Source organism: Nelumbo lutea, chromosome 1 (assembly GCF_056320005.1).
Source record: "Nelumbo lutea isolate HS-2025 chromosome 1, American lotus-T2T, whole genome shotgun sequence".
NCBI classification, from domain to species: domain Eukaryota; kingdom Viridiplantae; phylum Streptophyta; class Magnoliopsida; order Proteales; family Nelumbonaceae; genus Nelumbo; species Nelumbo lutea.
In genome coordinates, this window is record NC_142684.1 from 35697219 (window position 1) to 35765274 (window position 68056).

Below are 68056 nucleotides of genomic sequence, written 5' to 3' on the forward strand. Positions count from 1 at the left end.
CTCTCTCTCTCTCTCTCTCTCTCTCTCCATTTATATAGCAAATTGGTTCACGTTACCTTGATTCTCCTTGCTCCATTACCTTTATCCTGCATTCTCCTTGACTCTCTCCTCTCCCCCTCCCACTATTCTCAATTTTCCACCTCAACACCCATTTTCTTCATTCCTCTCTCTCTCCCCTAAATCATGTCTCTCACTTTCTATAACAATCTAACTTCTCTCCTTAATTTGCTTAGGCCCTGTTTGAGAACACTTAAAAGTACTTATTTAAACAAGTACTTTTTTTAAAACATGTCCATGTTTTTTTAATGGCAAAACTACCCCCACTTGAGTTTATCATATTCTTCTTCCATTCGGAACCCTACAACAATAGGCAGCGGCGGCATTTAGTTGCAGGTCCACCGGTGACGTTTGGTTGCAGGTCCACCGGCGATGTTACCATGCACTTCACATTGCCGTGTTCGGTTTTATAGAAAATAAAGAAAAACAAAAGGTTTGTGGAATTTGCAAGCTCCCTTGTCGCGGGATGTAATTGTGGTAAGAGAAACAGGGAGGGCATGTCGAACGTCGTATTGAACGGATTGGCTGGAGCCGGAGGAGGCATCATTCTTCAGATAATCACATATCCTCTCCAAACCGTAATTTCTATTTCTTCCTCTCACCTTTCCCTTTCTCACTGTTGTGTTCCTTTGGGGATGTATGTATGTCTTTCCCCAAATGTATCACATTTGAGCGTGGGGTTTCAGGTAAACACGCGCTAGCAAACAGAAAGGGTTGCCAAGAAAGGTCTCCTCCCTCATTGCGATGGTGCCTCATCTCCTTCCAATCGTCTCCCAAGCGGTACTCTAATGGCAATCCTTTAGGTATTCACCCACTCCTCTCTCTCTCTATTTTACTATTTGATCCCTACTTGAAATTATGAGCTTCATTCTCTAACTCCCCTTTAGTCGCTTCATTCTTTGACTCCTCTCTCTCTCTCTCTCTCTTTTTCTTCATATTTTCCATATTCACCATCGAGTTTACTGAGAAAGGGATCCTGTGATGCATTGTTTCTTATTTCTCCCCTTATGGGTCTATCTTGAACTGAGCTAAAATGGTGAACTATAGGAAATGTTGAAATCGTTTCAGAATGTTGTCAGAGAGATTTGAAAATATTTAAGAAACAAAGTTTGGAAGCCATGAAGGTTGTTAATCGGAAGTCTTTCTGTTGTCCAATCTACAGTTCGGGTGGTTTTAAAAGTTCCAGTGAAGAAAATGATAGGGAGAGGGAGAGATCTAAGTGGAGGGTAAAATTGTCATTTGTATTAATATAAACACTTATGGGGAAAGTAGCTTACCAAACATCCCCACCCCAGTAAGTATTTAAAAATATAATAAGTGATTTGAAAAGTGGATTACCAAACAGTCTTAAGGGTTGTTAAAATAAGTACTTCTTTTAACAAGTACTTAATCATCAAACAGGGCATTAAGAATCCATCATATGGATGGCCAAATCATGTTATATGGCTGGGTGAAATTTCAAAATTTTTTTAACCTTTTTAGGAACTGATTTCCTGGTAAATTTGAAAATTGAATTTTTAGGATCAATCTTGCACTGACCCAAACCAGATTTGAAACCTAAGAGAATGGAGATTATACTTGATACAGAGATCACAAATTGCATATCCCAATGTGGTAGTTCACACTCAATATCAGTCCCAAAACCGTCCAACTGAAGATGGCGTAGTGTATAGGAGAAATTGATTCAACAACTCTAATTTCAATAAATCTACTATCCAACTGGATTGGATCTTGTGGGATGAGTGAATTTGATATTCTTCAACGTTTTTCTTTCAAAAACTAGAAGAAAATTTTATCAAAATCAATTCTTGAAAAGCTTTGGTCATGACAGGATTTCTGGGAGAAGTGAGAAGAGAGAGCAAGAGAGTGAAAAAAAAAACAAGTTCTATTTACCTTCTTTCTCTTAGCCCCCTTATATGGAGCACTCTCCTAATCTGATTAGGAGATTATCCAAACATAATTTGGATCTGAACTCTTTTAAGAGATAAGCATTATCCTCTTAAGATGATAGGTGCTCCATACCTAGAACCATGCTCAGTTTTGACCCAAATCACACGAGTTGTCATGTGACAGTTAAGCAGTATCCTGTCATGTGACATATCAGGATACGCTTTGGATAATGATGAAAAATCAAGATATGCATAAATATGTTAAAAATTTCAAATAAATCCTAAAAAATATATTAATAATGATAGTTACAAGTTTTACATGATTGTAAATAAGTTATTTAAAAGTTAAAAAAAAACTATAATTTAACGGTCTATATAAAATTCAAGATATTGGGACAAACTTAGTAACTATTGACAAATGAGGGGATAACTAAAATGTGAAAAAAAAACTAAAATGTACATTGATATACGCTAGTTTTAAAATAATCAATACAATTTATCTTAATATTTATTAATACATAAATTTTAATAATTAATTCTAACATTTATTGATAAGCATACACTAAGAAAAAGAGAAAATTTACTTAATAATAAAAATGCATAAACCTATAGCAAGCAAATGGGCGTGGCTTAGTGGTGAACCTCTAGTTGTTAAAGCCTATTGGCTAAGGTTCAAGTCATGTTATTGATAAGTTTGTAGTTTTATGCTAACAAAACGAATTTAATGACAAAGAGGGTTATTAATTAACAAAATTAATGAGATGAGAATTTTAATTAAGCGCTAAAATTGAAATTCAAATTTAAAATTATGCATTAAGTACATGAGTAATTAACTAATTAATAATAGAAATTTCACTTAAATATAGGAGTAAATACAAAATTAATGAGAGGTAATTTGGCCCTAAATATAATTTAATGAAATTAATGAGAGAGAAGGGGACTTGCAAAAGTTTGAACCTTAGTGACATCTTAACTAATCATATTAGTAATGAGCTTTAAGCCCATTTTTTTTAAAGGTTCACATCCCCAAGTGTTGCATGGCCACTTTGGGCCTAATATTGTATGGCGTGGGACCACACAAAGGTCTCACACAAGTCCATGAGGGTTTGGCCCCACCTCTGAAAAAGGCCAAGCCGAATTCGAATTCGAAATCGGTTCGAATTCGAATAATTCAAATGATGCAAATAGTCGAATTTGAATATATGCTTTGTACCGATTAAATAATCAAATCGAATTCGAATACATGTTGATTCGATTCGATAATTATCCGAATTTGATTATTATAATAATATATTACAAAAGAAAGATACATGTCTTAAAAGTTAGAACCTCAATCAATTGTATTTAACTTTTTATATTTTATTTTATTATATACTCTTATTTTAATATGAAAAATAAAAAAATAACTAATTGCTTCTACCATGATAAGACCACTCGGTTTAGACTTATTTTCATTAGTTGATAGGTGATAAAAGTGCATTAATTATTTCAACCTGCTCGGTCTCATCTCCCCCCATTTCCTTCCTTGTATCTCTCATTTTTTCATTCCCCTACATTGACTTCCTCCCCAACGTCTGGTTTTTCTTATTTTCATGGAAGAGATTAAAAAAAAGAATAATGCATATTGAAAGCAAAGATCACGTATCAATGAAGCAAAAGAGAGTTTCACAATAAATGAATAGCACAATTGCAGTTATCATCCATTTGTTTTATGGTAGACGAAAAAAATGTTGCAGTCTCTCCCTCTTCTCCTATCTCTCCCTCTCTTGCTTTCTCCATGTTCTTTGTTCGTCTTCTCCGTTGTTTGTTCTAGATTTTATTAGGTTTTTTGTTTTTCTTTTCTATTTTTCCCTTTCTCCATTCGCCTTCTTCGTTTATAGAAACAGTGTATATCCTTTGTTCATTTAAAGAAAACAAGCTGAGACTTTCTCCATAATTCATTCAAAGGGAACAAGAGGGCTCATTCTTGGATTTCAAGAATTAGGATGCAATCCATCGATTTTGAATTAATCGAATATTTGATTATTCGATTATCTAGTCAAATTCCAATTTAGTTTTTAATTTTTAATATCTGTCGAATTCGAATTTGAATTCGAATAGTCAGTTTTATAATCGAATTCGAATTCAAATATGACGTGATTCGACTTGAATTTGCTCCGTTTATAGGCCTAATTCAGAGCAGTAAACCCCTAATACAATCAGCATGGGTTCAGTCTGGGCCCAATATTTACACCTAAATGATTATTGGATTTAGCCACCTTATGAAGACCCAAGGATAGTGGACTTAAGTGAGATGAAGCCCATAAGGTAATCAACCCTGTAATGCTCTCTCATACTTAACCTCTCAGTCTATAATGATTAAAACATTGCTTGACAGGGATGAACCTCTCCCTTGGCTACAAGGTGCAGTGCAACATTCTCTGCTCAGATGAATCCTAGGATTAAAATTTTTTTCATAAAATAGAAGTATATAACATATAAATACATTTTTTGTAAAAATATATTTCAAATAAAGTTGAAATCCACTGCTGGCAGTTTAGGTTTCCACCAAAGAGTGTAAACCCTAATATTCACTTTATCTGAAAAATGGGCCAATCTTATCACTATATATATATATATATATATATAACAAAGAATTAGGATGCAATCCATCGATTTTGAATTAATCAAATATTTGATTATTCGATTATCTAGTCAAATTCCAATTCAGTGTTTAATTTTTAATATACGTCGAATTCGAATTTGAATTCGAATAGTCAGTTTTATAATCAAATTAGAATTCAAATATGATGTGATTCAACTTGAATTCACTCCGTTTATAGGCCTAGTTCATAGCAGTAAACCCCTAATCCAATTAGCATGGGCTCAGTCTGGGCCCAATATTTACACCTAAATGATTATTGGATTTAGCCACCTTATGAAGACCCAAGGATAATGGACTTAAGTGAGATAAAGCCCATAAGGTAATCAACCCTGTAATGCTCTCTCATACTTAACCTCTCAGTCCATAATGATCAAAACACTGCCCGACAGGGATGAACCTCTCCCTTGGCTGCAAGGTGTAGTGCAACATTCTCTGCTTAGATGGATCTTAGGATTAAAACATTTTTCATAAAATAGAAGTATATAACATATAAATACATTTTTGCAAAAATATATTTCAAATAAAGTTGAAATCCACTGCTGGTAGTTTAGGTTTCTACCAGAGAGTGTAAATCCTAATATTCACTTTATCTGAAAAATGGACCAATCCTATCACTATATATATATAACAAAGCGGTCCATGTCACCTTGCTTCTCCTTGCTCCATTAACCCAATCCTTCATTCTCCTTGACTTTCTCCTCTCCCCCTTCCCACTACTCCCAATTTGCCATCTCAGCACTCTCTCTCTTCATTCCTCTCCCTTACCATTGAGTTCTCTCTCTCACCCAACTCATGTCTCTCACTTTCTATAACAACCTAACTTCTCTCCTTAATTAGCCTAGTATATGTTTTTATCCTCTCATTCACTTCTATCTCTAATTCCCCTCTATTCTCTCCACTTTTCCATAAAAAATAGGGCAATAATTTATTAAGATTTGGTTTTCCAAATCAAACAATATTTATATCATCATCTCAAGCAGAGGGGAATAAGGGGAATTCAATGTTTCCTATATATTCATGAAATCTTCCATTATTGTTAAATAATTTATTCTTAAATAATAATCCATTAGTTATGAAAAAATATTCTCAAAACTATTTAAGTAATAATCCATTATTATTATTCAACTAAATAATTATTAAAAATTTAGGAAAACTAAATTAGAAAATTAATCAATTAGAAATTGTTTCATAATTATTTAAATAACAAACTGTTATTATTGTTTCAATAAATAATTATTAAATAATTTAGGAAAATTATTAAGTCTACCGGCAACGATCTAGACCACTTGGTTGACTTCGATTATACTTGGTTTTACATTAATTAACAAAAAATGGTTTACTTTTAATTAAAAATGATGTAATTTACCATAATTACATTAATTTACGATAAATACATTTACTTTGATTAATAGTAAATAATTTAGGCTTATAAATAGATCATTTACATTAATTTATAGTTATTGTAAATAATTAATTTTCTATGCATTACTACTAATCAATGGAAATTTCAATAATTTTTTGAAAATTGTCAAAAAATATTATAATTTATTGTTATTTAATTTACTATTACTTAATTAGTTATAGAAAATTATTAGAATTGTAGGGATGACAATTTTCCCTATAAAACTAGGGCCCTACCCTGCCTCGCCCCAAACATGGCAAGTTTTCTCAAATCTTAAATGGGGATGGGGTAGAAACGAAGTGGGGACATGGAAAATATTTTTTCCCCAAATTAGGATGGGGCTTGCATATAATTCCCTAAACCCGATGGTAAATTAGTAAAATACTCTTAGATTTAATATTAATTTTTAAAATATTTCTAAGTTTTCCTCATACTCTTATAATCCTAAGATCCCATAATTTCATTTATAAAAGACTCCCAAATTATCATAATCTAGTTCCTATAATACCCCCAAATTCTCATAATCCTATTTATAAAATATTCATAAATTAGATTTTTTGATGTGGTTGTCTCATGGTGGGGAAAATTTGAGGATTTCCCATCCTCGATGGGGAATGGGTGCCCCGCCCCACTACTGGGGTCGGGGTAGGGATGGAATAGAGTGTCTAACGTATAGGGGCGAGGGACAAGGAGGGTCCCCCATTATGAATATAACAAGGCAAATGTCAAGCTCCCTTATTAGTAATCACAGTTCCCAAGGCTTAATTGTAACTAATATAGGTGATGTTTTTTTCTGCACCTAGCACTGTAAGTTTGAAATTATTTTAGAAGTAATAATGCACCTTGCTTTTTTGTTCTTCTAGGGGCCTTGACTGATATACTATGAACTGTTAAACCATATGGGGTGAAGCACAACATGGTATTACACAACGTGTAGCATGCTTTTTTTGGTATTGCCATATAAAAATATGTTTTTGTATAGTAGAGATTCTTAAAAAGGTATAATCGATGAAAAAATAAAAGTGGTTTCATTAAAAGCTTGAATACAAAGTGGTTGTACGACAATATGTACCCATTCAAGGACATCATCTAACAACTTTTAGGTTGAACTGTTCTTTGAAATCTAATCAGACTCTGTTTGGCCTAGTATTTTAAAAACTGATCCTGAGTTCAAACTATTTTGCCTCTAAGTCGTGGGTCACTGGTTTGATCGGTTGTGTTGGATAGGTTAGACCATGCCATGTCAATCATACGGAAATTCAAATATGTGTGTGTACATTATTTATTTTATCAATAAATAATGTATAATTATGTTTTATATGAAATATTTTATTTTTAGTATATGTTTTTTAGTTCAATTTTAATTTTTATTTGGAAAAAAAATATTAAAAAATACAATTTGAGGCCAAAATGGGTTTTTTTTTTTGAAAAAAATGAGCCAATGTGCCTATGGCCCCTTGGGATGCATAGATCTCAAAAAATTACCCAAAAAAAAAAAATCACATCAATCGGACATTAGAGTACAAAGTTATAGTCACCTGAAGTTTGTAGACAAGGTTAATATGCAACCCGTGACCTAGTCATCGGATCGAACAGGTCAATAAGTCAATCATCCGTATAGGTGGGGTGTGGTAATGCAATAAGGGACAACCTCCTTGAAGATTGAAGATGGTACAAGTTCAGAATTAAGGATGTGAGGGATGGATCTATTTTATCCAAGAGGAAAGTTGGAGGATTTAGTTAGAAGATTTTGGGGCCAAATGACTCATCCCTTGTGATTTGTGTCTCCCCTTATTATAGGGGAGATCTCGAGGCTATAAAGAGAAGCGGAAAAAAGATGATATTTTTCATTAAGAATAGGATTAACCGAGATCCTTTAAGAATAGGGTCCCTTTTTTTTTTTTAGGATTCTCACATAGCATGTGTTGGCTGTCTCTTCGTGGGTTTTCCCATGGTCACTTGTTAGAGGTAGGATCATTGAACGGTGACACGTTTAGACAACTTTGCAATCATCCGCAAAACAAATCATCGCAGTTTGTCGCGACCACATGAAGTGTAGGTCAACTACAAAAGGGTGTTTATATGCTCGTCGCAAGTTATGAACGATATTTTATGCTCATCGTAGGTATCTGTGACTCACATTCCCTCCATAAAATGCTTTTGCGTTGTTACAAAGGCTTACCGCACATTTTATGGTTCTCAAAAATGTTTCACTTTATGTAACTTTACGTTTATCATGAATGAGATTTCTTCGTATGGCTCTTATTCATGGTTATTGATAAGCAGATCTTACGGCTTTATCTTCTTACCTTGCAATGTATCTTCCTAAATAGGATATTGAGGGTGAGGGAGTTGACTACCTCATCGCGAGTCCTGGACTTGTGGATATCACAAAAGAGACCCTGGTGATTCTGTGTTTTATTGAAATCAAAATTGAAATTGGGCCTCCCCATTTTGGTATTAACATTTTTTCTTGTGATGTTTTGTAAATCCTTCAAGTCATGTATGGAGTGTTGGCGGTGTATATAGAGTGGGATGAAGGTGTGAAAGCGCTCTGTTCTCCATATTATGTAATTTGATATCCCATGTGTGTTAATTAGCCCCTCTGCTTCTTCATAGAAGTACTTCTATCAAGAAGTAACTAATGCCATAGAAAAGTATTAGGTTGCAGTCCCCCCTATACATTGAGTAGGTGGAGAGTGAGTGCCTTTTGCCGAAATATGTTTTGTATGGGTTAAAGTGATTGTTTCATGGTTGGGGCTACCTTAGTTAGGGAGCAATTTGGACGGGCCCAGCTCTAGCTCGAACTAGCCCGATTCAGAATTTTTTTATGGGCTAGGCTTGGATTTTCAGTCCTTAGACTGGGTTTGGGTTCAAGAATTTGGTTTTTTAATTTTTCGGGCTGAGTTCAGGCCTAATCTTTAGATAGTCCGAACCCGGCCCGAGCTTGACCCAATTATATACATTTATACATATATGTGTATATATATGTAAATACTGCATACATATTTACGTATATATAAATACATATGTGTATAGATATTTTGCATGCATATTTACATACATACATAAATATATGAATATATATTTGCATAAATACATTTATATATATATATATATATATATATATATATGTAATTTTAGAGTAGGTTTATTGATCAACCCGAACTCGGCCCGGGCCTAAACCCAACGTGAATATATCAAATTACAGGGCAGGTTAGGCTCGGGTTGAGAAAATCGGACTTGGCCTCAGGCTCGGGCCGGGTTCAGGCCTTAAGCCCAAATTTTAGGGTCGAGGGTCGGGCCTGGGTTGGTAGACTAAACAATTTTTATTCAAGTGTTCAAAAGCATGCCCACCTTTTTAGGGATATTTTTGTAATTCTGCTTTTAAAGAACTATCAATTGGATTATGATCTCAAGTGTCGGAGTTCTCTCATTTCAACCATCGTGTGGTGCATCCCAATATCTCGGCACGTGTAGTGTAACGCTAGAAGGAGAAAGTGGGATGGTATCCCCTACTTCGCCTTTCTATAATCGGTAATGCAGGAGTCCTTTGCTTTCGGTCTGTTCTCAGCTTTTCATCTTCTCGTATTCTCGAATCTATATTCCATCCTAGGGCTTTGAGTTTCTAAAAGAGCAAATGGTGCCCCGTAAACAAAAGAAATGTGTCCAAGAAGTTTTCCCATTCCTGTCCTACGTTCGAACTGTGGATACATATGATGATGTTGTAGAGGCGTCCGATCTCGGCAAGGATTTATGGGCCTGTTCCAGTTTCTTTAGGGAATGATGACACATATGATGATGTAGAGGGGAACAAGCTCCTGTGTCTTTATTGGCGACAAAAGCGAAGTGTCGCTTATCGGTGTCCAGAGCCAAAGACGAAGATCGACAAGGGATCGATGAGCTACACCTCGTGGGCTACATATGTGGTGGAGAATCCCATGTACTTAGATTGCTCCACTGCGCTACTCTACTGACATTGGTTTATTGCTTCATGCATTTGCCCGATTGCAAGGGTGTGGACTTCATGGAGGCTTTGCTAACTCACTGGTGTTATAGGACTCGCATTGCCTCTTGTTGGAGCTTTTTCATTTTCACATTTGCGGTACACAAAATCCATTCCCAATGAATTTTTCGGCGTAAATGAGGAGTTGATGGAAGAAGTGGAGCGGTTCAAGGCTAAAGCGGATGCAATGACTACGTGGAGTAAGATGCCAATGGATATGTGCATTGTGCATTGGTTCGAGCATAGGAGCCAGTTGGGAGTTATGGCCCGAAAGGCTGATAGCCAATGTCATTTGGCTGCATTATCTTATACATGGCCTTACGATTATTGTTCCTGTTAAATAGTATATGCCCTTAATAACAATCAGATTGAAGTACTAATTCATTTATTGTAAATGAATAAAAGTACATAATTGTTTCATGTTATGATTGATGTGTTTCTGTGCAATTACTCTTTAAATTACACAGTTATGAGACTCGAGTTAGTTTAGAATGTTCTTAGCTGATTGATAGACTTTGGGAGTTTATCTTGCTAAGGCTGACACTAATGTGCTGCCAAGAAGGTTGGGGCAGCCTGTCTCAGCTGCCAATGTTGGATTCAAAGCACATGTAGTGTGTGTTTGTTTAAAACACTGAACCCGGACCAATTTCCAGTTATCCCCTGGATCTTGAAGATGGGTGGACAGAATTGAAAAGTTACAAATAACCCTTAGACTCAATTATGATACTACAATGGGTGTCGGATCGGGCTGTCTTGGATTTTTCAATTAGTAAGATCCTTTGGGGGTCAAAATCAGGGTATGTTCGAGCGGTCTGAGAATTCACTCGAGTGGGTGATCATAGTGACAAGATCAGCCCCTCTATCGGACAAAGTGAATGATTGGGACTATACTCCTTCTGATGGAAACCAGAACTGCTATCAGTCGATTTCAACCATGTTTGAGATTTGTTCTACAAAATATATTTATATGATAATATATATTATGTTTTAAGAAAAAGATTTGTAAAAATGTTTTAATTCCCGGGACCCATCCGAGCAGAGAGTGCGATACTGCACCTTGCAGCCAGGGGAGAGGTCATTCACTGTCGAGCGGTGTTTACTCATTATGGGCTGAGAGGCTAAGTGTAAGAGACCATTAAGGGTTATTTACCTAATGGGATATATCTTAGTTAAGTCCATTGTCCTTGGGCTTTCATAGGATGGCTGGACTCAATGATCATTCACTGTAAATGTTGGGCCCATTAAGAGCCCATACTAATGGACTCAGGGGTTCAATATACTTGACAATGAATTCGGCCAAGCTTTTTCACAGAGGTTGGGCCAAACCCATGTGGGCTTATGTAAGGTCATTGTTGGGGTTCCACGCCATACAAAGTGAACCTAAGTAGGCCAGAAACTACCTAAGGACGTGAGCCACTTGTTTAATGGGTCTAAAACCCATGATTAATTGGATTAATCAGGGTGACGTGACAAATTAAGCAGTCGTGTGACTTGGGAAAATCTAAGTTTGGATAAGGGTATGGAGCACCCATTAGGATAAGAGGATAAGTCTTATCCACTTAGAGAGTCCAAATCCAAATAAAGATTTGGATTAGGAACTTCCTAATTCGATTAGGAGTGGTGCTCCTTAAGGCTTATAAAAGGAGAGGAGGTGAACTGCTCCAAATCTTTTGCTTTCAGTTCTCCCTCTCTCCTCTTGCCGCCATAAACCCTAGTTCGATCTCCCTTTCTTGGACTGATTTTTTATCAGTTCCTTCTCTGAATTTTGCAAGAAAATTCATGTTCACCTCCCTGGTACGATCCAAAGTGTTGGATTGCAGTTTTGCTGAAAACTACGTTGTTGAATTGGATTCATCTCAAACTGTGCCATCTTTAGTAGAGGCTGGTTTTGGGATTCAGTTTGGGCATGAACTACCACTTTAGGAGCTACATTTATGGAATTTGTATCAGGTATACTTCTCCCTTCCTTTTGGTTTCAGAATTGGTCCGGTTTCAGTGCAAGAACGTTCCTTAAAAAATGCAGTTTTTTCTAAAACTAGGAATACGATTCTTGGAAGGTTGCAAGAAAATTTTTGAAATTTCGCCAAACCATCTAGCATGGTTCATCCATCCATATGAGGGATTTAGCCTTCCTTCAGTGATATCAAAGCCAAAGGTTCAATCTTGAACTGAAATAGACCAGATGTGAAACAAGACTAAAATCGGCAAAACTAGTTTGGCCGATTTGCGCAGTTTGCAATTCTTTGAGAAATTGGTTCTCAATTTTGGGCGAATTGATCTGAAATTTTTATTATTATATTCTAATATAATTTAGAATTGTTCTACTATGATTTCTTTGGTTCTTGGGTTGTTTGTGTGATGTAGATCGAATTCTTTATTGGCGCCAAGATCTGTGCACCCGAGAAATTATTTCTTTGATTATTGGTTTGTAAATAATTTTTTTTCTTTGTAGAAACATTGTATTAGGTTTTTCTTGATGTAAGTAATAGAAAATTAGGGTTTTTATATATATTTAACTTACATTGGAAGACCTGTTGGAGTACACAAAGGAGAAGAAGAAAGTTTTTGCAAAAAATTTGCAATCTGCGATTAATAGTTTTTTGTTGGTTTGCAGTTCGTCCGGATCATATTCGGACCATTACACTTGCAGCCCTAGATTATTGTTTTTTTGCTGTGATTGATTGTCAATTTTTAGCTGTTAAAATTTCATATCAGATTCTTATGAATTGTTGCATGATTTGGATACCAAACCCTAGGCTGATTTGACCTAGTTTGGTCCAAATTAGTTGGGCCGAACCAATGGTTCGATGGGGTCTGATCACACCCCCATGGGTCACGTTTTAGGTGGCTCAAGATAGGATTTGGGCCAAGGGTTTGATGGCCCATCACATGGACCAATTCGGCCTCCCTTGAAAACTCAGTTTATCTTAAGTTAAAGCACATAAGCCCATTTCAGCATCTACTATGTGGGCCAAATTTCCTTTTGCAATTTATCCCATATATCAAGATGAAATTATTGGATAATTTTTGGCCTTATAATGGGCAGATTGTGTGTTAATTTAAATTAATTAAGATTTTACAAGCCTTATGATTGATTGGATCAATTTGTGTGTATGTGCTTGTGAATTTATTGTAAATGAATAAAGTACATATTTGATTCATGTTCCTATGATATGTTTCTATGTAATACCCTTAAACTGGACACTTATGAGACTCATGTTAGTTTAGAATATTCACAGTCATTGGATAAGTCTGGGGAGATTTATCCTACCAAGGCTGACACTGGTATGCTGCCAAATGTTGGGGTGGCCTATCTCAGCCACCAGGGTGAGACCCAAGGCATATGCAGTGTAGAATTAATTGAATCTTTGAACCGGACCAGATTTCCAATATTGCCCTAGACCTTGGAGATTGATGAGCAAAACTGGAAAGTTACACCTGACCCCTAGACTCGATTATGATATTACACTAGGTGTCGGATTGGGCTGTCTTTGATATACCAATTAGTGAGATCCTTACCAGGGGTCAAAACCTGGGTATGTTGGGACAGTTTGAGAAATCATCTGAGTGGGTGATCATAGTGACAGGATCAGCCCCTTTGTCGGACAAAGGTAATGATCGGGGATGCACTTTCTCTGATGGAAACCAAGACTGCCGACAGCCGATTTCAATCGTTGAAATTTGTTTTGCAAAATATATTTTATATGAGATATAAAAGTATATGTATTGTGGTTTTTAAATGTTTGCAAAAGGTTTTAATTCCCGGGATCCATGTGAGCAGAGAGTGCAATATTGTTCCTTGCAGCCGAGGGAGAGGTCCTCTCTTGTCGGGCAGTGTTTGATCATTATGGGTTGAGAGGTTAAGTGTAAGACCATTGAGGGTAATACCTGATGGGTTAATCTTGCATCTGCCCACAGTCCTAGGGTGTTACAAAGTAGCTTGGCCCAGGGACCACTAAGGGTAAGTGTTGGGCCCATAGAGCCCATGTGATGAGTTTCAGAGGGTGCACTGTCCATAACAGTGTATTCGACCAAGCCTTGTAACAAAGGCTGGGCTGAACCCATGTGGCTGATGTGTAGATCAATGTTTGGGTCCCACCCCATACAAGGAAGCCCAACTGGGCAGCAGTTTGGAATGCTAAGTGAGCACATAACCTTATTGGGCCTAAAGCCCATTTCAAACTGGGCTGATTTGATCAGTTAAATAAGGGGCGAATTCTGAGATTAGATTAGCAGATAGGATTGGGTCTTAAACCTATCCACTCAGAGAGTCTAGATCTGAATGTGATTCAGATCTAGAAACCTCCTAATAGGATTAGGAGGGGGTTGATCTAATCTACAGATAAGATAAGGGTTTACCCTTATCATTTAAAGGGAATTCTTATCCAAATATAATTTGGATCAGCAACTCCTAATGGGATTAGGAGTTGATCCCTTTAAGCTTATAAAAGGAAGAGGGGGCGACAGCCTTTAGTATATACATATTCACATCATCTTCAGAGCTGAAATCACATAAGAGAGAATTCAGCATTACTGTGCTAAATCTCTCTTGTTGCCTCCTTCCTGCCACCGCCATATCTACCAGTTTGTTCTCCTCTTGTTAGTAGGAGTGATCAAGATTGGATCTTGATATCAGTCCTGGGCAGATTGGAAGTAATGCTCAAGTGCCATCCAATTGATTCTTACGAAGAACGCTACTGATTTTGCTCCATCTTGCACTGTGTCATCTTTAGTGGGAGCAGTTTTTTGTTCCTTCCTTGGGTGTGAATACCTTCATTGGGAGATACTATTTCTCCATATCAGGTATATCCCTCTCCTACTACTTTTGTTTAGATCTGGTTCAGTTCTTGGTTCAAGATTGATTCTTGAAAAATATGATTTTTCTAAAATAGGGAATATGATTCCCAGTAGGATGGAGAGAAATTTTTGAAATTCGCCCATTCTATTCTACAAGATTCGGGCATCCATACGATGGATATCTCATCCCTTCACTTGGCCCATGTTTAGACGTATGTGGCTCTTTGTGAACATTATGGTTGAATGCATGTCATTGCCATAATGCCCTTAGATCATTGCATGATCTTCCTTTTCGATGAGCCCCTAATCAGCTTCCTCCCCAAGAGGAACCTCGCAGAACCCTAGCCGTTAATCCCATTCGAATCTGACTTTATGAAAGCTAGTGGGAGTCACTCTAGTATGACCTAAATCAGACCTAGGAATTGTTTTGCTCATTCCCTCTGGATTAAAATAAGTGCAAAGAGATAGGGCATATCATATGATGAATTCTCTATAAAGGCCTTCCGTCATTAGCATGAAAACGGGTTGTATTGGTGGGTGGAGATGTACCATAAAATTGGGTTATCCATTTTGTTGGTCCAATCGGTGGCATTACTTCATGAGATGATAGGGACATCATAGACCAAGGTGGGAGAGACCTATCATAAAATGGAAGACTCTTTCATGGTACCTTAGGGTCCATAATATGACGGGTCAACACTTACTAAACATAAATTTTTAACCTAAAATGGCAATGAACCTTGTCTGGTGGAGGCCAAAGGGAAAGCTCACTGGATGAGTGATACTTGATCCTTCACAAAAAATGGTGGGGTTTTGCAGCTAAAGCATTTGGCTCCATGCACCTATGTGATTTTCTACATTTCTAGGGACATGCACCATGTCTTCGTCACTGAGATAGAAGGGAAATCTCGAAGATGAATAAATGGAGATGGAACATAGATAAAAGGACATTCTATGTAAGATAACTTGAAACAATTTTAGGTTGTGGACTAATAATTGTTGCCTTTTACCAAAAATGGCATATGGGCAATTTGCCAAATTGTTGGACGACAACAAACTTAAGGGACCGAATTATACTGACTGATACAATAACCTTAATATGGTCCTCACGTCCGAGAAATTGGATAAGGTTGCCAAGAACCCAGCTCCGGAACGTCCAGGTGACAGGGTTTCTAAACCACATAGGAGGGAATATCAATAATGGAAGGATAAGAACTCTCTTGCCCGGTGTTACATTGTAGCATCTTTAGACAACAGTATCCAAAAACAATTCAATAAGATCGAAATCTGCAAAGATATTCTAGATAGTCTAAAGACTATGTATGAAGAGCATAACTCTTCTTCCAGATAAAAGGTCCTCAAGTTGTTGATGACCACAAAGATGACTAAGAGCCAGCCAATTCATGACCACGTCATGCAAATAATGGGGTACATAAACGAATTGGAAGCACTTGGATCCCAGCTCGACAATGACACCAAAACTGATTCTGTCCTAAACTTCCTGCTTCTCTCCTTCAATCAGTTTGTCATGAACTATAACATGAACAAGCTAAAGCTTAGAACTCAACAATATGTTGTAGATGAATAAAGAACTGATTAAGAAGGATAAGCCAGTAGCCATGCTTGTTGAAGGTGGAAAATTTGGAAAAAGAAAGAGGAAGGAAAAGAAGAGGCCTTAGAAAAAAAAATAGGCAAGCTGAAAAGGCAGAAGAAAGACAAGTCATCACATGAATGTCACTTCTACAAACAGATTGAACACTGGAAGAGGAACTGTCCTCAGTATCTGGAATCCCGTAAGAACAAAGAAGGTAATTTTGAATCTCTTGCCATAGAGACCAATATGTTGGTCACTTCTGCATCCTGGTGTATTGAATGTGGGGCTTCCACTCATGCATGTAACACATTATAGGGGTTCAAGGAAAGTAGAAGGCTGATTGACGATGAGGTGGTGCTCTACTTGGGGACTTTTGCAACAGTTGTAGCTACTACTATAAGAATTGTAGATTTAATTTTTAGAGAATGAATTGTAACAATTAAAGATTGTCTTTATGTACCATTACTTAGAAGGAATCTGATTTCAGTTTTTAAATTATGCAATGATAGTTATTCTATTTTATTTAGTGATAAGATTACTATTAAATTGAATAATAAATTCCTTACTTATGAAGAGCATAAGAATGGTCTCTATGTCCTTCATCCTTCTCTAGAAATGAATACAACCGAAACTACGTTGGAACATATCCCTAATAAGAGATCACGTGATACGGTTAATCCCACATGCCTGTGGCATTACCGACTTGGCAATATTAATATAAAACGTATCACATGATTGATGAAGTATGGTCCTTTTTATTTTCTAACTATAGAAGATCTACCAACTTGTGAGCTTTGGCTTCCGGGTAAGAAGACAAAATGACCATTTACGGGTAAGCCTAAAAGATCTACGGGTGCACTTGACCTGATACATACTGATGTATATGGTCTCATAAATTTTAGGACACGCAATCAGCACTATTATTTCATAACTTTCACTGATGATTATTCTTAGTATGGTTACGTGTATCTAATGAGACATAAGTCTAAATCCTTTAATATTTTCACGGAGTTTAGACAAGAAGTCGAGAAATAGTTGGGGAGACACATCAACACCCTTCAATTAGATCAAGGAGGTGAATATCTCTCCAACGAATTCAAGGACTACCTAAAGGACAACGGGATTATAACACAGTTGTCTCCTCCTATTACACCACAATTAAACGGTACGTCTGAGAAGAGAAATTGGACTCCATTGGATATGGCCCAATCACTTCTCATTCATTCAAAATGATATATATCCTTTCGGGGATACGCATTGGAGACTGCTATATTAGTACTGAAATGGATTCCAACCAAATTTGTTCCTAATCCCTATGAGCTCTGGACTGGTAAAAAACTAAGTGTAAGACACTTGAAGATTTGGAGTTGTCAAGCACATGTTAAAAGAACAAGTGCAGACAAATTGGAATCCAAGACCAGTTGTTGCCTATTTATAGGCTACCCCAAGGGCTTTGTAAGGTACATTTTTCTATGACCCAAGAGAACAAAAAGTGTTTTGTAGTTGGAATGATTTCTTCTTGGAGGATCATATCTTGAATGATCATTGTCAGAAAATTGTTCTTGATGAAAATAGCTCAAGAGTAATGGGAGATGCCCCACAAATTCCAAATAATACCCAACTTAGAAGATCTACCCAAGTGTCTAGGCCTCTAATTCATTACATCTATGATCAAGAAAGTTACTTGATGGAAGCCACAATCAATGAGGAATATCACATGACTTATGAGGAAATTATGTTGGACATAAATTCGTTGAAGTAGTTAAATGCCATGAAAGTCAAGATGGACTTAATGAAAACCAATGAAGTTTGAACTCTCATAGACCCACCCCCTGGGGTGAAAGCAATTGGTTGCGAATGAATCTACAAGAGGAAGAAGGGCCCTGATGGAAAGGTTGAAACCTATAAAGCTCGTCTTGTAGCGAAATGGTACACTCAAAAAGGAGTCGATTATGAGGAAACATTTTCACCTATGTCTATACTTAAATGTATTAGGATTCTGTTAGCCATAGCAGTACACTATGATTATGAGACTTGACATATGGATGTCAAAACTATGTTCCTGAATGGAGATCTTAATAAAGATATCTATATGCAGTAGCCACAAGGCTTTATTGCATCTAGTCAGCAACACAGTGTACAAACTGAACAGATCCATTTATGGACTAAAGCAAGGTTCAAGAAGTTGGAACATCTGATTTGACTCTACGGTCAAACAGTTTGACTTTGAGCAAAATCTAGATGAACCATGTGTTTACAGGAAATCAGTGGGAAACAATGTTAAATTTCTAGTTTTGTATGTTGACAACATTCTGCTCATTGTGAATGATGTAGGAATGTTGACTATGGTGAAGGTATGGCTTTCGCAACAATTCACCATAAAAGATCTTGGAGAAACCTCCTACATCTTGGGACTTCGACTCTATAAAGATAGATCAAAGAGGATAATAGGATTATCTCAATCTACTTACATTGACAAGATTGTTAACAAGTATAACATGGATAACTCTAAGAAGGGATTTGTCCCTTTCAAACACGGAGTCACTCTCTCCAAAGTATGTCTCTCAAGACTCCTAAGGAGATTGAGGGCATGAGAGAGGTTCCCTATGCCTGAGCCGTAGGGAGCGTCAAGTATGCCATGTTGTGCACTCGGCCAGACATTTCTCAAGCTATGAATGTGGTAAGTAGATACTAGTCAAACCCAAGATAGGAGCATTGGACTACTGTGAAAAACATACTTAAATACTTTCGGAGGACTAAAGAATATTGTCTTGTCTTTGATGGTAGTTCACTACAGATGGTCAGGTATACTGATGTCGACTTTCAGTCAAACCCAAATGATAGAAAGTCTACATCTGGTTACATCTTTACGATGGTGTCCTATGTAGTTAGTTGGAAAAACAGCAAACAATGATCCACAACAGATTCTAGGATTGAGGTCGAGTACATTGCCGCAAGTGAAACTGCCAAGGAAGCAATGTGGATGGAAAAGTTCATTCATGAATTAGGAGTTGTTCCATCTATCACATCAACCATTCCACTGTTGTGTGACAACACTAGAGCCATTGCTCAAGCTAAGGGGCCAAGAGCCCGTTCGAAGTCAAAGCACATCAAGAGGAAGTATCATTTACTTCGGGAGATTATTGGTAGAGGGGATGTCTAGATTCAGAAGATAGCATCAATGGAGAATGTGGCAAGCCCATTGACTAAGTCACTGACACAAAAAGTGTTTGAGAAACACGTAGAAAGTATGGGACTGAGGCTTGTACTAGATTGGACCTAAGTGCAAGTGGGAGTTGTTAGACTGTGTATGCCCTTAGCTCCAATCAGATTGATGTACTGATGCATTTATTGTAAATGAATAAAAGTACATAATTGTTCATGTTATGATTGGTGTGTTTCTATGTAATTACCCCTTAAACTGGACACTTATGAGACTCACGTTAGTTTAGAATATTCTCAACTAATTGATAGATTTGGTGAGTTTATCTTTCCAAAGTTGACACTAATGTGCTACCTCTTTGGGGTAGCCTATCTCAGCTGCCAGGGTTAGACCCAAAGTACGTGTAGTGTGTGTATGTTTAAAACACTGAACCCAGACCAATTTCAAGTTATGCTTTAGACCTTGGAGACTGGTGGGCAGAATTGAAAAGTTACACATAACCCCTAGACTCGACTATGGTACTGCATTGGGTGTCGGATCAGGCTATCTTTGATAATGCCAACCAATGAGATCCTTTGGTGGTCAAAACCTGGGTATGTTGGGGCAGTCTGAGAATTCACTCGAGTGGGTGATCATAGTGATATGATCAGCCCCTTTGTCGGACAAAGTAAATGATCGGGACTACACTCTCTCTAGTGGAAACCAGAACTACCAACAGTCGATTTCAACATGTTTGAGATTTGTTTTGCAAAACATATTTATATGATAATATATATTATGTTTTAAGAAAAATGTTTTAATTCATGGGACCCATCTGAGTAGAGAATGCAACACTACACCTTGCAACCAAGGGAGAGGTCATTCCCTGTCGAGCAATGTTTGATCATTATGGGCTAAGAGGTTATGTGTAAGAGACCATTAAGGGTTGTTTATCTGATGGGCTATATCTTACTTAAGTCCATTGTCCTTGGGCCTTCATAGGATGGTTGGACTCAATGATCATTCACTGTAAATGTTGGGCCCATTAAGAGCCCATACTGATGGACTCAGGGGTTCACTGTACTTGATAGTGAATTCAGCCAGGGCTTTTTACAAAGGCTAGGCCAAACCCATGTGGGCTTATGTAATGTCATTGTTGGGGTCCCACGCCATACAAAATGAACCTAAATGGGCCAACAACTACCTAAGAACGTGAGCCACTTGTTTAATGGGCCTAAAGCCCAAGATTAATTGGATTAAATAGGGTGTCACATGACATCTTAAGTAGTCATGTGACTTGGGCGAATTTGAGTTTGGATAAGGGTATGAAGCACCCATTAGGATAAGAGGACAAGTCTTATCCACTTAGAGAGTCCAAATCTAAATAAAGATTTGGATTATGAACCTCCTAATTTGATTAGGAGTGGTGCTCCGTAAGGCTTATAAAAAGAGAGGAGGCAAACTGCTCCAAATCATCTTCTGCTTTCAGTTCTCCCTCTCTGCTCTTGCCGCTAGAAACCCTAGTTCAATCTCCCTTTCTTGGACTGATTTTTTATTAGTTCCTTCTATGAATTTTGCAAGAAAATTGCAAAGAAAATCCGTGCTCACCTCCCTTGTACGATCCAAAGTGTTGGATTACAGTTTTGCTGAAAACTAAATTACTGAACCGACTTCATCTCAAGCTGCGCCATCTTAAGTGGAGGATGGTGTTGGGGTTCAATTTGGGCATGAACTTCCACTTTGGGAGCTACATTTGTGGAATTTGTATCAGGTATACTTCTCCATTCCTTTTGTATCAGGTATACTTTGGGAGCTACACCTGAATCAAATAATTCAAGTTTCAACATCAATTATCAAAAACCAAAATCCATTAAAACTCAAATCAAAATTTATAGGCTTTCATCAAATCATCAATTCAGATGTCACACCATAAAAAGGTGAAACCAATACAAACTCAACCTATAAGCATCCAACAAATAACAAATTTGAAATCCATAAAAATAATAAAAAAACTTAACAAGCTTCATCGCATACTAAAACATATCAAATCCTTCTAATCGTCAATCACCAATGCATGCATTAATAAAAAATCAAACATCAACTAAGGCTAGCTATTTTTAGGATGGCACCACTATGTTTTTCTCATGTTTGTTTGACAGCTGCAATTGCCTTCCAAGTATTAGGATACCACACATTCCAAGCAAAGGCTTTCTATTACATTAGCTTCAACCTTAACTGAAATTCCAACATCAAAATTGCGGCCTCCAACCACTTATCCCTCACAAAAATCTTTGTTAGCTTCTTTTTCTTTGTTGTTCGGCAATTTACTACCTCCAACAAAGAGGGGGCATCTGTCAACACCCAATTTTTGCTTGGTCCCTTCACCCTACCTCTTTGTACCCTCCTCTTAGACCCCAAAAACTTGAAAACATAACCAGGTTAACTTGACACTTTCCAAAGCCCAAAATACCCTCCTTTGACACAACCCATGGGATGAATAAGAACCTTGAGATCAACATCAACTTCCAATCAGACATCATCCTTAGACTTGGAAAACTACAACTTAGTTTTCAACAAAACTGTTATCCAACTTGCTTGGATCGAATGGGATGTGTAAGCATGATTTCCCTAATGTTTTTCTTGCAAAAACTTAAAGGTAAAACTGATAAAAATCAGTTCTTGAAAAGCTTTGGTCATGATAGGGTTTCTAGGAGAGAAGAGAGAAGATGAGAGAGCAAGAGAGTGAAGAGAACAAGTCCCATTCGCCCTTTTCCTCTTAACCCCCTTATATGGAGCACTCTCCTAATCTAAATAGGAGATTATCCAAATCTGATTTGGATTTGGACTCTTTTAAGAAATCACCATTATCCTCTTAAGAGGATAGGTGCTCCATACCCAATTTTGACCCTTAACTATTCTAATTAATAATGGGCATTTGGCTTATTTTCTTCAAAGGCTCACATTCCTAGGTGTTGCACGACCAATTTGGCCTACCCTTGAAAGAGTTAAGGGTAGGCCAAATTCACTACTTAGGGCAGTGAACCCCTAACCCAATTAGCATTGGTTCAGTTTGGGGCCAACATTTACACCTAAGTGATCATTGGATTCAGCCACCCTATGAAAACCCAACATAATGGACTTATATAAGACAAAGCCCATCAAGTAATCAGCCCTATAATGGTCTCTTATACTTAACCTCTCGGCTTATAATGATCAAAACACTACTTGACAGGGAAGGACCTCTCCCCTGGTTGCAAGGTGTAGTACCACACTCTTTGCTCAGATGGATCTTGGGATTAAAGCATTTTGCAAACCTCTTTCATAAAATAGTAGTATATAACATATATGTACATTTTGCAAAAAACAAATTTCAAACACAGGTGAAATCCACTACCGGCTAGTCTTTTAAGTTTCCATTAGAGGTAGTGTAAACCATGATATTTACTTTGTCCGACAAAGGGGCCAATCCTATCACTATGATCACCCACTTAAGGGAATTCTTGGACTGCCCCAACATACCCAGGTATTTGACCCTTGATGGATCTCACTCATTGGCATATCAAAGACAGCCCAGTCTAACACCTAGTGCAGTACCATAATTAGGTCTGGGGTTATGTGTAACTTTCTACTTTTGCCCATCTATCTCTAAGGCTTAGGGTATAACTGGAAATTGGTTTGTGTTTAGTACTTCTAATAAACACTTACCGGTTGTACTTGGATCTAACCCTAGCAGTTGAGACAAGCTACTCCAACTACTTGGCAGCACACTAGTGTCAGCCTTATCAGGATAAACTCTCTAAGTCTATCCAATGGCTAAGGACATTCTAAACTAATACGAGCCTCTTAAGTGTCCAATTTAAGGGGTAATACACAAAAACATATTAATATCAACATGAAACAACAATGTAATTTATTCATTTACAATAAATGTTTATGTACATCATTTTGATTGGAGCCAAGGGCATACATTATCTAACAATTTCTATAGGCATCTTCTATTATTGGTCTATTGTAATCCATAGAAAAAGAGAATTTTATTCTCATCTAATTTTTTATTTATATTCAAATTCTATTTAATTGGTTAATTGTTAGAAAATTATAATTTGTAACCTGATAATTAAAATTAATAAAAATTACTAAAATTAACAAAAATATTAAATTTTAGTAAGTTTTTATCTAGCAATTATTAAAATTTAAGAAATTAATAAAAATTAGTATTGAGAAGATAAATTAACAAATCATTTATAACTTAACCCAATCTTGCATTTTTTCAGGCTCAAACAACTATTTTCTTTTGATCTAGGTCTACTTAGATTTGCACTAGGTCCACACATAATGTAGGTAGTAGGGCTTTAAGAAAATTAGATTCAAATCAGGTGCAGCTACATCCACATCAACATCGATCCGTTTATGAAATCTCTAGATTTGCATCCACATTTGATTATTATGTTGGATTTCGAATTTAATTCATAACAAATTGATTGTGTTTTAAATGACCCAGAAATTAGAATGTAAAAAAACTAATTATTTTAAAGTATATATGTATAATAAATGCATATAAATATAAAGTATTGAATTTATTAATTATAAACTTTATATAATTACACATAATATCTATATGTATACAATATTATACTACACACACACACACACACACACACATATATATATATATATATATATAATATACTAATAATTTTTTATTAGATGTAGATTTTAATCATATCAGATGAAGTTAAATCTGCATCCAATCTTAATCAAATGCGAGTTCTAACATCCAAATATAGGATTATCGGATTCGAAGTCTAATCATGTATTAGACTTTTAGAGTCCAATGACGGCCTTAGATAACAAGTTTTATATTAATATATAGATAGAAATGTTATACATTTTTATAATAACCAAAATAAAATAAAATAATTTAATTTGTAAAAGAAATCATAGCTTTATAATTAACACGAGCAAGCTGGGCCACGCCCTAGGCCATGCAACCTTAAAAACTGTTAATACACTATAAAAATTAAATTGGAGCCTCCAATCTAATTACACATGTCACATTGCTCTTAGGGGTGCAATTTGGGAGAGTTGGGTCATGATGAGGATCAATCCAAACCTAACCCATAGTCTTAAACCTCTAGCTTTGGTTTAGATTAATTTAATTATGACTAAAAAACTTAATCTATAAATTCGACTATAGTCTAATTTTATATATTTATTAATGTTTAAGTATTTTAAATATTTAAGTAATATTCACAAAAAAATGTAATATTTAAAAATTAATAAAATGAAGTAAATAAAATGGAACACTAATAGATAACGTGGAACAATTAATTATTTTATTAAGTAATTAGCAATACTAAATTAATAAATTATTAATATAATTAATCCAAAATTACTAAGTTACTAAATTATTTTTTGTAATAAATATTAAAATAAAATTTAATTATTTCAAACAACATCGCATTCTTTTCTTTTGATAATTAAATCTTGTCCATCGCAACGGATCCCCGCTAGTGTTATATAAATATAGCCTGATTTTTTTCTGACATCGAAGTCAATGGTGTAGATGGTGTGGTGCACGCATCTACGACGTACTTTATGTTGCACAGGATGGGTGTCTCTCTTTACCTTCAAGACCCTTAACCGATTTGATTATTTGAAGTCCATTTCCTTCCCGGAGCCGCTCGTACCTCATCTTTAATTCCTTATCATCTTACACATCTAGTGCCAGAGCTAGACTAACTATTACACCAGTGAGACAGACAGAGAACGAGATATTCCGCCATTGAAGCTCGTCTCAAATCTCTCATCTTACATTTAAACTTTTCCACTAGCCTCGCGTTGTAGTTCAAGGTTGGCTGTTATGGCTCTGAACTTGCTTTCTCCCAGGCTTCCTCGTTTCTCTCATCCCTCTTCACCTCTCTCAAAAATCTATGTGGTTTCACCGAATGGCAAAGGCGCTCTTTTGCTTCTCTTTTTAAGCAGATGCAATTATGAAATTTCTGCCTTTAGGCACCTCTGCTGCTCAATCTCCTCTTCGTCCCGCACGAAGAACTGCAGAACCCGAGCTTCTTTAAGCGAGAGAGAAAATATGGAGGCTGAAAACTCGGTTTCTGGGTTGTTGGATGATGAGTTACTGAGTCTTGTGTCAAGCGCAAAGGATGCAGATGAAGCCTTGGAGATGATTGCCGAGAAGTCTCAGACAAATGGAGGTGTTGTGGGGACTTCAGATTGTTATATGATTATAACAGCTGCGTTTGGCCGAAACAATGCCGACTTGGCATTGTCAGTTTTCTCTGCCATGCGTTCGAGCTTCGATGAAGGTGTATTCATGTTCTTTTGCCTCCTCTGTTTTTCGAGATTTTATGGTTATTCTGTTTGGACCATTTATTTTTCCCCTTTCCTTGCATGGGCATTTGAACTCCATTGTTAGAACTTGTTTTCCCGATAAGCTCAATTACCAGAACTTGACGATTTATTGATTTTCCGGTGTTATTATTATCATTTCATCTTGACAATGTTAATGGGAATTTCATTAACAAGTTTTGCTTCTCTCTTCATATTTTTCTTTCGTTGGTTTTCTTTTCTTTCTTTTTTTTTTTTTTTTGATACGATTCTTTCGTTAGTTTTCTTGTAAAATTTAATGCCGCTTTTGAAACAAAAGAGGAAGGTCATTTCTATTCCAGGTATTATTGGTATTTGGTGTTGTCAGAGTTAATTGTGTTTATGCATAGGGATTTTTACTTATTTTGTCACTTGTTTTTTAAAGCAAAGAGATTAAATTAGAGCAAAATTGGACTGCCCTGATGTGTGTCTGAATCTTAATTTCTCAATACATTTCATATGCATTTTTTTTTTTTGTTTTGTTTTGACCTTGCTTATTTGGATTCACATTTATTTGCTAAACTATTGACTCTTGAATAGCTCCCGTCATCACCAATGTAGTTATTGTTGAATATTGATGCTAATGCATATTCATAAACTTTATTACATCAATTTCACTCCGTTTTATCTCTTTTCCTCTTAAGATCAGTCTTCCGATTTTTATAATTCTGATCTTTTCTTGAAACTAGAGGGGGTTTTTATATGAAACAGGTATTAGTGAGCAGGGCACCGTTGAGAGATGGAAGTGGTCAAGGCCAAATGTACAAATTTACGCTTCAATGGTTCAGGGTCTTGCAGCATCATTGCGGGTTACAGATGCTATTAGGACAATAGGCGATGCTTGTCGGGTGGGGGTTTCTGCTGGAGAGGAGGTAAGAGTGGTTATTTTGAACTTAACTGAAGATTGTGGCTGAATGTATGGTTCATGAATGCCTCTACGGAAGTTCATAATGACCGTGTGAAGGTTTTCTGAGCTGCTATTTTTCATTTTTTTTTATTATTATTTGTGCCCACAATCTACACTTCTCAGTCTCTACATGTTTCGATATTTTCTGAAGGCTTAGAAGTTAAAAAGTCAGAAATTAACCCATTCAATTCTAATTCTACATAGGTAAATACACATTTTATGAACATGATTATAGAATTCCTTCTTCTAGATGGAACCCAAACTCAAATTCTATATCCATACCTGCTTACTGATTTCTCAAGTTGAACCTATTCAAATTCAATCAGCATGCCAACATCCAGACCCAAAACTAGACTTCAGGGGGCCACTTGATAACTGCTGAAGTGACTGATCTGAATGGCTAATTACTTGGCTTTTAATGGATAAAATAGTTATATAAATAAAATATTTAAGGGCAAAATAATTGATTCAACAAGCCATTCATTCAGTAAGAAGTTAACAACCTACTTGATGGATTATTCACCAAAAGCCAAAGCAATAAGCCGCTCAGGCACTTTAGCCATTATCAAATGGTCTCTTATTCTCCAACATGTCTGTGGAACATTTGACTGGACATCCTATGCTAAAGTTTATTACAAGTTACGACATCCTCCAATGTTTCCATCTGATAGAAGGAAGGCACCTTTGTAGGAGTATAGCCATTTGACACTTGGAATTCAACTAAAAATCTCATCTGTCATAAGATATTTTTCTTTTCCTTTTTTATCTGAAATAACCAATCTTTGTTAATCTATACAATATATAAAAATGCAGATGCAGAGTGGAAATTTTTTTGGACTAAAATTACCCTCTATTTATTTGTTTGAAAAATGGTATAAAAGTTATTTTATTACAGATTTAATGTCAGCTTTAATGTTTATTAAAATGCCTATATTTGTGTATAGTCCATCTCTATTATAAGGGTTGAAAATGTAACTTCATTTATTACTTTCCATCTCATTTAATCCCCTCTCTTTAAGCCTTATACTTAAGATATTAACTCCCATTTTCTCTTATTAAATCCTATATTTAAGTTATTTTTCTCTAATAAATGCTACTAATTAGATCTATGCCAATATTTTCAACAATATAAACCCATATATTTTAAAACTGACTAAAAAACAAACCATTTTTTATCAAGTGGTGGCTAACAATTCAACCATTTGAATCAAATTGATCAACCTATGAAGTCATAGTTAGGTAATAAAATTTTTAAAATAGAAATAAATATAGACAATTACAAAAATGTAGAAAAAATTGGACACATTTATGATATTTTTATTAATCAAATTAAAAAAAATAAATGTACTAAGCAAGAATTTTTTATTGATAATGAAAATGAAATACATAATTTAGAATTGACCAAAAATAAAATTATTTTACTACTTGGAAAAGATCAATATTTCAACTTTTGGGTCAAATGTGTTAACATTTAATGTCATAAATAAATAATAAAAATTAATGAAATATAAAAAAATAAAAAAATGAAAAAATACCTAAACTTTGCAAAAAAAAGAAACATTTCAGGCGCATGTATAGTATCATATAATTATCATATCAAACAAAAAAGTAAGTGTGGCATGTCAGAATTATTTTTACACAGAAATACAAAAGAAAATTATAGGAAAAATTTGGCACATCTATAATTCTATATTCACACTACTATTACAAATATGAATAAGATTGCGGAACTTTCTTTTGACTAAAATCTTCATTTTTGAATTTAGTCTCTATTTATTGTGAGGTTTAAATTGTAAATTGAACCCTCTATTTAAATCTTACATTATTTTGCTAAATGAACAAAAACAGGATACACGAAAAAGATAAAACATTACAAAAAATAATAATCTAGTCATGCAAGTAGCCTGTCAGTGATACTTGAAACTTCACAACTTGATCCGATTATCACATATTTGGATGAGGTGTTTATGTAATCAGTTTTGGATTTTCCAATATGCATTTGATTAATAATAAAAACAAAAAATAAAAACACATAAAGTTTATGGAAATTTTTGGATACATTATTACTATCATTATCATCATTTAGAATTGCCACATGCAAAGCACGTGTGCGCTTACTAGTTGATTAAAAGAATAGGTAGATGATACAAGTTATATTATATAGTAAAAGTGTCATCCACCCCACTGAGATAAAACTGGTAGGCTACCTGCCCCAAACTTCGTCCTTCATCCACCTTACAATCATTTACCCTATGAGATTTAGGCCCAGAACAATTGGTTTCTTTGAATTCCTTGCCCTGCAAAAGCATCATCAAAACTGTTTGCTGATCTTTTGACCAAATAATAGCTGATCATCATATCTCCTCTTAGTTGCTGGAGCTCCTTCATGCAGCTTCTATACTACCAAGAATCTGTTCTATTGTTCTTTAACAACCGCACCACCACTTTGGAGTCTCTTTCCAGTTTCCACTATTAAATTCCTGAAATTGAGGGATTTGGCCATTTTCATTCCTTGAAGAATGGATAAAGTTCAGTTGTTATGGAGTCTCTGTACATATAGGATACTTTATACATTAGAAAAATCAAAGTTGAAACTTGATACTGACTGTAACTTTCACGTTTTCACTCATTCTTTAATTCCTAAGCAGCTTTCTGCAAATGGACTTTCTGGCCCATGATAAGTTTGTCATAAAGGAACAAAAAAATCTATCAAAATGGACCCTAGGGTGAAAGCACACAATCTTCATCTTCTTAGAATTTGATGGGTATTTGCATGTTTGGCTTAGGGGCTGTTGCTTGGTGTAATATAATGGTAAAATTTTGGGCTGGAAAGAGTGAGTGAAAGCACAGGATTGAATTTGAGAATGGCCACTTTGTGAAAAAAAAAACAGATTAGGACCATATCCAATATACCCCTCCCAAGACCCCTGATAGCTTGTATCAACATTGGGTAGTGGCCTTTTTTTATTTACCTGTTTGTCTTGGTTTTAAGTGTCATTGTGTGGGTTCATCAATTACTTTTTTCAGTATAAAAAAGAGTAGTTGAAGGTCCTATATGGTGAAACTTAAACTACACTAAACAAGCTAACCTTGATCACTTATATTTAAGCCACACATAAATTTATGGACCTGGCGCAATTTTTCCTTTGACTTTTGATTGAAGCCCATATAGTTCACAAATAACTGAACATTAATGCATTTGTGTTCTGCAACAGGCTGTTAATTTCATTTGTTGAATGGCTTTGCAGGTGACTTTTGGGAAGATTGTGAGATGTCCCACTTGCATGATAGCAATAGCTGTTGCACAACCTCAAAATGGCATTCAAGTAAGCATCTTTTTCTCTCTTTAAAAAAGATTATTTGAAATACTTTTACTGCTTGAGAAATAATTTTTGTGTTAACATGGGATAGTAATCAAGGCAAGACAATGTTGCTCTGAGGAATAGGGAGCTGGAGTAATTCTTAAACTGACCACCAATCCAATTGGTTTTGCCTAGGTTTCAGGTCGGCTAATTAAATCTCCATCTGAACTTTCTCAACTTGACACAACCTTTAATCCTTTTATTTTTTAGTTTCATTTGTCTAAACAGCTGATATGGTCAACATATAAGGACTGTATATGAACTTATTCAAATCAGTGTTTTAAAAACCAACCAGACATTGACCAATATCAACTATCCAGCCCACCTGTTCAACAGTTCAACTGGGTAATTTACTGATCAAGAAAGGAGAAAAAACAGTTCAATTGAGTAATGTGTCTGTCATGTTGATTAAAACATCAAAAACCTAGACCCTGGTCAGCTGCCTGGGTCACTAGTTTGCCCCATGGACCAAAAAATTAGGGCTATTAATCATCATATGTGTGTATGTGCACTTTATGTAGAACCAGGGAGGTTATTCAAATATCTTGTCATTCAGTTCTTTTGATAATCAGGTTTAAGTAGTCAATAAATCATGTACTGATTTGTTTTATAGTTTAGTATCTTATAATCAACATGTAATTACAGAATACTTGTTATACATATACATTGTAAAGTATGCCTATCTTTATTTATTTATTTATTTTTGGTTACTTGCTTTGCCAGACCAATTTCCCTAGGTGTCTCCTGGTTCCTTAATTAAACTGGGTATAAATATAACTAGCGGGGACCTGTGTGATGCACGGGAAAATCTGAAAGATTTAATAATTTTATTTACTATTAATTAATATTAAATTAATAATCAAAATTTGTTGTTAATTAACTAAAAGTATTCAAAGTTATTGTTAATATCTAAAATTTTAATAATTATATTTTCATTTAATGTTGATTTACAGAAAATAATTATCGTTAATTTAATATGAACAAATATTTTTTAATAAATTTAGTTTTATTAATAATTTATAGTAATTTTAATAATTGTTATTATTTTTAAATGAAATTTTGATTAACTTTAAATAAATAAAAATAATTACTAAAGCTAACATTTTTATTAATTTCACTAATAATTAACAATTATATAGGAATGACAACTAAGTGGGTTTAGGGGGAAGCACCCCATCCTCGTCCCTGCCCCATAGTAAAGACACTCTACCTCATCCCCACCTCGTCCCCAGTGTCAGGTGGGTTCAAGGCAAGGCAACCACTCCTCAATGTCAGGCGAGTTCAGGGGCAAGGCACCCCCACTCCTTATCATGGATGGGGAATCCTCAAATTTCCTCGCCCCGTCCCCAGTATTGGGTGGGTTCAAGTAAAGGTGTAAATTGGGTCGTGTTGGGCTGAGCCTTGGACCAAGCCAGGCAGCAGCCCGGGCCAAGCTATGAGAGGTCCATTTAAAAAAAAATTGAAAAAGATGTTTACATTTTTATTTCATATGATTTTTGATGTATACAATTGTTTATATATACAATTAGACCTATTCATGGGCCAGGTACCCCGACATCCTGGCCCGGCCTGACCCATTATTTTTTAGGCTTGGACAAAATTTTAGGCTCGTGGGCTCGAACTCGGGCTTTCTCAAATAAGCCCGACCCGATACTATTACATATATAAAAAAGTACTTATGTTATATATAATAAATAATATATATGCTTCTTAAATTATTAATAAATATCAATTTACTATTATGAAATATAAATTAGTTTATTAATTTATTAAATTATTACTAAATTAATATAATATTAGTTTATAAAAGTATACTAAAAATAAGACATTGTGTACAGATCAGGCTTCGGGCTCGAACTCGAGCTTCGGGCTTTATATAAGGGCTAGGCTCGGGCTCGAGATCTATGCCCGATGGTTGGGCAAAGCTCGGGCTCGGGCTTGCACATTTTCTATTGATAAAGAGGCCTATGTTAATTATAAAACTACGATTTTTTACAAATTAATTTTTTTTTTAATTCTAGTCTAGTATAAAAATATATATAACATTTCTATATATATTAATATAAAATTTGTTATTTAAATATTATATAATAATATTTACCATATATGCATATAACTTCCAAGTTGACCTTATTAGGGGTTGTTTAGCTTGAGCCCTATCTGCTAAAGCCATCATTGGACTCCAAAAGTTTGATACTCAATTAGACTTTGGATCTTATTATCCCTGATAATGTGTGGGCATGGTGCATATCTCAGCTAGATCTAATCGGGTTAGGTTAAGTTATAAACGATTTATTACTTTGTATTATTAATTATTAAAATATTGTTATCTATTAAAATGTTGCAATTATTAAATTACTGTGTTTATTTAAAATACAGTAATTTCTGGAAATTATCATATTTTCAAAAATATTGCTAATTTCTTGGCTAAAACTAATTAAATGTAATTTTCTGGTAATTAAATATAACTTTTTTTGTAATTAAATGTAATTTTTTACTATTTATAGCTTAAATTATAATTACTGTTAATTATAGTTTAAAAATAATTATTGTTAATTATATTACTATTAATAATTAAAATACATTATCCTTTTCATTAATATTCAGTACTTTTTCAATAAAATACAACTACAAAATTAATTTGCATTTTCTTTAAGTAAAAATAAATTAAATAACTAAATAAATACCATAGTTAATAAAAGATACAACTAATTTTCAATATTTTTCAATAATTTCTGGCTTGGGTATTTTTTAATAATTTTTGGTATTTTTAATAATAAAATACTATTAATTGTACTTTTTAATTATTTTCAGTAAATACCCTTCTTAATATAAATTATTGTTAATTTTCAATATTTTCTAATTATTTTAGTATTTTAATTATGTTTAGGCTTTTTAGAATTTTTCGGATTTTTAATTAATTGTTGGTATTTTAAAACTATCAGTTAATATTTTTTATTAGCGTTTAAGGTCTCAACTCATAAGTTATCTAATAATATTATTAAAACTATCAGTTAATATTTTTATATTTAAGTTTCTTATTTTTATTAGTGTTTATTAAGTTGGATTTTTAAGTGGAATTGAAATACATTTTTAATATTTACTAAATTTTGTTAATATTTACTTTTAGTGAAAGTTTAGAGGATTTTAAATTAATATTTTTTGATTGTTTAACCTCAACCTTTTTATATTATTTGATTTATAGCATGGTTTTCAAAACCAGACCGGATCGGAAAAACCGGGAACCGATCAGGTGGCCGGTTCCATTTTACCCTAGAACCGTTATTTCGCCAAAAAATGTTGATTTGGTCAGCAAACCGCTGACCTGGGCGGTCAAATCGTTTGAACCGTCCAACAGTTTTGGCCGTTTTTTATTTTTTTATTTTTTGTTAGAATAGGCCATCCGTTCAGTTCGAACGGTTGGACCGTTCAACCTGGGAACTGGACCTTTGACCGGTTCATTGTCCGGTTTGGTTTTAAAATCCTTGATTTATATTATTACTATTCTCTGTCTCTCTCTCTCTCTTTTAAATGCAATAATAACATGCGTTAAAATAAGAGGCCTTTGAAAACCCAAAGGTCTCTCTCTCTCTTAAATGTCTTTTTTAAATATAATAATAGCATGCATTAAAATTAGAGGCCTTGGAAAACCCAAAGGTCTCTCTCTAATAGTGTGCAGCTTTATTAATCTAATCAAGATAAGCAATGATTACTGTTTTATATTTTTAAAACAAAAGAAAATAAGAAAAAATGCAAAAAAATAGAGAAAATAGATAAATAGCTTCTCTCTCTCTCTCTCTCTCTCTCTCTCTCTCTCTCTATATATATATATATATATATATATATATATATATATATATATATAATTTGTTTGCTTGCACACATGAGGGGATAGTGTTATGTGTTTTCATGTTAGGTATAACAGTTTAATACAATGTGATTATTATTTTAGACCCATCATCTGCTAATAATTTAACAATGAATATGCATTAAACAGAACAGAATGGCAAAATAGGATTCATGTAGCTGACTCCATATAGTTGGGGCAAGGCTGCAATGATGATGATAATGACCCATTATCTTTGTTGTTATCATAAATGTGGTCCCACAAGAGTTTAAGTTGGCTGCATGCATCTTCTTCCTCTGGAATGAGAACTTCTTGTAAAGGATTTGGCAAAAGTTTTCCACCAAATCCCAACTTGATACCAGATGTTATATTCCCGTCATTGTTGTCATTGTCATCATCGTCGTCGTTGTCATCATCTTCATCATCATCATTATATCATCGTTATAGTCATAATTGTTTGTTATTGTCATCATCATGGTCCTGCGAGATTTCATGCTGGCTGCATGCATCTTCTTCTTTCTATCTGTGAATCTGGAATTTGTGTGAAGTGTTTGGAAAAAATTTTCAAATGACTACGGATTTGATGCCACCCTCTTCCTCCATCAGGCTTGGGACCAATAATACAGCATTGGAGAAGTTCAGAATTTCCCCCTATTGTTTACAACAGACCAGAGGAAGAGGTCCATTCACAAAAATTTAAGGTGTCTCCAAATCTTTAAAGACTGTCCGTAATGTTGGATGATTCACCCAGATAGAGTCTTGTATAGAGAGAACTATAGCATTTCTTGCCGATTCCTGTTTGATCCAAGGAAACTTCAGTTATATATTCAGTTTGAATCACTTTACATCACATAATAAAGTCCACTCAGTCTTGGTATGTTGGTTTAATTGTCCATAATAGGGTGGCATATAAAAGGACACCACCAGGAGCCATTACTTGGTTTAATGAGAAAATCTTTGGGCTGGCAAGCGTAAGAACACAGATTTGAGTCTCAGTGCAGCCACTTTGTGCAAAAAAAAATGATAAACGTTAGGACCCTACCCAGTCTACCCCTCCCAAGACTCCAAATAGCTGGGGTCAACATTGGGTAATGGCCTTTTTTTTTTTTTATAAAACAATATCACCCATGAAATCAGAGGTATGTGGACAAAAGTGGAAATGCATGTGAGGAATGCTATGATTAGGACTTGCTGTTACTATTGCTAGAAAATTATGAATTATCCTAGTAGCATTTATTGTTAAACTTGAAGGAAAGCTTTTATGAGATGGCTACAAGAACAGTGTTGCTTCCACTGGGCACAAAGTTGGTGTTCAAGAAAAAGAGAAATACATAAGATGAGTAGTATAGTAGGGTTTAGGAGTTGAAATGGATGAGCATCAAGAATAGGATAAAATTAGAAATGAGGTTATTTTAAGGGAACTTGCATAATGAATTGGTGGGAATTGAAACCGACCACAAAAAAAAAATGAAGAAAGAAATGGAGTAGGAGAAGAGAAGTAAGAGGAGAAGAGAAAAGAAATGAAGAGAGGAGGGTTTGGTCGTTAGAGGCTTTCTGTATATATTTGTCAACAAATAAATACAACCCATTCTTTTAACACTCCCCCTCAACCTGGAGCATTGATGTCATAAATATCTAGCTTGTCACAAATATAACTCATTTGCATGCGATCTAATCCTTTGGTGAAGAAGTCTGCTAGTTGATCCTTTGATCTCACATATGGTGTGATAAACTCCCCACTAGTGACTTTGACTCTCACAAAATTACAGTCTACCTCTATGTGTTTCGTTCTCTCATGAAACATTGGATTAGAAGAGATGTGAATAGCAGCTTGGTAATCATAGAATAACCTTATAGGTTTAGGAACATTCACCCCAACTTCCTGTAACAACTGTTTCAGCAAAACGAGTTCACATGTAGTGTGAGCCATCGCTCTATATTCTACTTTAGCATTGCTTCTAGCCACAACACTGTTTTTTGCTTTTCCATGTGATCAAATTTCCAGCAAGAAATGTGCATATCCTGTGGTGAACCTCCTATCTGTTACTGATCCTACCCAGTCAGCATTAAAGCACCCTTCCAATGTCAGCTCACCCCCCTCTTTTTGTACACCAGCTCTTCAAGTAATGTATCTCTCACTACACCATCCAATGACTGGTTCTTGGATTTTGCATAAACTGGCTGAGTACTCCTACTCTAAAGGAGATATTCGGTCTAGTAATAGTAAGGTAAATAATGTTTTCTATCAATCTTTGGTATTTACCTAGGTCTTCCAACAACTCCCCCTCACTATTTGTCATCTAGTGTTCAGATCAATAGGGGTCTCAACTGATTTTGTCCCTAACAACCTAGTTTCCTCCAACAAATCAAAAACATATTTTCATTGTGAGAGAGATTCCATGTTTAGACCTTGGCACTTATCCCTAGGAAGTATTTAAGTTGTCCCAAGTCTTTTGTTTGAGACTTGTGTTGTAGAAAAAGTTTCAAATCTTGAATTCCTTTAATGTCACTCCCTGTAATAATGATATCATCGACATACACTACAAGAATAATCTTATCAATTGAGGTGTTCCTACTGAAAACTGAGTGATCAACACTACTTTGATTCAAATCAAACCCTTGTACCACACTGCTAAACCTACCAAACCAAGCTCAAAGACTGTTTTATGCCATAAATTGCCTTCCTCAACTTACACACCTTCCCAACCTCCCCCCCGAGCAACATATCCAAGAGGTAGATCACCATGAAAGAAGGCATTCTTGATATCAAGTTGGAGAAAGGTCAACCAAAATGAGCTACAAGGCAAACAATCACACGCAAGGACCCCATTTTTGCAACAGGAGAAAAAGTCTCAGTGTAGTCCACCCCATAAATCTGAATGTACCCCTTGGCCACCAAACGAGCTTTATATCTTTCAACACTACCATTAGGACGATGTTTCATAGTATAAACCAAGGTTTTAAAAGCCAACCCGGAAACAAAACTGCTTTGATCACCGGTTTCCTAGTTAGTGGTTCAATTGTCCAGGTTGAATGGTTCAAGTGGTTCGACCCTTAGATTAGAATATTAGGGTAGACATATATACATGTTAGATATTCGATTAGACCTGATTTCCTTCCTGAATAAAGGGAAATAGAGAGGAGAAACAAAGAGAAAGAAGAAGAAGAGGAAGAGAATAGAAAGAGAGAAGAAGATGGTTCGGCTGCTCTTTCTAATAGAGAAAAAAATCTCTGAACCCAGCCAACAAGAATAATATATATAGATTTCCACACAAAAAGTACAATGACCCTTGTGCCCCTCTTCTAGTATGGGACACTCTATGCAATCTCAAACATAATAAACAAAAATCACTAGAATAAATTATTCTGAAATGACTCAAATACCCGTGGACTGTCGACTCTAACACTCCCCCTTCAAGCTGGAGAGTATATGTCATATAATCCCAGCTTGTTACATATATGATCCACCTTTCTCCGACTCAACCCTTTTGTGAATAAATCAGCCCACTGACTCTTTGTATTAACATATACTGTATTTATCACTCCACTAAACACTTGTTCTCTTACAAAATGGTAGCCAACTTCAATGTGTTTTGTTCTCTCATGGAAGACTGGACTGGATGCAATGTGTACAACAACTTGATTGTCACAGTACAACTTCATAGGATTGTTGAGTGTATACCCAATCTCATGGAGAAGGTTCTTCAACCACACTAACTCACAGGTTGTGTGTGCCATGGCTCTATATTCAGTTTCAGCACTGCTTCTTGCTACCACTGTTTGTTTCTTACTCTTCTATGTTACCAGATTTCCTCCAAGAATATAGTTATCTGGCATGATCCCACATTTCCTTGGCAATGTCTAAAAATATAAGGTCTATGCTAATGTGGTTCTCCATACTATTTGACAACCAAGTCATAATCAGTGTACATTTTCTTGTAGCCACTCGTTATACCCATCAGTACCACTTGTTGGCTTATCCTCCTACACATATTTCAGCTCGCCTTTAGCAATAAGAACTACATCTACAAGCTTTGATCAAGGAATGTAATTTTGACCATTCAGCTTGACAAAGGTCATTTGTACTGTCATGCAATCATGTTGTAACCCTACAACAGATTTTATCTCACCCCTGGGAGTCCGATGGCACTAGCGGTATAGCATCGGAATGCTCCACATTTCTTGAACTCGGTTGGCTCTTGTGTCGATGAAAGAAAACACTAAACGGGGGAGGATCAGGAATAGAAGGAAGGTGAACTTGAGCATGTTTCTCCTCAACCCTACTAACACTCCCCCTGAGAAACGAAGAAGTAAGAGTTTCAAAAAAGGACGCATCCATGGAAACGTAGTATTTATTGGAGTCTGGATCAAAGCACCAATAACCCTTTTGGGAAGAGGGATACCCTAAGAAGACACAAGGAGTGGTACGAGGATCAAGTTTACCACGAGTGGGGGACAAATTTTTTATGAAACAATGATACCCAAAAACACAAAGTGGAATAGGGAAAAAGGGAGTGTTTGGAAAAAGAAGTTGATGTGGGGCCATATACTTCAACCACCGAGAAGGCATGCGATTAATGAGATAAATAGCACATAGAACAGCTTCACACCAGCACCGAAGCACCATTTTGTTGAGGTGTTCAAGCACAAGAGCTATGACGAAGGGATCCATATGAAGCAAAAAAATTTGTGAGGTCACTATGGAAATATTCTCTGGCATTGTCAGATTGGAAGATTTGGATCTCAGTTTGAAATTGAGTAAAAACCATTTGTTGGAATTCTTTTACAATTTTGGTACTTCTTCTCTTGATCGCATTGGATACACCCATGACACCTGGAATAGTCATTTAGTGTAATAAAGTATTTATAGCCAGTCTCAGAAGGCAAAGTAACAAGGCCCCAAATATTAGAATAAACAATATGAAAAGGAAACTCAGATTTATTATTTCTCAAAGGAAAATGAGTTCTACATTATTTGCTCATTTGACCAATTTGACACATAAAATCAAACACTGACATTGACTTAAATATCTCAAGAAGCAACACTTTTAACGACTCAAAAGACAAATGACCAAGGCAACTGTGCCACAAAATAACTTGACTCTTACTCTACTAACTCTTAGACTTTATGATTGCAAGACCAACCTTATTCTCTAGCATGTAAAGCCCGTCTACCATACAGCCTCTACTAATCATCTTCCCAGAAGCCAAATCTTGTATAGCACAAGAAGAAGAGAAGAAGGTTATTTGAACAATTCAAAGAATTTGTTATAATACTAACAGAAAACAAGTTGATAGGAATTTTTGGAAATGCAGAACATTAGAAAGGTGGAGTCCGAAAGGAAGTAAGACAGTTCCTTAACTAGCTATGTTGGAAAAAGAGCCCTCAACTAGTTTCACCTTATCCCTACGAAAGAGGAGATGATAGAACTGAGAGCAATTTGACTTACCAGTCATATGGTTTGAAGCTCCTGAATCAATTATCCAATGAGAGCCAGGGAAATCAGAAGTCACATGGAAAGTCATGCCAGAATTACCTGATATAAACGCAAAGGAAGTAGATGAGGTAGGGATAGAATTATCCATCTAACGAACTGCACTACCGTATAACTCCAAACGGTCATAGGAGGAATTGATAATATCTTCCTTAGGAATAGAACCAGAAGCACATTCCTAATTCACAGTAGATAACAAAGTTTCCTAAGTAGCCATATTTGTTGCACTAGATTTCTTTGGACCCTGCTGTCCTATCTTCTTATTTTGGTCTAAACAGATTTCTTGCTTAACTCTTGAGGCCATTTTGGTTTCCCATGAAGCTCCCAACAAGTGTCACAAGTATGCCTAGACTTCTGACAGTAAGTGCACTATAACTTATCTTTGTCATCCTCTTTCTTCTGAAACTCCCCCTTTTTAAATGAATTTCCACCACCTATACTTGCACCACTTTTTGCCACCATTGATTCACCCTTAAAATTATTCATCAAACTTCTCACTCTCCTTAGACTACAGTAAGGCATACACATCTTGGTCTGATGGAAGGTCCTTACTTCCTGGGATCTGAATCCAAATAGATTCATCTGCAAGATTCAGTCCCAAGAGAAAGGCAAACACCCGTTGCTGTGAGACAAGCTTCTTGTAGTCTTGTGCATCCTCATCACACTTCCAGTTCATAGTTTGATAATGGTCCAGCTCTTTCTCGAAAGAGGTCAAGTCAGAGTAGTACACAAAAAGACTCCTTTCCCCCTGTTTACAAGTATATGATGTTGCTTGCAATTAATAAATTTTGGCAAAGTGTCATTGATCAAAATAGGTAGACTTGGCTTGTTCCTAGGTTTCACATGTTGTCTCTGCCCACATGAAATTACTCCTTACTTGAGGATGTATAGATACTAACAGCCACGACATGACAATGATGTTTTCATGGTTCCATTTTTCATGCTTTGCACTTCTAGACCTAGGTTCTTTAATCTTCCCTTTGGTATTGCTAGACAGTATATGCCCTTAGTTCCAATCATATTAATGTACAGATACATTTATTGTAAATGAATAAAAGTACATTATTGTTTCATATTAATTTTGGTATGTTTCTGTGTATTTACCCCTTAAACTGGACACTTATGAGACTCGTGTTAGTTTAGAATGTTCTTGGCCGTTGGATAGACTTGGGGAGTTTATCCTGCCAAGGCTGACACTAATGTGCTGCTAAAGAAGTTGGGGCAGCTTGTCTTAGCTATTGGGGTTAGACCCAAAGCACACGCAGTGTGTGTTTGGATGAAACACTGAACCCAAACCACTCTAGTCTACAATGGAGTAGACTTATCAAATATATATATATATATATATATATATATATATATATATATGTGGATAGATATAATGGAGTAATTTTGTACAAGCATTACATTCTAACAGAAAACAAGTTGAAGTCTTTAATAGTAGGAGAAAGATTTGGTAGCTTGTTCATTAACAAAAGATGTGGTGGCCTTGGAGCAGAAAAGGAGTTTTTTTTGTTTTAATTCAGTTTAAGTGGGATAATATAGGTGGGGAAGATGATGACAATGATAATACTGATGACAGCTATGCTTCTTGTACATTTTTCTATGACATTAAAATGTTTGTGTGTCTTGCAGATTGCAACCTGTTCCAAGTGCCGCTACAAGTATGAGCTTGTTTCTGGAGATGTAGTTAGTATTGAATCAGAAGAAATCAGGTTTTATTTCTATTACTGTATTACTCAATGTATTTCTTGTTATAAAAAATCAAATCTCAATTGATAAATTTATCCACTGGATGTGTTTCCATATGACACATTTCAATGTTGCTGGAGTGTTTGTTTACTTTTACCCAAGTCAGTTCTATAGAGTTGTGAATTAGAATGCCTACTCTCCAAAGATCCCAAATATGGTAAAGCGCAAGCAACATATCACATGAATTTCCGGATTCCAACACTAGTTAGTATCTTTGGTGTTTGAGCTGTTTTTTTTTTTTTAAAAGAACCTACTGTTTGGTGGCTTATATATCATGTGATCCAGCATTTGTAACAATCAGAGACATTTAATCTATAGCCATGCCAAACACCTTATTTTCTTTCCTTGATTTATCTTGTCTAGTTTTGGTGCCAAAGCAATGTGCTTACTGTTTTACTGTTTAATGTTTTTCAGCAAAAAATGTTTCAGCAATGCCAAACGCCTTTTTTCAGCAAAAAATGTTTAATGTTTTTTTTGGTTGATCCAAAAAATCTTTACTGTTTTAGAATAACCTGTGATACAATATTATTATAATATAGTTACTAATACCATTCTTCTGTGTTTTCACTCATAAGATGTATTTGTGTATGGTGTTGATCCTGCGATATTCACTTTCTCTAAGGATCTCCTCCTGACGAACGCAGCATGGACATTCCAGCATGGGAACGATGGCTAAGATTCCTGCAAGTAATGAAACAGAGCATTCCTGCTGCTGTTCATTCTATTGTGGTAAAAACTTTCTTGATAGCTAATTTGTTTGATGCTTTTATTTTTCATGTATATTTGTTGAAGCCTCTAAAATAGCTTTTGAACACAATCTTTTAAACTTCAATGCAATTATATCTGACTTCTAGTTTATAGCACTTTTTTTTTGTAGCAAAATGTGTTCTAAGTATTTTTTTATCAGTAACATTTAAAATTTTATTAATGTATAAATAAGAAGTGCACAATAAAGTACCAAGTACCCCTTGTAGGTAGCTAGCCTCAGCTATCTGCCCTTGAAAATATGTTCTCCTATTGCCAATCAATTGTCTGTTAAACTAAGACAGCCCAGATACGAATACAGAAATGGACACAGATATGGGAAACAGGGATGTTTTTCTGTTTCTTTAGATTAACCAGTAAAAATATCCCATTCAATATGTTGATTACCGTGCTACAGTGTCTAGATTTTTTAAGCTAAACATCATTTTTCAATGCTCATATTTTGTCAGATATAATAAAACTTCTAACATCCAACGAATTGTTCATACTCTATTCCATTAAATATAAGGTTTACATATTTTTAGGAGTGTTCCTGCTACAAAATATATTCCTATCAGGCAGTGATTTAAAAGGCACGCCTAGGCCGGCGCACAGGCAAGGCGCATTTTAGGGTATGTACCTCACCCAGGTCCTAGGCACACGCCTGGTGCGCCTAGGCATGCACCTTGCGCCTCAGCCCAGGCATGCGCCTTTTCAAAATTTTGCGCATTTTGCTTTTGAGTCTAATGGCTGGGCTGGGGGCAGACCCCCAACCACGCCCCTCGAGGCAAGCCCGAACAAGTCTATGTTAGGGTCTGAAATTCTTATTTCTCCTGTTCACTCTCTCACCGAAGCTCCGAGAACCCCCTATTTGCTAATGTTATTCATTCATTCATTGCAATAAAATATCTTCTTAAAAAGCAATGAAACTTATAAAATCATTATTTTTTATGTGAGAAATAAGAATTTCAAACCCTAACATAAACTTGCTCGGGCTTGTATCGAGGGGTGTGCTACAAAGGTGACTCATAGAATCAAGAATGCAATATGTTTTACATCATATTAGCTACTTGAAGCAATGCAATTAAGGAAAAAAGAGATTGTGGGTTTTACATGCTTGAAAATGCTTTATATGTTTGCTTTTATTTTTAAATTTTCATTTGAATACACTTTTCATGTTATGTTTATGTATTTTAATTTTAGATAATAAGTTTTTTAAAACATTTATTTTAAAATTTAAGTTTATATTTTTTATTAACATTATGTTTAATATTTTTTGAATATTTTGCATTTTTTTTAATTTTCTGACTTTTTTTTTTAATTTTTAGCTTTTGTAATTTTGTGCCTCGCCTTGCGCCTTGCGTCTCAGGTGCAAATTGGCCCTTGCACTTTTAAAACACTGATATCATGTACTTACCATGTTTGACATGGGTACGTTAAACATATACAGGTATTCTGGTGTTCTAGCTGTCAAAGTGTTCAGTGATCTTGTCAGATATAATAAAACTTCTAACATCCAACGAATTTTTCATACTCTACTCCATTAAATATAAAGCTTAAATATTTTTAGGAGTGTTTCTGCTACAAAATATATTCCTATCAGGTACTTAGCATGTTTGACATGGGTACGTTAAACATATACAGGTATTCTGGTGTTCTAGCTGTTAAATTGTTCAGTGATTCTGTTGATGGTTTAGAATCGTTTTTAGGCATATGCTTCACTGCACAGTGCCAAGCCATACTATCTATTTTTCTGATAATCCTTTGCACTATTTCAGGTTCAAACTCCTTCCGGAAATGCTCGTACATACAGGTTTGCTACTAAAACAGTGGAACTTCCTGCACAAGAAGGAGAAAGAATAACCATCTCTCTGGCAGCTCCTTCAAATATTTATCGGGATGTAGGTCCCCTTAGACTTAACCCAAAGGTTCCTGGTTTCAACCCTGGAGAGCCTATTTGTCTGACAAACCACACAAATGGACAGGAATCACAGTTGCTAAGAGCCCCTATAAAGAATGGAAGTTTATCTCTACTTAGTCCCTCTGTCCTCTTTCCTGCTCTTGTGGTGCTGGCTACTGGGGATGCTGCATCTGGGATGATAAATCCCAGCTTGCCCCAGTTCATTTTTGCCACTGCCGTTGCATCGCTTGCCATTGGAACTACTGTAAATGGTTTAGTTTTGCCACAATTGTGTCGGGTACGTAGAACCATTTTCTCTCTGGAATCTTCTTTTCATGCTTATGATGTGTGCACAGGGTAATCCCTTCACACCCCCCCCCCTTGCACACTTCTGTGGTCCTACCTAGGAGTTCTCTGAGATGAAATTGGCCTGGACATACAGTTGCAGTGATTTGATGAAAGGGTTTCTTCTCAGGATTTTTATAAATACATTCTAGCTATGTAAATGATTGTGTGTCAGGTGGTTAAAATCATTTAGTTGATTTTGACCTAAGATTGTTGTGTATCTGTGCATTTTTTAAGCATAAAAAAAATTTTCAAAAATAACTGTCTATCAAAACAGCTATTGTTTGTTAAACTAATCAGAACTGTCAGACCTTATTGTTAACTTTTAATTCTTGAAGTGCTTAGCACAAGAAAAATTCAACATGGATGAATAAATATCTCTTCTTATGTATCAATACTTTTGGCATGGTTCTAGCTTCCTGAGAGAATGGTTGATGCAGTTGCCATCAAGCAGCAACTTTTATCTCAATATGATGTACTTCAGGACCGCATTAAGGATCTAAGAGAATCCACTGAGAAAGAGGTAATAAATCTGTGCAAGTGTATTCAACTATCTTCCTTTTTAGACTGAGTTGAAACATGCAATGAAAAATTAAAGAGAAGGGTACATTTGAAATTTTATAACATTGAGGGTGGTGATCTGGGGAATTTTTGGTATGTGATGCTGTAATGAACCACTGCAGCCAAGGCAGCTGAACTGTGAAGCATTGACTGGTCAACACCTAAGAAATGACCGGTCAGCTTGACAGATCAGCTTTCACTTGAATCGTGTTATCTCATACTTCACCTGTACATAGCACACATAACTTTAAGTATCTTTTTAAAGCCAAAACAAAAGAAGAAAAGCATATAACCAAGTTGTCCAACTAGGGTTCATCACCCAATTAGTGGTCTAGTCAGGCACAAGAGTCATCAAAACTCTAGATAGTCAACTAATCCAAACTTTGGCTGCATAGTTTGAGTTGAAAATTACACCTACAGTAATTCAGATAATGCAAGAAAAGAAAAAGAGAGAAAGAAAGAAGAAGAAAAGAAGTTTCAGCAATAGGTTGTGGAAGAAGAAAAGAAGGGAAGAGGGAAAAGAAGAATTCGAACCTCTCTCTCTAGCCCCCTTTTCATCACTTTTATAAATAATTCTAAGTCTGAGTACAATTACTTGGATGCCCTTAATGGGGCAGCCAGTACTAAAGAAATAATTACAAAAAATAAAAGAAGGCCCATAACTAAGAAACATAACTTTTGAACACTACTTAAAAGAAATAAAGAACACTAGGGCCCATTCGGCCCATTCTCACTACACTATCAAACTGAGCATAGATGTCAATCATGCCCAGCTTGCTTACATAATGTTGAATCTTTGCCTTTGGGACTCCCTTAGTTAGAAAATCTGCTAATTGCTCTTCTGATGCAATGAAAGGTAGGCACACCTCTCCTGAAGCCACTCTCTCCCGTATAAAGTTTCTATCTACCTCAATGTGCTTAGTTCTATCATGCTGAACTGGGTTGTGAGCAATGTTAATAGCAACTTGGTAATCACAATACAACATCAGCGGCTCGTCACATGAAACACCCATCTCATTAAGGAGAGATCTAAGCCATAACAACTCAAAAAAACCATGGGCCATAGCTCTAGACTCTGCCTCAACTTAAGATCTAGCAACTACTAATTGCTTTTTGCTTCTCCAGGAAACAATATTTTCGGCTACCATAGCACAATATCCTAATGTGGATCTCCAATCATCTACATTTCCTGCCCAATCAACATCTGTATATGTTTCTACCTTCTTGTGTCCATGTTTAGCAAATAATATACCCTCCTCGGGGGTTCCCTTAAGGTAGCATAACACCCTTTCTGCAACAGCCATATGTGTGTCTCTAGGAGCATGCATGAACTGGCTGATGACACTCACAGGATATGAAATGTCTGGCGAGTCATATATAGATAAAGAAGTTTCCCTAGTAATATCTAAAACGCTCCCCTGTCAGCTAAAAGTTCTCCATCATTAGCTGAGAGTTTATGATTCACATCAATAGGGGTAGAGGTAGGTTTAGCACCAAGTTTTCCAGTCTCAGTAAAAAGGTCTAGCACATACTTCCATTGAGAAATAAAGATACCTTCTTTGGACCTAGCAACCTCAACGCCCAGAAAATTCCACAACTCCCCTAAATCTTTAATTTCAAATTCAGAACTGAGAAACTTCTTGAGAGCACTAACTTATTCTGTATCACTGCCAGTAACCATAATATCATCTACATAAACTATAAGGAATGTCACTAGAGTGCCTTTTCTCTTAACAAAGAGGGTATGATCTGATTAAGTCTGAGTGTAGCCGAATTAAACAAGAGCAGCCCTAAACCTGTCAAACCAAGCACGTAGAGATTGTTTTAGGCCATAAAGTGATTTCTTCAATTTACACACCTTACCCTGCATTTCCTTGCCATATATACCAAGAGGAAGGGACATATATACCTCTTTAGTGAGATCACCATTCAGGAATGCATTCTTAAGATCAAATTGATACAAAGGCTAATCATAGCTCACGGCTAAGGATAAAAGAACACTCACCAAAGTCATTTAGCAATTGGAGAAAAGGTCTTAGTGTAATCTATCCCATATACCTAGGTATATCCTTTGGAAACAAGCCGAGTCTTATACCTCTCAATTGACCCATCTGCACGATACTTGATAGTGAAAACCCATTTGCACCCAACAAGTTCCTTCCCAGTTGGCAAGTCAACAATATCCCAGGTATTGTTTTTATGAAGAGCTTCTATTTTAATACTCATAGCATCCCTCCAATCAGGTGTGGTTAAGGCTTCTGAAACAGACTTTGGGATGGATTGAGAGGAAAAGGAGGCTAGAAAGGCATAGTAGGATGGGGACAACAAACTGTAGGAAAGGTGTTTGGAAATACAATGAGTTGTACATTTCCTCTTAACTTTTCTCAAAGCAATGGGTAGGTCAAGGTCTGGAAACAAGGGTGCTGGTGGAGGAGGTGATGGGCATGTCCTTTCTTTAATAATCGAGAGCATCTAAGTCTCAACTAGAGGTGTGGGATCAATCTGTGTTTGCCTTAGCCTTTGTCGTTGGTACCACCTCAGGAGAATAGGATGAGTAGAAACAATTGGAGGACTAGTAGGAGGAGGGGGAGGAGTAGGAGTGGAAGACCTCAAAGGAGAAGATCCCTCCACGGGAATGGGGGTAACTATGGAGGGCTCGGCACAAGACTCAACTGGAGTTGGCAAAGGAAGGGATGAAGAAAACAACTCGAGAGATCTCTCCCCCTCAGAAGGATGGCTATAAAAAGGAATTGACTCTGCAAATGGGATCAAAACAATAGTACCCTTTCTGTGTGGATGCATAACCAAGGAAGATACACTTCTGAGCCTGGGGGTCAAACTTGTGTCTTTTGGAACTGGGAATATGGACATAACAAGTGCAACCAAAGACTCTCAGAGGAATAGAGAAAATCTCAGCATTAGGAAAGAGGACTCCAAAGGGAGATTTTAACCCCAAGACTCGATATGGCATGCGGTTAATAAGGTATGTAGCTGTTAAAACTGCATCACCCCAAAACTTCATAAGAACATGGGTCGTAAAGAGAATTCTCCTTGCAATTTTTACAATGTGTCTGTTTTTCCTCTTTGCTACTCCATTTTGTTGTGGAGTGTGGGCCAATGATTTAAAAGGCGCACCTCACACAGGCGAGGCACATTTTGGGGTATGCGCCTCGCCCAGGTCCTAGGCGCATCTCTTTCAAAAGGTGCGCGCCTGGTGCGCTTAGGTGTCCACCTGATGCGCCTTGCACCTCAGCCCAGGTGTGCGCCTTTTTAAAATTTTGTGCTTTTTGTTGTTTCTTGAGTCTAACAACTAGGTCGGGGGCTCCGCCCCCGGACCCCCTATCACACCCCTCGAGGCAAGCTTGAATGAGTCTATGTTACCAAAGCTCCGAGAACCCCCTATTTACTTATGTTCATTCATTCATTGCAATAAAATATCTTCTTAAAAGGCAATGAAAGTTGTAAAATCATTATTTATTATGTGAGAAATAAGAATTTTAGACCCTAACATAACTTGTTCGGGCTTGCCTCGAGGGGCGTGCTACAAATGTGACTCATAGAATCAAGAATGCAATATGTTTTACATCACATTAACTACTTGAAGCAATGCAATTAAGGAACAAAAGAGATTATGGGTTTTACATGCTTGAAAATGCTTTATATGTTTGCTTTTATTTTTAAATTTTCATTTGAATACACTTTACATGCTATGTTTCTGTATTTTAATTTTAGATAATAAGTTTTTTAAATCATTTATTTTAAAATTTAAGTTTATAATTTTATTAACGTTATGCTTAATATTTTTTTTTTTGCATTTTTTAAAAATTTTTTGGAATTTTTTGACTTTTTTTATCTTCTAGCTTCTTTTTGTAATTTTGCGCCTTTCTTGAAGGAGAAGTGTTGTTACAATGCTTTAAGAACTCACAAGACTCACAATGAAGACTCGATAGACTAATTCCTTTAAATAACTCTGGAAACAACTGACTCAATGAAGAAAAGGACAAATGACCCAAACGACTATGACATAACATAATACGACTAGTAGACTAATTGTAAGGAAAAAAAGGTCACACTGCAATTCAAGGATTTAGTCAAATTACTAATTGTAAGGAAATTGGTATTAAGTTTAGGTACATGAAGAATAGATGATAAGGTCAAGGCATTAGAGGTCTTAATGTCTCCCTTTCGCGTGATAGGGGCTAGGGAGCCATCAGCAAGGGATATCTTATCCCGGCCAGAAAGAAGTTGGTAAGAGGTGAATAACTGTGAAACACTGGTCATATGGTCAAAAGCACCAATCAATTATCGAAAGGGTTTTATACCTAAGACAGAAGCATGATGTGCAGTAGCACGAATACCTGAGTGAGCATATGCAAAGGAAGGAATAGTCTCTAAAGGAGCTATAGCAGTGGACTCTAAGTGACTGATGATTCGGCCATACTTCTCATATTCGACCCTAGTAGCTGCAAGTTGTTCTCCCACTGATTTCTCTCCACCTTGTCCTTGTTCACCTTGTGAAGAGGTGACTACATTTGCATTTCCACATTTTCCAACTTTAACCCTTTTCTCACCATTTTCTTTCTTGAATTCGGTAGAAACGAGCTTTGGATGCAGCTTCCAACATGTGTCTTTAGTGTGTTTAGGCTTTTTGCAACATTCACAAATAACATCTTTCTTCCCGGTGCTAACCTTTGGCTTCATCCCCACATTAGCATAGTGATCAACCTGCAACTCAATAGACTGAATCTGTTTTCTACTCTCCTCACTGCTCACCATAGTTTATGCCTGAGACAAAGTCACCTCATCCTTTGCTAAAACATTCTATCTCACAATATCATACTCTGAGTTGAGTCCGATGAGGAACTCAAAGACCCGATTTCTCTCCACCAACCTTCTATATGTTTCAGCATCCTTTGTGCAACCCCAAACAATAGTCTCCATCAGACTAATCTCTTGCCAAGGAGATTTCAGCATAGAGAAATAGACTACTAAGGGCTTCTCCCCCTGTTTAAGATTATTCACATCATGCTTCAATTTGTAGGCCCAGGCAACATTAAGCTTTTGGGAATAGGTCTCTGTGACATTATCCCACACTTCTTTTGCAATTTCAATCCACAGGTAATGCTGACTAATGTGTGGTTGCATAGAATTCACTAACTAACCCACTACTTTGTAGTTTTCCTATATCCACCTTTCATAGGTACGATCATCCTCTTCCGGTTTCTTCTTGCTCCTAGTAATATAACCCCATTTTCCTTTACTACACACATGTATATTAATAGATTGAGACCAAGCTAAATAATTGGTCCCATTTAACTTCATAGTAGTCACAGCCCCAAAAAGATTCTCCATTAACCCCCTATGTCTAAATCCAGAATCTACAGAATATTTAGTCTCTCCTCCAATTTGCTCCATTGAGTAAACAGATGCAAACGAAAGTCAAATTAGGGCTTTACTAGGCTAAATTTACTGTTCTAAGCAAAGAAGAACTTCTCATCCCCCTAAAATTAGGGTTTCATAGGGTCTTGCGGGATGGAGAGAAAGAGAGAAACTTCAACCACCCCTTCCAGAGGTTCCAGAATTCAATCCAACCAAAACCAGTCTTGATAAAAATCAAAAGGCTTACCTCTGGTCCCCAAGTGCTCGGTTCAAACTGTCTCTACGACCTGTAACAAGGTTTCTCCAGTTATCTAGGGTTTTCGAGAACAATCTCCAAGAACCTACCCTAAGTTTCAACTAAGGATGAAAAACCTCCACAAAACTCTTCAAAAACCTTCCTAACTGGGCTGCATAAGTAATTGATTGATCAACTGATCAGTTCTTCAAACATACTATGTATGGGCAAAAAAGGGAGAAAAAAGTCGAAAGTGAGAACCCACCCACTCTGATACCAAGTTGAAAATTACTCCTATGGTAATTCAGATAATGCAAGAAAAGAAGAAAAGAGAGAAAGAGAAAGAAGAAGAGAAGTTTCAGCAATAGGTTGTGGAAGAAGAAAAGAAGGGAAGAGAGAAAAGAAGAATTCGAACATCTCTCTCTAGCCCCCTTTCATCACTTTTATTAATAATTCTACGTTTGAGTACGATTACTTGGATGCCCTTAATGGGGCGGCCAGCACTAAAGAAATAATTAAAGAAAATAAAAGAAGCCCCATAAGGCCCATAATTAAGAAACATAACTTTTAAACACTACTTAAAAGAAATAAAGAACACTAGGGCCCATTCTCACTACAGTTTGTATGTAGACTGAAAACATATAAGTAGCTTATATATGATGGACTAGTTGAGCAACGGGTCCAATTGTTCCAATATTTGATTAGTGTATGTAGATTGAAAACACATGCGTAGCTTATATATGATGACTAGTTTAGCAACAGGTTCAATTGTTTTAATATTTGATTAGTGTATGTAGACTGAAAACATATAAGTAGCTATATATGATGACTAGAAGAAAATATAAAAAGAAAAAAGAATCAAGGATTTTGAAACGCATTCTCTTTGATCATCATTATCTGTTTCCATTCACCATTGTTTCATTCAAGGTTAAATTCAATCTTACATATAAACTACGGATTTTCACTAGGAATCTCCATATATAAAGATACCAATATGGCATACACGTGTATGTACATTAACGTCAGACTAGAACATACCATTCAATAAGGACAATCGTTGCTATCTCTTTAGGAACATCAAGATCAAATCTAGATATAAAATGTTAACTTGGATCATTCTTCATAATTGTTGTAGTTAGTAGAAGGTGGCAATTAACCGGATGGTTAAAAACATCTTGACTTTTAGTGCTGGAGACTGAGTCGAACTGGAGAAAAGATTGGTCCAGTTCCTCTGCTTGTATGGCAATACCTTTATTTCTATAAGAAACTTCTTTTTAAAAGAAAATAAGGGTAGGGGTGAACCCTAATTACAGTGACTACTAAATTGACATCAACCACATCTTACATATTGATTGTAAATTCAGAACTGCAAATGGTACAAGGCTTTACAACAAAAATTCATCCTTGGGGACCCAAAACCCACCAGTCACCATTGATTATTTATCCTGCAGATCACTTTTACAAACATTAGCATGGATATTTAGATCCTGCTCTTATAGGGAGAGCTACCTAAATTCAGGTTCTATAATAAAGGTTTCCTTTATAGGTTTGGATGTTGGCTCGGATGTGCCAATTGGAGAATAAAATTTTAGCGGTGGGAGAACCTTCTTATCGGTAAAACCCTTGAACACCTCTGTCATCTTTAAGATCATTGTTTGATTAATAAGATTGTTATCCATTAGTCTTTTGATCAAATTATATTCATAACAATAAAGAGGATTAGATTTCAAGGTCTCTTCATTAAACAACCATTTTTTTTAGTGCTCGGAGAAGCAGAGTGCAAAGGGTACGTCAAAGTTTGGAGACTTCTATAATGGGACGGATTGAGTTGATTGATAGCTATGCAAGAGTACGTTTTTAAGGATAAAAGTACCTCTTCATAGTGCATTTTCAGCCATTTTCTTTTTTTGATTGAAAATAATTGCTATTTGGTTTGGTAGATATCTTCAATGATTGAGATTGAGGTAGAAATGGACTCTGATGTTCTTGCTGCTGAAGCAGTGAGTAATGCGGTATGTACCACTACTTTATAATACAAATAAAATAACATCTCATCATATATTTGTCCTGCCTAGTAAACTTCAACAATTTTGTGCAGGAGTGTATTGCAGAGCAGATACAGCAAATCATGGAGCTAGAAAACCTTGAAGAGGCATGCCCTAGTTATTTGGGACCTTTGAGTTTAGAACTTGTTGCAAGAACACTGAAATGGCCTGATTGAGTTCAAGTTTACAAAACTTATAAATTAAAATGAAAATTTTGAGATTGCTTAAGATGCAAAAATCTGAAGCTTTGTTTATATCTTTTTACTTATTTTGATTGGTAAAGAAAACTCCTTCACCTGGAAAGTGTCTTTTTTTATTAAATTTCAGTTTTCGAGTCCTAGGTTTTACCTTTTGTCTAAATTGTTTAGTCTTATCTATTGGTTCCTCTAGTTTGCTTCTCAGTTCTCAAGGTTTTTGATTTTTTTTTTTTTTTCTTTTTAACAATAAACTCAAGATTTCCAAGTGATGAGTCCAGTTTGGTTGGGACATGATTCCATAACTAAATATTATTTTGCTAACATTGTATGTCCATTTAACCTTGCAGCGTTGGAGAATGCAAGCAGAGGCTAATGACGAAGTGGAAAGGCTCCTCAGTTCTCAGCCTGTGCCTACAGAATAGGTCTAGTAGCACATATACAAAGCATGGTTTGCCAATTTTCTTTACTCCGTATTAGTTTCCATGGGCGTATTAGAACGCATCACATCCCATGGCTATTTCATGGTGCACCTCATTGGTTTGCCCTTGGAGATAACATTGGCAGAATCCATTTTAATTGAAGATTAATGGAAAGCATTACCGCCAGATTACTCTTTAAACCATAGAGAAAAATGCGCCATAATGAGTTGATCATGGAGAAAGGCAAGTGATAGGCAACAATAAGTGGCAGATATCTTTCAATGTGGCATCTGAAGATTGCTTTACTGGTTTGTCAGGTCACATTGATTGACCTAATCCCTTCATCATCTTGTAACATGCTGGACCATGGTTATTATGTAAACGATGTTTTGTTGATATCGTGGCCTCAGCTGTTATTTTTCTCTTTTCTTCTCTCAATAACAGCATGCATATTTATTCCACTGGAATCTGGAGCTGCTGCTGCTACTGCTTATTGTTATTTAAACTTGTTACTAAATCATTTGATGATTTCCAAAGCCAGACATCAGATAAATCCTTTTTCTTTAGACACGCTAGTAATAAAATTGAGCTTTATTGTTGAGTGTCAGTGATGTAGATAAACTTTGAGATAGGTATTTCATATATGTTTATAAGTTGGCTAGGAGTTGGGGAAGATCGCAAAGGACAATGCTTATCACACCATTTTCAAATATATAAATTCAAATGCTTGTTACCAGGGTTCGCATCTGCCCCCCACAGACTTGCCCCTCAAAAACGTCCCACGGAACCTAGGTGTGATGCGTGTCATGATGCATGTGCACTAGGCACGACGCGTGCGGACTCCATTTCACGCCGTTTCAAACACGCCCGTTAATTCCTTCCTACCCAAAAGAGTTTCTTCTCCCATTCTACTGTCGAACTGAAACCCTTAGCGCCCCCTTTTGTAACCCACCCACCGGAGATTAACCCTTTTGAGTTCCGCCAGCCAACACGGACAGCCATACTGGCAGGAGATAAATGTTCTGTAAGTTTTTCTCATTTTTTATCTTTTTTTTTTTTCATTCGTTTTCTAACATTCTCAGGCCTGAAACCCACCGGAGTGTAAGCCCCCTGACGCCATTTCAAACCCTTTTAACTCTTTCGAGTTCCGCCGGTCGACGCCGAATATCGACACCTGTAGACATAATTGAGGCATTCTTTAATTTCTGATTGGAAATATCGAGAAATGCCGAGGTGTTCCAACCGATCAACAGCCCAAATATGTTCAAACTAGTCGACAGGATAGACATTAGGTACTGAGAAAAAACAATTTCAATAACAGAAGGGAAAGCATGAAAGCAGAAAGCCGAGGCGTTCCGCTTGGTATATATCTCTTGCATGAAAGCAGAATCATCTGGAACTTACAAATCCAGATTTTTAGCAATTTCAATAAGAGAGGGGAAAGCAATTTCAAAGCCTATCGGCATGTTCTTTGCATTTTCAGTTTCGAGCATGCACATATCCTCCCGAATGAATAACATTCCTAGTAAGCCAAAGCAAAACCCATCTTAATTAATTAGCCTATATAATTATCACATTCAATTGATGAACTGATAATATGTACAACTGATGATCAATCGGTATTTAATTAATTTTGTCATACCTTTCTCCCATCTCTCTGGGTATACGTTCCATGATTTCAATGCAACCACACAAGCCGAAGTGTTTAGTATCCGATCGTGAGCAGAGAGCATCCCACGGTCACCCCAAGAACCATCTGGGAACTGATTTTCGACGATCCACCAAAGGCTAGAAGGGAACTGAGGAACACCACTTCCATGAATATCTTCGACTAGAGCCACCCATGCAGTGTCGTAGGCCGAGATACTAATTTCTCCATCCTCCATTGAATTCAACATTGGTTTAATGGAATCCACCCTCTCCGCTTTCTCTTTCGAAATCAAAACCTTGGTCAACATAGACGAAACTCCATTAGTTGGATAAACCAGTGAAGATCATAAAGAAAACAATAATCGACAAGTGAAATTACGTTATGAGCTTCCCCTTCTTCGTCACTGTTGACAGTCTCTAGCCACTCTATCACTGCTGAGCCATGTTATGAGCTTCCCCTACTTGAACATTATGAAGGTTTTGAGGACTTCTCAACCATCTTCTCTAGTAATTATATTTTTGCTGATTTAACATGAACAAGTTTTAGGGCTTTGAATAATTTCACCCCTTCCATTAAATTATTCATTTGCGTTAAATAGTTACTCCCTGCCCAGGAGAGTCTACATAGATTCTCTGAGGCCATTAGTATCTATGTTAAGATCGTTGAGAAATGCTTCTTTTTTCAAAGGCAGTATCTATGTGAAGCACATTTCGCAAGCTAGAGGGAGGGAATATTATCTACAAGGCTAATACCACCATTTCCTTTCTCACCACCTCTAGTCGTGGCTTATTAAATCAGCTTAAGGTTCAAAGTATTGAAAACACCAAGTGTATCGGAAAGTCAATTTTAAGAGACGTATCGGGATATGCCTTAAATATGCATGCGTATCGGAGAAAAATTAAGATATACAGATACACTTGGAAACACTATAAATGTTTTAATAAATCATAAAATATATCAATAACACTAAATATAAGACCATAATGATATGTATATACATTAAATTAATATATTTTAATAGTTTTATGAAGAAACATATTGTAGTTAATTGTAATTTCACTAAAAATCCTATGATTAATTATAATTTTTAAATTATAAATCTTTGTTTTAATGTTTTATGGGATAGGAAAAATCCAACTCTCCTATCCAATCATAAAACATGCATTGGCACAAATTCTAAGTGAAAATATAATTAATAATTATTTATTATTTAAATAATTATTATTTATTTTTATTTAAAAATTTATCAAAAATACATAAACATTATATAATATATTCAAAAAATAGTTATTAAATAAGAAATTTCAATTTCTTTGTGGATATGATAGATCATTCAAAGAATTATAATATATTCAATCATTGTGATCAAATAATAAAATATAATTAAATAATTACCATTTTTTAATTTTAAAAATAAAAAAAATTATTAAAGAAATTTCAATTGGTTTGTGGATATGATAAATCACCCATAGAATTATAATATATTAAATTTTTGTGGTCAAATGATAAATTATAATTAATTATTATTTATTTTTTAATTCTAAAAATATAAAAAATCAAAAAAAATATTAAAGACAATATTTCAATTCCTCTATGGATATGATCAAGGTTGATATGTATCATTTCGAAAGAATTCCGATACATAGAGCATGTATAATGGGATGGTTTCGTATTTTTTCATCTGTATCGAACTGATCCCGAAACAATTTGATACGCATTATGTATCAGCCAATTTTAATTTTCCTCTCATTTTTTGATTTAAATTAATTCATCTCTTCTTTCTATCTCATTAATATCAATTTTAATTAAGCCTTTAAGTTTGAAACGTCACTAAATGCTAATATTATTTAATTAAATGCTCATTTAAGTTACCTTTAATTACAGCATTTAATATGTCATTAAATGTTATTTAATTCAAATAACTTGATAAAAATCACAAATCGAAGGTAATAAGTTTCGAACCCAAGTCATTTCCTTGCAACAATAATTAATTAACCATTATGCCAACATTAATTGATTAAAACAACAGGTTTTTTATACTTAAAGTAATCTTTCTTGCCCTGGTGGATGTTTTCCAACAAATGCTAAAATTTGACTATTAACATTTATATAATAATAAGATGAATGCAAATTATATTTATTTATTAAAAATTAAGATATATATTAAATTGTATACATAATAGATATTATCCAAATCTATATATAATAAATATTAACTAATAAATGGCTTCAAAAAAATATTAACTAATAAATATTAGTATATATACACACACATACATTTTAGTTCTTCTATTATTTTTCAATGGTTACTAATTTTATCCCGATACTTTATATAATTCATTAAAGAATGGTTTTTATGTTTAAATAAATTAGTTATAATCACATAAATCTCATTTTTATTGTTGTTCATATTTTTTAAGGATTTTTTTTTTCTAGTGTATCCATGTGTATCTTGATTTTTCGTTCGTATCTATACGTTTCCAAAGCATATCTCGATACGTCTCTTAAAATTACCTTTCTGATACTTTGAACCTTGGAAATGATAGATAAATCCATAGATCTAAAACATATTTAGTCTTTATATGCTGAGAAAAAATTAAATTTTCAAATTTTTTTTGTTAATTTATATTTTCCCCAAATATCTTCATGAAATTTCCATAAATATACTGATAATACAAAAAAAAAGTGTGATTTTGAATGTAAGAAATGTAGATCAACATAAATTTAAACATTCAAGAAAACACAAGATATTATAAAAAAAATTGAAAAAACTTACCTATTTTTGCCATATTTTTTCAAAATTTGAAAAATCTTCAAAAAAAATAATAATTCACATTTGTTTCTACTCTAGGAATAAGGTTTGAAGTTTTAGAGTCATTTGAGTGTTAAAGAAGGCTTATTTCAAGGAAAAGAAGCTTGTTGTCCCCCTTTTATTTATTTTTTTTTAGTTTTTAGTTGTATCTTTTTGTCGATACGCTACCCATACACCCCGATACACTCGATACGCCCCGATACGATCTGATACACATGAAAAAAAGATGAGATGTCCGATTTACATGCGTATCTCGTATATGTTTTTCAAAGATATAATACGATACACTCCGTATCAGGCATATCGTATCAAAATTTTAAACCTTGCCTACACCTTCCCTTGTTCCACTTCACAGATTATGGTGTCAATCTCCAATTAGAGTGGTTAAAATTAATGTGGATAAAGCGATGTCTTCTACTACTCCTATTGTTGGTTTGGTTGCTAGAGACCATTGTGGTTAGTTTCTTTATGCTATAGGCATTCCTATTAAATATCGTATTGTTGAGGAATCTGAATCCTGAGCTTTTCTTCATGATTTGCTCTTTGCTGAAGAATTACTTCTTTTCTCTTCGATCATTGAAGGCAATGCTAAGAATTTTCTTCAATTTTTGTTCAACCATGGTGGTTGCACACTATGTTAGCCGATTGCAGGACTCTCATTGGTAGCGTTCCTTCTTGCTCAGTTGCTTTTATTCCCCATAGTGAGAATTGTACGGCTCATGTTTTAGCTAAGAAAGCTTTATCTCTCACTCGCATATGTATTTGGACTACTTGAGTTTCTTTCTAATATTTTGGAAAGGGACATCAGCTCTAGTTCTGAGTATAGTTGAATGAATTGGCCCACAAGCTTCCTAAAAAATTCAAGTAAAATTAAGTTTTTCATAAAACCCACATAAATCTAAAAATAGAACATGGGTTTTTTTAGTCAACGGGAACTAAAAGTCTTTTAACCTACTTGTCCCTCTCAAAATACAAAAAACAAACTAACCCTTAATTCAAATAGTTGCTCGCTAGATTTATTTTCCCCGGATCTATATGCACAGTACGTGATTGATTGTGAATATAGCATGTTCTTGCACAAAATATGTGACCAAGGGGGTGTTTTGTAGTGTGGATGAGAAACTGGTTGGGGTGGACTAGTCCACACAACACCTTGTAGCAGGGACCAATATACACCATACCACAATTCATATTTGTTCTGAACTATGGACAAAATGTGTAGACAGGACTAGTCCACACCCATAGTGGTGTTCTGTAGGCGTGGTGTGGACCAGTCCACACCACACTTTTTGATTCTATGTATCTCATATATAGTTTATGAAGAATCTACCCAGTTGATCGTAAACATCTAAATTTTACAATTTATATGACAAATGAATTGGAAGGAACGCTTTAGTAATGGAATTTGTTTTTTGAATTGGTCGCGGGCATATGCCTTGTTGTGTGTGTTGTTAAATTTCTCAACAATATATTTCCAAGCATCATTGTTGAATGTTGAGGTTAGTCTATTGTGAGCCTTCACTTGATCTACATCAATTTAATGAATGTTCATTCTTCGACCTTACTCCATGTGGTCGACTCATTGGTTCTAACTTCAAAACTAAGAGGCCATATATGTTTGTAGAATAGGATAGGAATGGATTTGTTAGATAATGTATGCCCTTAGCTCCAATCAAATTTATGTGCAGATACATTTTTTGTAAATGAGTAAAAGTACATTATTGTTTCTGTTTGGGTCATTGTTGAGCTGGTCCTGAGAGACACGTGGCCACTCAGTCATCGCCCGGTTAACCCAACCACGTCAGCATAGCTTGGCTATGATGGTATAGCCCAGCCACGTCGAGATAGGTCGACCGTGCTACGCTAATTGTGGCCCCCCATCTTATCCCCTCAGTCACATGCGGATAAACACAACTACAGATAAGAGGAGAGAGGAAGACAACTCCATTGGAGAATAGGACTCTAGTCCGAGGACCTCGGCGGTAAAGCTCATCCCAACAACCTCGAAAGCCCAATCCGACCAGGACACGGATCTTCAGTTATAAAGAGGCACTCCCCGCTCAAGGTAAGGGATTCCAACTTTTGACACCCACATTACTATTTTGCTCAGACTAGCATCCCTATAGCTCGGCCCAGATACCCATCACCTCCTACTGACTTGAGCATTGGAGTACCTACCCGGGGATAACTCCTCAGGCCTCTGACTTCTCCTTTCTTGATCACAGGTCTTGAAGTGTGGCCTCATCCTTGTAGCTTGCCACCGCCTTGTTGGCAATGACTACTTGGTTGCTCTCCTCAGTTCGTGCACCACCTCGGATTGAGCAACATCTGATTGGCATTGTCTGTGGGAAATGCACAAAAAGCATTTCCCAAAAATCTTTCCTTCCTCACCGTGCAATCAAGAAAGCGATCAAGATGCCCAAGAACTAGTCCGAGTGATCAACAGGCCGATCCCCATCTTGAGAATCTCAGCATCGCAGCCCTCCGCATCAAGAAATTCCACAGCCTCCAGTTGTGGTTGATCTTATACAGTTCTAAGCAATGCAAGAGAAGGTCGATAAGATCTTTAAGATGATGCAAACACTAGGATCCGCAACACCGCCCAACCAGGTTGTCCCCCCTTACACCCCAATGCGTACGAAGGATGATCCTCATCCCAAGGACCCCAAAACGCATCGGTCGAAAAGGAGGGGAATGTGGTCCGAGCGTGAGAAGCAAGACACATCAAGGAGGTCAGCCTGCACGGCCCGCTCCCGCGAGCCTGATAACCGCACCAGGACGCACCAAACCACGTGAATCCCCACCAAAGAGAGGCTCGACAGACGGATGCCACCTCACATGGTCTTCGTCGCAGAGTCCAACTCGGTGAAAGACTGCTCTGCACGACCCAAGAAGGAGAAAGCAGCACATACCGCAGTCCTGGATAACATAAATGCAAAAATTTGAGACATTCGACAAAACTTGGAAGAGTTAGAGCGCAGCCAATAACAGAGAAGCACAACGCCGACTATAGATCAGCTAGTGCAACCAGCCGCGCCAACCGCTAAGGAACCATCATTCACCCAAGAGATCATGGACGAGGTGCCTCCCATAGGGTGGCAGACACCTCAGCTCGACAAGTACGACGGGAATACTGATCCCGTCGACCACATTGAGGTGATAAAGGCTCAGGTGATGTTGCATGGATCCTCTGAGGGCCTGATGTGCAAAGCCCTAGTGGCCACCCTTATAGGTCCATCCCCGATCTGCAAAAAGCTAGTTACTCGATGCCGATTTCATTCGGGAAGTCAAATACCCTGATTGGATGGCCAACGTGGTGATGGTGAAAAGGCCAATGGAAAGTGGAGGATATGCATCGACTTCACCGACCTAAACAAACCTTGCCCTAAGGACAGCTTCCCTCTATCGAGGATTGATCAGCTCGTTGACGCGACAACAGGGCATGAACTCTTGAGCTTCATGGATGCCTTCTCAGGGTACAACCAGATTCGAATGCACCCAGGTGACCAAGAGAAAACAACTTTCATCACTGACTGCGGTCTATACTGCTACAAGGTGATGCCCTTCGACCTCAAGAACGTCGGCGCCACCTATCAGCGGCTGGTGAATGAGGTATTTAAGGACAAGCTTGGCCGAAAGGTGGAAGCATATCCCGACGACATGCTCATGAAGAGCAAGAAGGCCGAGCACCACCTTGCCGACCTAAAGGAAGACTTTGGCACCCTCAGGAAGTATAAGATGAAGCTGGACCCAACCAAATGCACTTTTGGGGTCGGCTCGGGTAAATTCTTGCAGTTCATGGTGACACAGAGAGGGATTAAGTCAAATCCAGAGAAAATACAGGCCATCCTCAACATGCAATCGCCCTAGACTCACAAAGAAGTGCAACGACTCACCGATAGAGTAGCCACCCTTAATAGATTCATGTCCAAATCCGCGGACCGATGTTTGCCCTTCTTTAAAGCCCTCAAGTGACCGAAGGACTTCCAATGAATCGAGGAATGTGAATGGTCCTTCAAGAGCTGAAGCAATACCTAAGCTCGCCGCCACTCTTCACCAAATAGAGCCCAGGGGATGAGCTATTGCTCTACCTCTCAGCTGGGGATGAGGTCGTCAACTCGGTGCTCGTTAAGGAGGAAGACCAAGTATAGAGGTAGATCTACTATACCAGTAAAGTCCTCAGTGGCACGGAAACCCGGGACTCCAACTTGGAGAAAATGGCCCTGGCACTGGTCACCTTGGCTAGAAAGCTCAGGCCATACTTCTAGGCCCACAACATTTGAGTGCTCACCAACCAGCCGCTCAAACAAGTCTTCTAAAGGCCAGAAGCATCTGGCCGCTTGATCAAATGGAGTGTAGAGCTAAGTGAGTTTGACATCGAATACTCACCCCGACCCGCGATCAAAGCTCAGTCCCTAGCCGACTTCATTGTTGGATGTACATTCACCGCCAAGGATCCTGCCCTGCTACCACAAGTATGGACTCTGCATGTGGATGGCTCATCAAATCAGCAAGGCAGCAGGGCCAGCCTCATTCTCCTTGGCCCAGATGACACGGTGTTAGAGCATGCTCTTAGGTTCGAGCTTAAAGTGTCCAACAATGAGGTTGAGTATGAGACCCTGATCGTCGGACTTCACCTCGCCTTAGACATGGGAGCCCAGAGAATTGAAGCCTCCAGCGACTCCCAATTGGTATCAACCAGATCCTCGGCCAGTTTGAGAAGTGAACACCTACGATGGTGAGCTATCTACAGAAGGTGCAAAGGTCATCCACTGACTTGAGCATTTCATCATCCAGTATATTCCTCGAGCTGAAAAGACACGAGCCAATGCCCCGTCAAAGCTAGCTAACTCCCCAAAAGTTGACCTCGATGCAACAGTGCGGCTAGACACTCTGGCCCAACTGAGCATCGCACTGACAACCCTCCTCATCCTCCCGGTGCACCACAGTTCATCCTAGATGGACCCCATCGCACAATACCACTGAGAAGGCACGCTTCTAGAAGATCGGACAGAAGCAAAGAGACTTCAACATAGATCAGCTCGGTACTACATTTTTCAAGGTCATCTCTACCGCTGCTCGCACTCTCTCCCCTACCTGAAATGTCTCTCCCTAGCCGAGGCAGATTACGTCCTCAGGGAGATCCACGAAGGTATCTACAAAGACCACCCTGGTGCTCGCACCCTGGCACACAAGGCACTTCGACAAGGTTATTTCTACCCAACGATGAAGCAAGAGGTAGCCCAACTAGTTCGGAAATGTGACAGTTGTCAGCGACATTCCAATCTCCATCATCAGCCTGTAGCCCCCTTGAAGCCAATCACCAGCCCGTAGTCATTCGCACAGTGGGGTATGGAAATCCTCAATCCCTTCCTCACCGCGGTTGCACAAAAGAAGTTCCTTCTGCTGGCAATGGATAACTTCACCAAATAGGTGGAAGCAAAAGCCCTGGCACACATTACCGCGCACAATGCCCAGAACTTTTTCTGGCAAGGTATTGTCTGTCGGTTAGGTATTCCACGCATCCTCATCACAGACAATGGGACACAGTTCACCGACTGAAAGTTTGAAGCTCTCTGCGCCGACCTAAGGATTGAACACCAAACCACTGTCGTACATAGACCCCAGAGTAATGGGCAAACCGAGGTGACCAACCGAACCTTATTGCACGACCTGAAAACTCGGTTGGATCAGGCTAAGGGAAGGTGGGTTGAGGAACTGTCGAGCATACTTTGGGCATACAGGACTACTCCACGGATGACTACCGGAGAGACACCCTTCAACCTGACCTATGGGGCCGAGGCCATAGTACCCGTGGAAATAAGCTCCCTATCTCTCTAGACCGAGCTTTTTGGTGAAGATCAGAACGATGAGGACCTCAGCGCAGAGTTAGACTTGGTAGAAGAAGCCAGGGGCCGAGCACATATCAAGATGGTAGCATAGCAGTAGAGGGTGGCGAAATACTATGACTCCAAAGTCAGAAGATGCGACTTCAAGACAGGTGATCTCATCCTTCGCAAAGTTATTGTGCCTGCACCCAGGGAAGGCAAGCTCGGACAAAACTGGGAAGGGCCATATAGAATCACCAGAGTTCTTGGATCGAGCATCTAATCTTCGAATGTACTATTAGTAGTTTGATGATTAATGTAGAATGTTGTATTCAAGCCACGCAACTGATTGTCCTGCACACCGCACACACACGCACCCCTGCACACACACCGCGTAAGCCACACTACACAGCCGCGCTACACAACCACAAAGCACTCACCACACAATACATGTGTAGCTCAACACAACTCACTAACTCGGCTGGTCTTCGAACAACCCGAGCCCACGATGCTTAGCTCAGTAGCATATCACCAACCAACTCAACTCAGTTGTCCACAGCTCGAGCCTAAGGTGGAGAAGAACACCCCCGCCCATCAAGGCCTAAGGACGATCATCAAACTCCACTCGCCCAACCGACTATCGGTCAAAGCTAGTCGAGGAACGGCCAGCCCTCGAAGAGCCTCAAAAGCTCCCAAGACCAAAAATTGAGCATCCCAAAGATGAGAGCTCAGAACACGCTCCGGTCCCATTAGCTAGAGATTGAAGATCTCAAGCAACCCTAAACCTCAGCCAAGGCAAGGCCGAGGAACCCAAAAAAAAGATAGAGAAAAAAATATATACACATTCAAGTTCAAAATAAAAAATTTCATTAAGTTAAACGATCAGTACAACAGTTAAGGCTCAGAATACCGAACCATTACAAGAACAACAAAAGCAGAGAAATCTGTAGCTATTCAATCCTCATCCCTATTGACCTCCTCATTAGCAACATTGTCTGAAGCAGGTGGAGTGTCCAAGTCGTACGCCTCCCAAGTCTATGCAATCTCGCTCAGTTCCAGGCAGTGGCGCAAAGCCCTCCTGCGGAAGACGTTGAAGCCAACCTCAAAGGAAGCCAAGGCATACTAGTCCATCTCTTGCCAGAGCTCCACCGAGGCCTTGTACCGATCCACCGCTTCCTCGGAAACCTCCTGCCTCAGCCACTCCCTCTCCGCCTTTAGCTCAGCAATCTCCTACTTCAAGCTATGTACCATGTTCACCTGCTCAGTCAACTGGGCCTTCAACTCGGCCACCTCCTTCTCCAGCGTGGTTGACCGCTCCCCGGCCGCCCGAAGCTCAACCAACCATGTCTTCATCTGTAGATACTCGGAATGCTCCTTTTTATACATCCCTCGTAGGTGTCGAATCTGGTCAACCAGGGAAATCGCTAAGCATGCATTCTGCAGATAGGAGAAGTGTTTTTAGCATGAAGAAACTTAAAGCAATGAGAGCAGGTGAGAACTTACCTGAGTCACTGCCCGAATGAATGAACATTCCAAGGCACCACTTCCAGTGCTCCCAGCCTCCTCGGTAATGTACGCCGTCATCATTCCGTGGAGTAGTTGCTCAAAAACCCCAGGGGTCTCTAGCCCATCCCATCTACAGACCGACCACTGCGGCATGTGGATATCTGAGTTGTTGCCCCCCACTTTAGTCTGTTAAGGAAAGATAGCCCGACGAGCCTCCTCATGATCCATGACGACGATGTCCTCATCTTTGTTTTCCCACTGTCGAGCTCTTTTCTAGCAATGGGACGTCCTTTCAAAAGACCTCAGTGGAGGAACCACATCTAGGCAGACCTGCGGTTGGGCACCAGCCCGGTTCTGCCTTTGACGATTCTCCTTCATTCGGCACATGATCTCCTCCTCGCTGGCCATTTCCACACCTGCACCGAGGAACCTTAACGATTAGTACGAGATCAAAAAGAAAGCAAGGATTCGACAAAGTAAATTGAAGCGACAAAAAGAACAAACTAGCCACCTTGGCCGTTAGCCCGACGAGCATCAAGATCTCTGAGCAAGTGTATACCATCACGTTTATCTCATGAATCATGCGTAGGGACGACCTCTCCTCCCAGGTGAGCACAGACCACAATGGCCGGCACTCTCGTCCTTGGCTCCTACAGCACAGCTGGGAAGGGGAGGACCCCGAAACAATGCACGAAGAAGAAAGTCTCCTTCCAATGCTACACAAAAGAGGGGGCCCCAACCAACAACTTGATGTTCTTCCGACTCGAGAAGTAGTAGTAACCCTACTGGTGAGGTTTCAGCTGAAGGAGGTAGCCCACCATGCCCAGGGTCAACTCGATGTTTTGGATCGCATAATAGGACATAAGGCCAAACAAAAATCTAAAGGAGTTCGGAATCAGCTGCATCGGCAATACTCGGTACCACTCCAGCACCCGACGGTTCCTTTGTTCAATGGAAACCTCAACCCGACCTCCAAATTATTCTCATACACACATCTCACCTGGCTGAGCATCGATTGCCATCTTGTTGGGCTACAGGCACCTCATCCTGAATTCCTCGAGAATGCCATACATAGCTTGGATCCTAGCCATATCCCCGGGATTCAAAACGCAAGGTGTGGTCCCAAACCGGTGACCAGCCGCAAGGGAAGCTCTACTTCTACCCTAGAGGGACCAACCTTGGCAACCTTAAAATCCCCAACCTCAGACTCATAGTTAGAGCCACTAGAGCTCGAAGAGGAATTAGACTCAAAGGAAGAATAGGGGATGAGGAAGACATCTTACCAAACTTGAAGCCAAGGAATAAGTGCAAAGGCCGAGCAACGCCAACCACACCTCATCGAGCAATCTAGGTAACTCCTCTCGCAAATGGCAAAGGAGAAATGCCCATCCACCCCTTCTTATAACCCCCAGGAGCGCAAATCGAAGCCAAATCAAGCATCGCCCTGACGAAGCTTGGGAAGACCAATTCATGCAACTGTCACAACACATGCAAGGCCTCGGGAACCGAAGCGACGATCTTGATAAGCAACGGTCAGGGCATTAATTGCCCCAATTCGCCCTGTAGAACTGGTCCAACCAACACCGTAGATGCCTGAGGTTCGCCCTGGACCATCGGTCCAATCAACCTCTCAGGTCTCCTCGAGATGCCCAGCAGCAAATGCCGACTAAGGGAGGCCATGTTGTGCCTCGGCCAAGCACTCCACTCTTTGACTTTAGAACTCGGGGAGTGGTGTTCGGATTCCGAAATTTCAAGGGCATGTTCCTCAGCCGAAGAGCAGAGAGCCCTTCCTCAGCGCAGCATTGCCAAGCATCAAAGAGCTTGGCACCTTCCTCAGCACAACACCACCGAGCATCAGAGAGCTCAGCACCCTTCCTCGACATAGCACCACCAAGCATCAGAGAAGCCCAGGCTTCGAAGCCCAACTCGATGCCTTGACACCTTCTTCAGCATAGCGTTGCCAAGCATCAGAGAGCTCGGTACCTTTTCTCAACACAGCGCCTCCGAGCATCAAAGAGACTCAAACGAAGCTCAACTCAACACCTCGATGCTCAAATCTAGGTTATGCACGACACCTAGCAATACCTCGGCCGAGCACCCTCCCTCCTTGGCTCTAAAACTGGGGGAGTGGTGTTCGGATTCTGAAGTTAGGACTTTGGGAGTTTTGCAGCCAACAATTGAAGGACTCCTCGGCCACACTCCACATTGCCCAGATCCCAAGCACTGAGGAACACCAAGTGGACCAAACGCTCAACCATACTTCAACTTGCAAGTTCCTCAACTAAGGAACCAAGCGGGAACACTTCATTCATTGACTTTAGAATTGGGGGAGTAGCTTAGCTCAACCACACTTCATTCCTCAACCGAAGAACCAATCATCACCCGATCAACCCAACCACGTTGACATATCTCGACCACAACGGCATAGCCCAGCCACATCGGGATAGCTCTGCCGAGCTAAGCTACTATTGTGGCCTTCATCTTATCCCCTCAGTCAAATCAGTTATATGTCATGTGGATAAACACAACTATAAATAAGAGAAGAGAGGAAGACAACTCTGTCGGGGAATAGGACCATAGCCTGAGGACCTCAGTGGTAAACCTCATCCTAACAACCCTAGAAGCCCAATCCGACCAGGACACGGATATTCGGCTATAAAGAGGCACTCCCTGCTCATGGTAAGGGATTCCAACTTCTGACACCCACACTACTATTCTGCTTAGACCAACATCCCTATAGCTTGGCCCGGCCATCCATCACCTCCTACTAACTTGAGCGTCGGAGTGCCTACCCGAGGATAACTCCTCGGGCCTCTGACTTCTCCTTTCTTCATCATAGGTCTTGAAGCGTGGTCTCATCCTTGTAGCTTGGCACCGCCCTATTGGCAAGGACTATCTGGTTGCTCTCCTCAGTTCGTGCACCACCTCGGATTGAGCAACATCATCTCATATAGATATTGGTATGTTTCTATGTAATTACCCCTTAAACTAGACACTTATGAGACTCGCATTAATTTAGAAAGTTCTCAGCCATTGGATAGACTTGGGGAGTTTATCCTACCAAGGTTGACACTAATGTGCTGCCAAAAAAGTTGGGGCACCTTGTCTCAGCTGCAAGGGTTAGACCCAAAGCATATGCAGTGTGTGTTTGGATGA

General features: G+C 37.5%; 1 protein-coding gene and 1 long non-coding RNA gene across 6 annotated transcripts; one reads left to right on the plus strand and one right to left on the minus strand.

Annotated features, from left to right (window-relative positions):
* The first annotated feature begins 25078 nt into the window (after nucleotides 1–25078).
* LOC148874263 (Pentatricopeptide repeat (PPR) superfamily protein) lies at nucleotides 25079–53710 on the plus strand. 5 transcript variants are annotated; one of them, XM_088965710.1, is made up of 13 exons: nucleotides 25079–25854; nucleotides 26627–26787; nucleotides 30071–30148; nucleotides 41162–41241; nucleotides 41923–42007; nucleotides 43801–43923; nucleotides 44008–44220; nucleotides 44683–44790; nucleotides 51989–52056; nucleotides 52204–52291; nucleotides 52383–52454; nucleotides 52541–52594; nucleotides 53032–53710. In XM_088965710.1, the coding sequence occupies exons 1-13, from the start codon at nucleotides 25395–25397 to the stop codon at nucleotides 53104–53106; spliced, it is 1665 nt and encodes a 554-aa protein (XP_088821836.1). In that variant the 5' UTR covers nucleotides 25079–25394; the 3' UTR covers nucleotides 53107–53710. The 5 variants fall into 5 exon arrangements, with proteins under 5 accessions (XP_088821836.1, XP_088821835.1, XP_088821838.1 ...); XM_088965709.1 differs by having other exon boundaries at nucleotides 43801–44220; XM_088965712.1 differs by lacking the exon at nucleotides 44683–44790.
* Nucleotides 53711–54396: 686 nt separating this feature from the next.
* Nucleotides 54397–55324, minus strand: LOC148874264 (uncharacterized). Its single transcript, XR_016105348.1, has 3 exons — nucleotides 55133–55324; nucleotides 54746–55049; nucleotides 54397–54625 (listed from the first exon to the last, which is right to left on the minus strand). It is a non-coding gene; the product is annotated as an uncharacterized LOC148874264 (long non-coding RNA).
* Between the last annotated feature and the right edge of the window lie 12732 nt (nucleotides 55325–68056).

What these genes read in the sequence shown, in the direction of transcription:
- LOC148874263 (XM_088965709.1), top strand. Translation starts at nt 25,395, where the DNA reads ATGGCTCTGAACTTGCTTTCTCCCAGGCTTCCTCGTTTCTCTCATCCC. An exon ending in GCGTTCGAGCTTCGATGAAG is followed by an intron (nt 25,855 to 26,626) that starts GTGTATTCATGT and finishes TATATGAAACAG; the next exon opens with GTATTAGTGAGCAGGGCACC. An exon ending in AGCTAGAAAACCTTGAAGAG is followed by an intron (nt 52,595 to 53,031) that starts GCATGCCCTAGT and finishes TTAACCTTGCAG; the next exon opens with CGTTGGAGAATGCAAGCAGA.